The sequence below is a fragment of the Amblyomma americanum genome, chromosome 5 (genome assembly GCF_052857255.1).
Source record: "Amblyomma americanum isolate KBUSLIRL-KWMA chromosome 5, ASM5285725v1, whole genome shotgun sequence".
NCBI classification, from domain to species: Eukaryota; Metazoa; Arthropoda; class Arachnida; order Ixodida; family Ixodidae; genus Amblyomma; species Amblyomma americanum.
The window spans coordinates 13512345-13584433 of record NC_135501.1 but is presented as its reverse complement, the minus strand read 5'-3'; the positions used below and the strand labels follow the sequence as shown (position 1 = coordinate 13584433).

The window sequence follows — 72089 nt, the reverse complement described above, 5'->3', positions numbered from 1 at the left end:
GACGAGGACAGCGTGCGCCCCCCCCCCCTTCCCCCCTAGTCTTAGAAGTGTGCAAGACGACGAGCGAAACAATTCTGCAAGCGGACCCCAGCTGCTGGTGCCACTACGCTGTTGTTTCCTGCAAGTTATCGTATCGCGGCCGCCAGACCCACCTATTCACTTGGGCAGCGGCAGTACCACGGAATAGCGGTTGTAAAGACTTTTCTATCGTCTGTTACTGTTCTGGACGTTTTTCCTGTGCCACAAGCCCGATTGAACATTCACCGGCCCTGCTTCTAATGAGGCCAGCGTGTGCCCTCCGCAGTCTACGAAGTGTGCAAGACGATGACCGACACAATTCTGCAAGCGGACCTCAGCTGCTGGTGCCACTACGCTATTGTTTCCTGCATGTTATCGTTTCGCGGTCGACATGCCCATCTACTCACATGGGCAGCGGCAGTACAACGGAATGGCTTTGGTAAAGACTGTTCCATAGTCTGTTTCTGTTCTCGGCGTTTTGCGTGTGCCACAAGCGCTATTGAACATTCACCGGCACTGCTTCTAACGAGGACCGAGTGCACCCTCCCCAGTCTTCGAAGTGTTCAAGACGATGAGCGACACAATTCTGCAAGCGGACGCCAGCTACTGGTGCCACTAAGCTGTTGTTTCCTGCAAGTTTTCGTATCGCGGTCGACAGGCCCACCTACTCACATGGGCAGCGGCAGTACAACGGAATAGCGGTGGTAAAGGCTGTTCTAAATGTTTCTGTTCTCGACGTTTTGCCTGTGCCACAAGCCCGATTGAAAATTCACCAGCCCTGCTTCTAACGAAGACAGCGTGCGCCCTCCTCAGTCATAGAAGTGTGCAAGACGATGAGCGACACAATTCTGCAAGCGGACCCCAGCTGCTGGTGCCACTACGCTGTTCTTTATCGTATGGCGGACGACAGGCCCACCTACTCACTTAGACAGCGGCAGTACCACGGAATAGCTGTCGTAAAGACTGTTCTATAGTCTGTTTCTGTTCTCTACATTTTGCCTGTGCGACAAGCCCAATTGAACATTCACCGACCCTGATTCTAACGAGGACAGCGTGCGCCCTAGCCAGTCTTCGAACTGTGCAAGACAATGAGCGACACAATTCTGCAAGCGGACACCAGCTGCTGGTGCCACTACGGTGTTGTTTCTTGCAAGTTATCGTATCGCGCTCAACACGCCATCCTACTTACAAGGGCAGCGGCAGCACCACGGAATAGCGGTGGTAAAGACTGTTCTGCCGTCTGTTTCTGTTCTCGACGTATTGCCAGTGCCACAAGCCCGATTGAAACTTCACCGGCCCTGCTTGTAACGAGGACAGCGTGCGCACTCACCAGTCTTCAAAGTGTGCAAGACGATGAGCGACACAATACTGCAAGCAGACCTCAGCTGCTGGTGCCACTGCGCGATTGTTTCCTGCAAGTTATCGTATCTCCATCGACAGGCCCACCTACTCACTTGGGCAGCGGCAGTACAACGGAATAGCGGTGGTAAAGACTGTTCTATAGTCTGTTTCTGTTCTCGACGTTTTGCCTGTGCCACAACATTGATTGAACTTTCACCGGCCCTGCTTCTAACGAGGACAGCGTGCGCCGTCCCCAGTGTTCGAAGTGTGCAAGACGATGAGCGACACAGTTCTGCAAGCAGATGCCAGCTACTGGTGCCACTAGGCTGTTGGTTCCTGCAAGTTATCGTATCGCGGTCGACAGGCCCACCTACTCACATGGGCAGCGGCAATACCACGGAATAGTGGTGGTAAAAACTGTTCTATCGTCTTTTTCTGTTCTCCACGTTTTGCCTCTGCTACAAGCCAGATTGAACATTCACCGGCCCTGCTTCTAACGAGGACAGCGTGCGCTCTACCCAGTCTTCGAAGTGTGCAAGACGATGAGCGACACAATTCTGCAAGCGGACCCCTGCTGCTGGTACCACTACGCTCTTGTTTCCTGCAAGTTATCGTATCGCGGGCGACAGGCCTACCTACTCACATGGGCAGCGGCAATACCACGGAATAGCGGTGCTAAAGACTCTTCTATAGCCTGTTTCTGTTTTCGACGTTTTGCCTCTGCAACAAGCCCGATCGAATATTCACCGGCCCTTCTTCTAACGAGGAAAGCGTGCTCACTCCCCAGTCTTTGAAGTGTGCAAGATGATGAGCGACACAATTCTGCAAACGGACCCTAGCTGCTGGTGCCACTACGCTATTGTTTCATGCAAGTTATCGTATCGCGGTCGACAGCAACACCTACTCACATGGGCAGCGGCAGTACAACGGATTAGCTGTGGTAAAGACTGTTCTATAGTCTGTTTCTGTTTTTAACGCTTTGCCTGTGCCACAAGCCCGATTGAACATTCACTGGTCCTGCTTCTAACGAGGACAGCGTGTGCCCTCGCCAGTCTTCGAAGTGTGCAAGCTGATGAGCGACACAATTCTGCAAAGGGACCAAAGCTGCTGGTGGCACTACGCTATTATTTACTGCAAGTTATCGTATCGCGGTCGGCAGGCCCATCTACTCACATGGACAGCCGCAGTACCACGGAATAGCTGTGGTAAAGACTGTTCTATAGTCTGTTTCTGTTTTTAACGCTTTGCCTGTGCCACAAGCCCGATTGAACATTCACCGGCCCTGCATCTAACGAGGACAGCGTGTGCCGCCGCCAGTCTTCGAAGTGTGCAAGACGATGAGCGAAAAATTCTGCAAGCGGACCGCAGCTGGTCTTGAAACTACGATGTTGTTTCCTGCAAATTATCGTATCGCAATCGACAGGCCTACCTACTCACATGGGCAGCGGCAGCACCACGGAATAGCGGTGGTAAAGACTGTTGTATAGTCTGTTTCTGTTCTCGACGTTTTGCCTGTGCCAGAAGCCCGATTGAACAATCACCGGCCATGCTTCTGACGATGGCAGCGTGCGCCCACCCCAGTCTTAGAGGTGTGCAAGACGATGAGCGACACAATTCTGCAAGCGGACCCCAGCTGCTGGTGCCGCTACGCTGCTGTTTCCTGCATGTTAGCGTATCGCGGTCGGCAGACCCACCTATTCACTTGGGCAGCGGCAGTACCACGGAATAGCGATTGTAAAGACAGTTTTATCGTCTGTTACTGTTCTGGACGTTTTGCCTGTGCCACAATCTTGATTGAACTTTCACCGGCCCATGCTTCTAACGAGGACAGCGTGCGCCCTCCCCAGTCTTCGAAGTGTGCAAGACGATGAGCGACACAGTTCTGCACGCAGACGCCAGCACTGGTGCCACTATGCTGTTGTTTCCTGCAAGTTATCGTATCGCGGTCGACAGGCCCACCTGCTCACATGGGCAGCGGCAAAACCACGGAATAGTGGTGGTAAAAACTGTTCTATCGTCTTTTTCTGTTCTCGACGTTTTGCCTCTGCCACAAGCCCGACTGAACATTCACCGGCCCTTCTTCTAAAGAGGAAAGCGTGCGCACTCCCCAGTCTTCGAAGTGTGCAAGACGATGAGTGACACAATTCTGCAAACAGACCCCTGCTGCTGGTGCCACTACGCTATTGTTTCATGCAAGTTATCGTATCGCGGTCGACAGGAACACCTACTCCCATGGGCAGCGGCAATACCACGGAATAGTGGTGGTAAAAACTGTTCTATCGTCTTTTTCTGTGCTCGACGTTTTGCCTCTGCCACAAGCCCGATGGAACATTCACCGGCCCTGCTTCTAACGAGGACAGCGTGCGCCCTCCCCAGTCTTCGAAGTGTGCAAGACGATTAGCGACACAATTCTGCAAGCGGACCCCAGCTGCTGGCACCACTACGCTGTTGTTTCCTGCAAGTTATCGTATCGCGGGCGACAGGCCTACCTACTCACATGGGCAGCGGCAATACCACTGAATAGCGGTGGTAAAGACTCTTCTATAGCCTGTTCCTGTTCTCGACGTTTTGCCTGTGCGACAAGCACTATTGAACATTCACCGGCCCTGCTTCTGACGAGGACGGCGTGCGCCCTCCTCAGATATAGAAGTGTGCAAGACGATGAGCGACACAATTCTGCAAGCGGACCCCAGCTGCTGGTGCCACTACGCTGTTGTTTCTTGCAAGTTATCGTATCGCGCTCAACACGCCATTCTACTCACAAGGAGCAGCGGCAGCACCACGGAATAACGGTGGTAAAGACTGTTCTGTAGTCTGTTTCTGTTCTCGACGTTGTGCCAGTGCCGCAAGCCCGATTGAACCTTCACCGGCCCTGCTCGTAACGAGGACAGCGTGCGGACTCACCAGTCTTCGAAGTGTGCAAGACGATGAGCGACACAATACTGCAAGCAGACCTCAGCTGCTGGTGCCACTGCGCGATTATTTCCTGCAAGTTATCGTATCGCCGTCGACAGGCCCACCTATTCACATGGGCATCGGCAGTACAACGGAATAGCGGTGGTAAAGACTGTTCTATAGACTGTTTCTGTTCTCGACGTTTTGCCTGTGCCACAATCTTGATTGAACATTCACCGGCCCTGCTTCTAACGAGGACAGCGTGCGCCCTCCCTAGTCTTCGAAGTGTGCAAGACGATGAGCGACACAGTTCTGCAAGCAGACGCCAGCTACTGGTGCCACTAGGCTGTTGGTTCCTGCAAGTTATCGTATCGCGGTCGACAGGCCCACCTACTCACATGGGCAGCGGCAATTCCACGGAATAGTGGTGGTAAAAACTGTTCTATCGTCTTTTTCTGTTCTCCACGTTTTGCCTCTGCCACAAGCCCGATTGAATATTCACCGGACCTGCTTCCAACGAGGACAGCGTGCGCCCTCCCCAGTCTTCGAAGTGTGCAAGACGATGAGCGACACAATTCTGCAAGCGGACCCCAGCTGCTGGTACCACTACGCTCTTGTTTCCTGCAAGTTATCGTATCGCGGGCGACAGGCCTACCTACTCACATGGGCAGCGGCAATACCACGGAATAGCGGTGGTAAAGACTTTTCTATAGCCTGTTTCTGTTTTCGACGTTTTGCCCCTGCAACAAGCCCGATCGAATATTCACCGGCCCTTCTTCTAACGAGGAAAGCGTGCGCACTCCCCAGTCTTTGAAGTGTGCAAGACGATGAGTGACACAATTTTTCAAACGGACCCCAGCTGCTGGTGCCACTACGCTATTGTTTCATGGAAGTTATCGTATCAAGGTTGACAGGAACACCTACTCACATGTGCAGCGGCAGTACAACGGAATAGCTGTGGTAAAGACTGTTCTATAGTCTGTTTCTGTTCGCGACGTTTTGTCTGTACCACAACCCGGATTGAACGTTCACAGGCCCTGCTTCAAACGATGAGAGCGTGCGCTCTCCTCTCTCTTCTTAAGTGTGCAAGATCATAAGCGACACAATTCTGCAAGCAGACGCCAGCTACTGGTGCCACTAGGCTGTTGTTTCCTGCAAGTTATCGTATCGCAGTGGAAAGGCCCACCTACTCACATGGGCAGCGGCAATACCACGGAATAGTGGTGCTAAAGACTCTTCTATAGCCTGTTTCTGTTTTCGACGTTTTGCCTCTGCAACAAGCCCGATCGAATATTCACCGGCCCTTCTTCTAACGAGGAAAGCGTGCGCACTCCCCAGTCTTTGAAGTGTGCAAGACGATGAGCGACACAATTCTGCAAACGGACCCTAGCTGCTGGTGCCACTACGCTATTGTTTCATGCAAGTTATCGTATCGCGGTCGACAGGAACACCTACTCACATGGGCAGCGGCAGTACAACGGATTAGCTGTGGTAAAGACTGTTCTATAGTCTGTTTCTGTTCTCTACGTTTTGCCTCTGCCACAAGGCCGATTGAACGTTCACCGGCGCTGCTTCTAACGAGGACAGCGTGCGCCCTCCCTAGTCTTCGATGTGTGCAAGACGATGAGCGACACAATTCTACAAGCGGACACCAGCTGCTGGTGCCACAACGCTGTTGTTTTCTGCAATTTATCGTATCGCGGTCGACAGGCCCACCTACTCACATGGAAAGCGGCAGCTTTACGACGGGATATAATTGGTAAAGACTGTTCTATAGTCTTTTTCTGTTCGCGACGTTTTGCCTGTGCCAAAAGTCGGATTGAACGTTCGCCGGCCCTGCTTCAAACGAGGAGAGCGTGCGTTCTCCCCGATGTTCTTAAGTGTGCAAGATCATGCGCGACACAATTCTGCAAGCGGACCCCAGCTGCTGGTGCCACTAAGCTGTTCTTTCCTACAAGTTATCGTATCGCGGTCGACAGGCCCACCTACTCACATGGGCAGCGGCAGTACCACGGAATAGCTGTGGTAAAGACTGTTCTATAGTCTGTTTCTGTTTTTAACGCTTTGCCTGTGCCACAAGCCCGATTGAACATTCACCGGTCCTGCTTCTAACGAGGACAGCGTGTGCCCTCGCCAGTCTTCGTAGTGTGCAATCCGATGAGCGACACAATTCTGAAAAGGGACCAAAGCTGCTAGTGGCACTACGCTATTTCCTGCAAGTTATCGTATCGCGGTTGGCAGGCCGATCTACTCACATGGACAGCCGCAGTACCACGAAATAGCTGTGGTAAAGACTGTTCTATAGTCTGTTTCTGTTTTTAACGCTTTGCCTGTGCAACAAGCCCGATTGAACATTCACCGGCCCTGCTTCTAACGAGGACAGCGTGTGCCGCCGCCAGTCTTCGAAGTGTGCAAGACGATGAGCGAAAAATTCTGCAAGCGGACCCCAGCTGGTCTTGAAACTACGATGTTGTTTCCTGCAAATTATCGTATCGCAATCGACAGGCCTACCTACTCACATGGGCAGCGGCAGTACTACGGAATAGCGGTGGTAAAGACTGTTGTATAGTCTGTTTCTGTTCTCGACGTTTTGCCTGTTCCAGAAGCCCGATTGAACATTCACCGGCCATGCTTCTGACGATGGCAGCGTGCGCCCACCCCAGTCTTAGAGGTGTGCAAGACGATGAGCGACACAATTCTGCAAGCGGACCCCAGCTGCTGGTGCCGCTACGCTGCTGTTTCCTGCAAGTTAGCGTATCGCGGTCGGCAGACCCACCTATTCACTTGGGCAGCGGCAGTACCACGGAATAGCGATTGTAATTACAGTTTTATCGTCTGTTACTGTTCTGGACGTTTTGCCTGTGCCACAATCTTGATTGAACTTTCACCGGCCCATGCTTCTAACGAGGACAGCGTGCGCCCTCCCCAGTCTTAGAAGTGTGCAAGACGATGAGCGACACAGGTGTGCACGCAGACGCCGGCACTGGTGCCACTATGCTGTTGTTTCCTGCAAGTTATCGTATCGCGGTCGACAGGAACACGTACTCCAATGGGCAGCGGCAATACCACGGAATAGTGGTGGTAAAAACTGTTCTATCGTCTTTTTCTGTGCTCGACGTTTTGCCTCTGCCACAAGCCCGATGGGACATTCACCGGCCCTGCTTCTAACGAGGACAGCGTGCGCCCTCCCCAGTCTTCGAAGTGTGCAAGACGATTAGCGACACAATTCTGCAAGCGGGCCCCAGCTGCTGGCACCACTACGCTGTTGTTTCCTGCAAGTTATCGTATCGCGGGCGACAGGCCTACCTACTCACATGGGCAGCGGCAATACCACTGAATAGCGGTGGTAAAGACTCTTCTATAGCCTGTTTCTGTTCTCGACGTTTTGCCTGTGCGACAAGCACTATTGAACATTCACCGGCCCTGCATCTGACGAGGACGGCGTGCGCCCTCCTCAGACATAGAAGTGTGCAAGACGATGAGCGACACAATTCTGCAAGCGGACCCCAGCTGCTGGTGCCACTACGCTGTTGTTTCTTGCAAGTTATTGTATCGTGCTCAACACGCCATCCTACTCACAAGGGCAGCGGCAGCACCACGGAATAACGGTGGTAAAGACTGTTCCGTAGTCTGTTTCTGTTCTCGACGTTGTGCCAGTGCCACAAGCCCGATTGAACCTTCACCGGCCCTGCTTGTAACGAGGACAGCGTGCGGACTCACCAGTCTTCGAAGTGTGCAAGACGATGAGCGACACAATACTGCAAGCAGACCTCAGTTGCTGGTGCCACTGCGCGATTATTTCCTGCAAGTTATCGTATCGCGGTGGCAAGGCCCACCTACTCACATGGGCAGCGGCAATACCACGGAATAGTGGTGGTAAAAACTGTTCTATCGTCTTTTTCTGTTCTCGACGTTTTGCCTCTGCCACAAGCCCGACTGGACATTCACCGGCCCTACTTCTAACGAGGAAAGCGTGCGCACTCCCCAGTCTTCGAAGTGTGCTAGACGATGAGTGACACAATTCTGCAAACGGACCCAGCTGCTGGTGCCACTACGCTATTGTTTCATGCAAGTTATCGTATCGCGGTCGACAGGAACACCTACTCACATGGGCAGCGGCAATACAACGGAATAGCTGTGGTAAAGACTGTTCTATAGTTCGTTTCTGTTCTAGATGTTTTGCCTGTGCCACACGCCCGATTGAACATTCACCGGCCCTGCTTCTGACGAGGACAGCGTGCGCCCTCCCAAGTCTTAGAAGTGTGCAAGACGACGAGAGACACAATTCTGCAAGCGGACCCCAGCTGCTGGTGCCACTACGCTGTTGTTTCCTGCAAGTTAACGTATAGCGGTCGGCAGACCCACCTATTCACTTGGGCAGCGGCAGTACCACGGAATAGCGGTTGTAAAGACTTTTCTGTCGTCTGTTACTGTTCTGGACGTTTTGCCTGTGCCACAAGCCCGATTGAACATTCACCGGCCCTGCTTCTAACGAGGCCAGCGTGTGCCCTCCGCAGTCTACGAAGTGTGCAAGACGATGACCGACACAATTCTGCAAGCGGACCTCAGCTGCTGGTGCCACTACGCTATTGTTTCCTGCATGTTATCGTTTCGCGGTCGACATGCCCATCTACACACATGGGCAGCGGCAGTACAACGGAATGGCTTTGGTAAAGACTGTTCCATAGTCTGTTTCTGTTCTCGACGTTTTGCCTGTGCCACAAGCCTGATTAAACATTCACCGGCCCTGCTTCTAACGAGGATAGCGTGCGCCCTCCCCAGTCTTCGAAGTGTGCACGACGATGAGCGACACAGTTCTGCAAGCCGACGCCAGCTACTGGTGCCACTAGGCGTTGTTTCCTGCAAGTTATCGTATCGCGGTCGACAGGCCCACCTACTCACATGGGCAGCGGCAATACCACGGAATAGTGGTTTTAAAAACTTTTCTATCGTCTTTTTCTGTTCTCAACGTTTTGCCTCTGCCACAAGCCCGATTGAACATTCACCGGCCCTGCTTCTAACGAGGACAGCGTGCGCCCTCCCCAGTCTTCGAAGTGTGCAAGACGATGAGCGACACAATTCTGCAAGCGGACCCCAGCTGGTGGTGACACTTCGATGTTGTTTCCTGCAAGTTATCGTATCGCGGTCGACAGGCCCACCTACTCACATGGGCAGCGGCAGCACCACGTAAAAGCGGTGGTAAAGACTGTTCTATAGTCTGTTTCTGTTCTCTACATTTTGCCTATGCGGGAAGACCAATTGAAATTTCACCGGCCCTGCTTCTAGCGAGGACAGTGTGCGCCCTCCGCAGTCTACGAAGTGTGCAAGACGATGACCGACACAATTCTGCAAGCGGACCCCAGCTGCTGGTGCCACTACGCTGTTATTTATTGTATCGCGGACGACAGGCCCACTTACTCACATGGACATCGGCAGTACCACGGAATGGCTGTCGTAAAGACTGTTCTATAGTCTGTTCCTGTTCTCTACATTTTGCCTGTGCGACAAGCCCAATTGAACATTCACCGGCCCTGATTCTAACGAGGACAGCGTGCGCCCTCCCCAGTCTTAGAACTGTGCAAGACAATGAGCGACACAATTCTGCAAGCAGACCCCAGCTGCTGTCGCCACTAGGGCGTTGTTTGTTGCAAGTTATCGTATCGCGCTCAACACGCCATCCTACTCACAAGGGCAGCGGCAGCACCACGGAATAGCGGTGGTAAAGACTGTTCTGTAGTCTGTTTCTGTTCTCGATGTTTTGCCAGTGCCACAAGCACGGTTGAACCTTCACCGGCCCTGCTTGTAACGAGGACAGCGTGCGCACTCACCAGTCTTCGAAGTGCGCATGACGATGAGCGACACAATACTGCAAGCGGACCTCAGCTGCTGGTGCCACTACGCGCTTGTTTCCTGCAAGTTATCGTATCGCGGTCGACAGGCCCACCTACTCACATGGGCAGCGGCAATTCCACGGAATAGTGGTGGTAAAAACTGTTCTATCGTATTTTTCTGTTCTCCACGTTTTGCCTCTGCCACAAGCCCGATTGAATATTCACCGGCCCTGCTTCCAACGAGGACAGCGTGCGCCCTCCCCAGTCTTCGAAGTGTGCAAGACGATGAGCGACACAATTCTGCAAGCGGACCCCAGCTGCTGGTACCACTACGCTCTTGTTTCCTGCAAGTTATCGTATCGCGGACGACAGGCCTACATACTCACATGGGCAGCGGCAATACCACGGAATACCGGTGGTAAAGACTCTTCTATAGCCTGTTTCTGTTTTCGACGTTTTGCCTCTGCAACAAGCCCGATCGAATATTCACCGGCCCTTCTTTTAACGAGGAAAGCGTGCGCACTCCCTAGTCTTTGAAGCGTGCAAGACGATGAGTGACACAATTTTTCAAACGGACCCCAGCTGCTGGTGCCACTACGCTATTTCATGCAAGTTATCGTATCGCGGTTGACAGGAACACCTACTCACATGTGCAGCGGCAGTACAACGGAATAGCTGTGGTAAAGACTGTTCTATAGTTCGTTTCTGTTCTAGATGTTTTGCCTGTGCCACACGCCCGATTGAACATTCACCGGCCCTGCTTCTGACGAGGACAGCGTGCGCCCTCCCAAGTCTTAGAAGTGTGCAAGACGACGAGCGACACAATTCTGCAAGCGGACCCCAGCTGCTGGTGCCACTACGCTGTTGTTTCCTGCAAGTTATCGTATAGCGGTCGGCAGACCCACCTATTCACTTGGGCAGCGGCAGTACCACGGAATAGCGGTTGTAAAGACTTTTCTGTCGTCTGTTACTGTTCTGGACGTTTTGCCTGTGCCACAAGCCCGATTGAACATTCACCGGCCCTGCTTTTAACGAGGCCAGCGTGTGCCCTCCGCAGTCTACGAAGTGTGCAAGACGATGACCGACACAATTCTGCAAGCGGACCTCAGCTGCTGGTGCCACTCCGCTATTGTTTTCTGCATGTTATCGTTTCGCGGTCGACATGCTCATCTACACACATGGGCAGCGGCAGTACAACGGAATGGCTTTGGTAAAGACTGTTCCATAGTCTGTTTCTGTTCTCGACGTTTTGCCTGTGCCACAAGCCTGAATAAACATTCACCGGCCCTGCTTCTAACGAGCAGAGCGTGCGCCCTCCCCAGTATTCGAAGTGTACAAGACGATGAGCGACACAATTCTGCAAACGGACCCCAGCTACTGGTGCCACTACGCTATTGTTTATCGTATCGCGGACGACAGGCCCACCTACTCACATGGACAGCGGCAGTACCACGGAATAGCTGTTATAAAGACTGTTCTATAGTCTATTTTGTGTTCTCTACATTTTGCCTGTGCGACAAGCCCAATTGAACACTCACCGGCCCTGCTTCTAACGAGGACAGCGTGCGCCCTCCCCAGTCTTCGAAGTGTGCACGACGATGAGCTACACAGTTCTGCAAGCAGACGCCGGCTACTGGTGCCACTAGGCGTTGTTGCCTGCAAGTTATCGTATCGCGGTCGACAGGCCCTCCTACTCACATGGGCAGCGGCAATACCACGGAATAGTGGTTTTAAAAACTGTTCTATCGTCTTTTTCTGTTCTCAACGTTTTGCCTCTGCCACAAGCCCGATTGAACATTCACCGGCCCTGCTTTTAACGAGGACAGCGTGTGCCCTTGCCAGTCTCCGAATTGTGCAAGACGATGAGCGACACAATTCTGCAAGCGGACCCCAGCTGGTGGTGACACTACGCTGTTGTTTCCTGCAAGTTATCGTATCGCGGTCGACAGGCCCACCTACTCACATGGGCAGCGGCAGCACCACGTAATAGCGGTGGTAAAGACTGTTCTATAGTCTGTTTCTGTTCTCTACATTTTGCCTATGCGGGAAGCCCAATTGAAATTTCACCGGCCCTGTTTCTAGCGAGGACAGTGTGCGCCCTCCGCAGTCTACGAAGTGTGCAAGACGATGACCGACACAATTCTGCAAGCGGACCCCAGCTGCTGGTGCCACTAGGGCGTTGTTTGTTGCAATTTATCGTATCGCGCTCAACACGCCATCCTACTCACAAGGGCAGCGGCAGCACCACGGAATAACGGTGGTAAAAACTGTTCTGTAGTCTGTTTCTGTTCTCGATGTTTTGCCAGTGCCACAAGCCCGGTTGAACCTTCACCGGCCCTGCTTGTAACGAGGACAGCGTGCGCACTCACCAGTCTTCGAAGTGCGCAAGACGATGAGCGACACAATACTGCAAGCGGACCTCAGCTGCTGGTGCCACTACGCGCTTGTTTCCTGCAAGTTATCGTATCGCGGTCGACAGGCCCACCTACTCACATGGCCAGCGGCAAGGCCACGGAATAGTGGTGGTAAAAACTGTTTAAGAGCGTACGTTGTTGGGCTAGTCGGTCAATCATGGTAAATTAAGCAGTCGAGAAGAACTTTGTTCGGAAGAAGGTGAAACCATCAAAGGTAAAGACCCAAGCTTCTGTGCTGTGCAAGGACCTTGCTTTAGATAAACTGTCTAGAGCAATTATTAACTCCAAGCGCGATAGCTTAGAACTGTTTTTCACTGTTAAAACACATAAGGTTGACAAGAACTTTAGGTCCATAGTAAGTGAAAAAGGTACTTGGCCGCGTGAAGTAAGTGTGTTTATTCAAAAGTGTTTGAAATTGGTGGTAGTGGAAGACCCATTCTTGACTAGGAACTCGGATGATATAGTCGCCTACCTACAGGATGCTCCACCTGTATGCTACGCCTTTTCAATTGACGTTGAAATCCTGCTCTTTTCAATACCCCACGATGCCCTGTTTTGCTCTGTCAGGTCTTGTATTGAAGATAGGGGTGTAATAGCTTTTCAGAATGCCTGCGGTATAAGGCTGAACAATTTTATGTCTTCATTTGAGTTTTATCTTGGTTCTACCTTTGTATCTTTTAACGATCAGGTCCTTGTTCATCGCAAAGGAATTTTCAATGGTTCCTGTGTGGCACCTGTACTGGCTGACATCTTCTTGTCCAGCATTGACTGTGATCTGGTGCGCTATTTTTACGATAAGACAACCCTGAAAATATTTAGGTACGTTGATGACTATTTAGTGTTTCTTAAAGATCGACCTGGCGCGACGCACACTGTGATTGTGGAAGAATTTTTGTCGATTTTCAGACGACATGGGAAGGGTCTGACCTTTACTCACGAGTTACCGGAACATGACAAGCTACAGTTTTTAGATATTAACCTGACTTTAACACCAGATCACGTTTGCTGGATGTACTTACCGCGTGCACGGAAAGACCTGTTGCCTTTCAGGTCAGCACATTTTAAGACTGTTGAACGGGCTATCGGAACGTATTGCTTGCAGGGCGCCTTGTCTAAGCCTTGCGCTCACCTGGTGCACGAGAGCCTCAATAATCAGGTAATTAGCATGACGAAGGCTGGTTTTCCTGCTTCAATTATTGTTGCAGTGGCAGAGAAGCTTCTGCGCAAACTGAAAGATAGGACGTGCCGGGATAGTGGCCGTTCTAAGGAAATGAGGCCAGTGGTTCTACCGTATATTCACAGAATTTCCCACAACTTGAAGAACGTGTTGAAACGCTACGGCGTGCCGGTAGTTTTTACCGCCCCATGCAAGTTGGCCTCATTGTGCCCTCAGGTCATGTGCGGAGGGAAGAGGAAAGCGGACTGCGAGAAGCGGCATGCCAATCGTTTTGTCAGGTGCCAGACGGGTGTCGTATACCAGATTCCCCTCACCTGTGGCCGGGTACACATCGGTCAGACAGGCCGATGTCTGAATGAGCGCTTAAGGGAACACCAGCGTTCCATGAAATAGGGGACAGGGTCGAATTTACCCCTGCATTGTGGCGCATGCCCGGATGCTACGCGCAATAACCCTTGCCTGCCTTTGCTGACAGATACAAAAGTTTTGAGGAGGAGCCGTGACCAGGTGGCGCGTGAGTTAGCTGAGGCGTTTTGTATCAAACAGAAGGATAAAGATCGCGTAAGTGACCCTTCTATCAAACTGTATCACAATGAAGACAAGTTTTTGGTTTCCACATGTGTGTGATGTGACAGCTTGAAACTATTGAAGGAGTGTCGTGTTGTCAATAATGTTAGTTGCGAGTCTGCGCCTGTTGTGTTATTTTCTTGTCCTTGTCTTTTTGTGCGCAGTACCACCCCCCTTGTATTTACCGTAAAAACTGTTCTATCGTCTTTTTCTGTTCTCGACGTTTTGCCTCTGCCACAAGCCCGATTGAACATTCACCGGCCCTGCTTCTAACGAGGACAATGTGCGCCCTCCCCAGTCTTCGAAGTGTGCAAGACAATGAGCGACACAATTCTGCAAGCGGACACCAGCTGCTGGGGCCACAACGCTGTTGTTTTTTGCAATTTATTGTATCGCGGTCGACAGGCCCACCTACTCACATGGGAAGCGGCAGCTGTACAACGGGATATAAGTGGTAATGACTGTTCTATAGTCTTTTTCTATTCGCGACGTTTTGCCTGTGCCACAACCCGGATTGAACGTTCACCGGCCCTGCTTCTAACAAGGACAGCGTGTATCCTCTCCAGTTTTTGAAGTGTGCAAGACGATGAGCGACACAATACTGCAAGAGGACCTCAGCTGCTGGTGCCACTACGCGATTGTTTCCTGCAAGTTATCGTATCGCCGTCGACAGGCCCACCTACTCACATGGGCAGCGGCAGCTGTACAACGGGATATAAGTGGTAAAGACTGTTCTATAGTCTGTTTCTATTCTCGACGTTTGGCTGTGCCACAATCTTGATTGAGCATTCACCGGCCCTGCTTCTAACGAGGACAGCGTGCGCCCTCCCCAGTCTTCGAAGTGTGCAAGACGATGAGCTACACATTTCTGCTAACGGACCCCAGCTGCTGGTGCCACTACGCTATTGTTTCATGCATGTTATCGTATCGCCGTCGACAGGAACACCTACTTACATGGGCAGCGGCAGTACAACAGAATAGCTGTGGTAAAGACTGTTCTATAGTCTGTTTCTGTTCGCGACGTTTTGTCTGTGCGACAACCCGGTTTGAATGTTCACCGGCCCTGCTTCTAACGAGGAGAGCGTGCGCTCTCCCCTCTATTCTTAAGTGTGCAAGACGATGAGCGAAACAATTCTTCAAACGGACCCCAGCTGCTGGTGCCAGTACGCTATTGTTTCATGCAAGTTATCGTATCGCGGTCGACAGGAACACCTACTCAGATGGGCAGCGGCAGTACAACGGAATAGCTGTGGGAAAGGCTGTTCTTTAGTCTGTTTCTGTTCTCGACGCTTTGCCTGTGCCACAAGCCCGATTGAACATTCACCGGCCCTGCTTCTAACGAGGACAGCGTGTGCCGTCGCCAGTCTTCGAAGTGTGCAAGACGATGAGCGACACAATTCTGCAAGCGGGCCCCAGCTGGTGGTGACACTACGATGTTGTTTCCTGCAAGTTATCGTATCGCGGTCGACAGGCCCACCTACTCACATGGGCAGCGGCAGTACCACGGAATAGCAGTGGTAAAGACTGTTCTATAGTCTGTTTCTGTTCTCGACGTTTTGCCTGTGCCACAAGCCCGATTGAACATTCACCGGCCTTGCTTCTGACGATGGCAGCGTGCGCCCACCCCAGTCTTAGAAGTGTGCAAGACGATGAGTGACACAATTCTGCAAGCGGACCCCAGCTGCTGGTACCACTACGCTGTTGTTTCCTGCAATTTATCGTATCGCGGACGACAGGCCTACCTACTCACATGGGCAGCAGCAATACCACGGAAAAGCGGTGGTAAAGACTCTTCTATAGCCTGTTTCTGTTCTCGACGTTTTGCCTGTGCCACAAGCCCGACTGAACATTCACCGGCCCTGCTTCTAACGAGGACAGCGTGTATCCTCCCCAGTTTTTGAAGTGCGCAAGACGATGAGCGACACAATACTGCAAGAGGACCTCAGCTGCTGTTGTCACTACGCGATTGTTTCCTGCAAGGTATCGTATCGCGGGCGACAGGCCCACCTACTCAATGGGCAGCGGCAATACCGCGGAATAGCGGTGGTAAAAACTGTTCTATCGTCTTTTTCTGTTCTCGACGTTTTGCCTCTGCCACAAGCCCTATTGAACATTCACCGGCCTTGCTTCTAACGAGGACAGCGTACGCCCTCCCCAGTCTTCGAAGTGTGCAAGACGATGAGCGACACAATTCTGCAAGCGGACCCCAGCTGCTGGTACCACTACGCTCTTGTTTCCTGCAAGTTATCGTATCGCGGACGACAGGCCTACCTACTCACATGGGCAGCGGCAATACCACGGAATAGCGGTGGTAAAGACTCTTCTATAGCCTGTTTCTGTTTTCGACGTTTTGCCTCTGCAACAAGCCCGATCGAATATTCACCGGCCCTTCTTTTAACGAGGAAAGCGTGCGCACTCCCCAGTCTTTGAAGCGTGCAAGACGATGAGCGACACAATTCTGCAAACGGGCCCCCGCTGCTGGTGCCACTACGGTGTTGTTTCTTGCAAGTTATCGTAACGCGCTCAACACGCCATCCTACTCACAAGGGCAGCGGCAGCACCACGGAATAACGGTGGTAAAGACTGTTCTGTATTCTGTTTCTGTTCTCGACGTTTTGCCAGTGCCACAAGCCCGATTGAACTTTCACCGGCCCTGCTTGTAACGAGGACAGCGTGCGCACTCACCAGTCTTCGAAGTGTGCAAGACGATGAGCGACACAATACTGCAAGCGGACCTCAGCTGCTAGTGCCACTGCGCGATTGTTTCCTGCAAGTTATCGTATCGCCGTCTACAGGCCCACCTACTCACATGGACAGCGGCTGTACCACGGAATAGCGGTGGTAAAGACTGTTCTATAGCCTGTTTCTGTTCTCGACGTTTTGCCTCTGCAACAAGCCCGATCGACTATTCACCGGCCCTTCTTCTAACGAGGAAAGCGTGCGCACTCCCCAGTCTTCGAAGTGTGCAAGACGATGAGCGACACAATCCTGCAAACGGACCCCAGCTGCTGGTGCCACTACGCTATTGTTTCATGTAAGTTATCGCATCGCGGGCGACAGGCCTACCTACTCACATGGGCAGCGGCAATACCACGGAATAGCGGTGGTAAAGACTCTTCTATAGCCTGTTTCTGTTCTCGACGTTTTGCCTCTGCAACAAGCCCGATCGAACATTCACCGGCCTTTCTTCTAACGAGGAAAGCGTGCGCACTCTCCAGTCTTCGAAGTGTGCAAGACGATGAGCGACACAATTCTGCAAACGGACCCCCGCTGCCGGTGCCACTACGCTATTGTTTCATGCAAGTTATCGTATCGCGGTCGACAGGAACACATACTTACATGGGCAGCGGCAGTACAACGGAATAGCTGGGGTAAATACTGCTCTATAGTCTGTTTCTGTTCTCGACGTTTTGCCTGTGCCACAAGCCCGATTGAACATTCACTGGCACTGCTTCTAACGAGGACAATGTGCGCCCTCCCCAGTCTTCGAAGTGTGCAAGACGATGAGCGACACAATTCTGCAAGCGGACACCAGCTGCTGGTGCCACAACGCTGTTGTTTTCTGCAATTTATCGTATCGCGGTCGACAGGCCTACCGACTCACATGGGAAGCGGCAGCTGTACCACGGGATATAAGTGGTAAAGACTGTTCTATAGTCTTTTTCTGTTCGCGACGTTTTGCCTGTGCCACAACCCGGATTGAACGTTCACCGGCCCTGCTTCTAACAAGGACAGCGTGTATCCTCCCCAGTTTTTGAAATGTGCAAGACGATGAGCGACACAATACTGCAAGAGGACCTCCGCTGCTGGTGCCACTACGCGATTTTTTCCTGCAAGTTATCGTATCGCCGTCGACAGGCCCACCTACTCACGTGGGCAGCGGCGGTACCACGCAATAGCTGTGGTAAAGACTGTTCTATAGTCTGTTTCTATTCTCGACGTTTGGCTGTGCCACAATTTTGATTGAACATTTTTTTTATTCGAAAATGAATTTGCGTAAAACATAGTGACTGGCTAGTTGGTTCTGCATACTGGAAAAATTGCAGCGCAGCAGTAACAAATACGAGACGAGAAGGACGAAAACACAAGCGCTGACTAACAACTGTGTTTTATTGCTCTGAGCCAGCCTATATAAGCACTAGGTACAAAACAACAAAACAGAAACCAACACATCACCTCACGCATTCGTGACACGATTATCGGAATTGTCTCCCGTTCCTCCAATCTTTCGTCCTATCATTGGCGTTCAGAAATGACATTTCTTTTTCACTAAGGCACACAGAGGGGTTGCTGACACACTTATCTGCGCATTTTGATATCGCCAGAGCTTCTGCTATCAACCTCGTGGTGGTGTCCCGACACACACGGCGTGGCTGTCAGGCGTGGCTGTCAGTAGCTTCTTGGAGCTGCTGGACACTTACCTGAATTCCACCTTTGCACAGTTCGAAGACCGCATTGTCTCTCAAAGAAACGGGATTTCCATTGGTTCTTGTGTCGCGCCCGTACTAAGCGATATATGCCTTGGTGTCCGGGACCGCAAGATACGGGAACGATGCGCTGAGTTTGGCATAGACGAAGTGTTTAGGTTTGTAGACGATTTTTTCGTAATCTTGAACGACGAAAACGGTTGTGCGAATACGCGAGTGCCCGAAGTTTTGACAATGTTTTCAGAGTGTCTTCGACCGTTGGAGGTGACTCATGAGTGGCCAGCCAACGGCCACATTAGGTTCTTAGATTTAGGACTGTACTTTGGCTCTGATCACGTTTGCTGGGCCTGTGAGCCGAGGGGTATAAAACCAGTCCTCCCGTATGCCTCAGCGCACTCAAAGCTTGTGAAGAGGGCCATTGTGAAGTCGTGCTTTGTGAGCGCTCTTGAGAAAACATGTGGGCACCGTAAAGAGGAAGCCTTTCGAAGCCAAGTGGGTCGTCTTGAGCAAGCCGGATATCCAGCGCATCTCCTAATTGCTGTTGCAGAGGGCATACTGAAACAATCGCGAAATGGGCCCACCACAAATGAACGTCGAACAAAGGCAGCTGTGATACCATACCTACATGCAGTATCACACAAACTGAAAAGGATAGGAAACAGAGCGGGAATTGATATTTTCTTCTCGGCCCCGGAGAAACTGCATCAGTTGTGCAGAGGAGTAAATTCTGACACCGAACGTGAGCCCGACTGCATGACGAGGCACCGTCCGCGTCTCGTCGATGGCGAAAAAGATGTCGTATATTCAATTCCCCTGTCGTGCGGCAGCATCTATATAGGCCAAACAGGGAGATGTCTGAACACAAGGCTACAAGAGCACAAAAGGAACCTAAGGGACCCAAACTCAGGGGAACTCGCCTTACACTGTAGCCAGTGCAAAGGCTGCACCCCTGCCCTTGAAAGCACAGTTATTCTTCGTAAGTGTCGGGGCACCACCACGAGGTTGATAGCAGAAGCTCTGGCGATATCAAAATGCGCAGATAAGTGTGTCAGCAACCCCTCTGTGTGCCTTAGTGAAAAAGAAATGTCATTTCTGAACGCCAATGATAGGACGAAAGATTGGAGGAACGGGAGACAATTCCGATAATCGAGCCACGAATGCGTGAGGTGATGTGTTGGTTTCTGTTGTGTTGTTTTGTACCTAGTGCTTATATAGGCTGGCTCAGAGCAATAAAACACAGTTGTTAGTCAGCGCTTTTGTTTGCGTCCTTCTCGTCTCGTATTTGTTACTGCTGCACTGCAATTTTTCCAGTCGAAAATGAAACTGAGCACAATTCAATATGTACAATAATAACTGGACCCATAGCCAGGGGCTAGTTTCGGGTCCAACACAATACAATACAACATATTTGTAGCACGCGGAAACGAACATTTCTATTCCTAAAATCAAAATTAGAACGTTATAAGATTTGCGGAGAAAAAATACAGGAATACAAACAAAACGCTCACAAAAAACATATTTCTCTTCGAAACAAAAAGCAAAAATTCATACCATATACTTCACATATTCATCAGGAACATTTTGAGGGACTGCACAAAATTTGTTTCTGTTTTAACCTCATTAGGAATGCCATTCCAGATTAAAACTCCATTGAATTCTAATAATCTTTGCCAGTAAGTATTGTGACAGGCGGGCAAATTGAAATGTTTTGCACTAGCAGCCCTAGTCTCCCTTTTAGGAGTTATAAAGATACTGTGGGGAAGCGGTTCATTGAGCTGTAGTATATTTTGAATAAGTAATTATTCTTATCGCTCTCTTCTGCAATTGGATTACAGGTTCGAGATATGTGGGGTATGTGTTACCCTATGACTCCATGCAGTAGATTAGCTGGCTTTGTATAAAAGCAAAGTAGAGTATTCGGAGTATAGAGAAATTAAAGCATTCTCGCGCTTGTAATAAAATATGGCAACCATATGCCAGCTTTGAGCAAACTTGCTTTACTTGATTCTTCCAGTGCATATCAGAATCAAGATATACGCCAAGATATTTAAAACTGCTTACTTCTTGTATTGGCAGGTTATTTAATACAAAGCAACATTTTGGTAGTTTAATTTTGTTCCCCTAGAGCGGAACAAAGTATATTTGGTTTTCTAAATGTTAACAGAGAGGTGGTTGTTAGTAAACCAGTTAAGAACCATTTCCATCTCTTCGTTTATCTTTTTGTTGAGTTCATCGATTGTGTCTCCTATAAATATTAAAGCTGTGTCATCTGCGTACATCACTGCCTGAGAATGTTTTAGTATATACGGGAGGTCATTTACATAAAGCGAGAAGAACATTGGTCCCAGAACTGAGCCCTGTGGTACCCCAGTCAGCACGACCTGCGCCCCAGAAATCACGTTATTCATTACAACATGCTGTACGCGGTTTGTAAGGTAACTATTGAAAAAATCTAACATTTTCCCTCGGAAGCCATATTTACCGAGTTTATCAACAAAGATTGTATGATTAACCGTATCGAATGCCTTTTTAATATTGCCACGAACCTGGCTCGAGCTACCTGCGCGCTAAGCCGTGACGAGGACGAAGTGGTCGCGTTCGCGTGAGGCGCGCTCGAGCTGGCTCTGTTCTGGGCGATTAAAAACCTCGGCCGTTCTGCGGTCCCCCTCTACGTCTACGACTGTTCTCCGTCTGGCCTGTGACATCTGGTGGAGCTCGCTTGGGTATTCTCGGCTGATGCTCCATCCTTCCTCGGAGAGCCGAAGCACAAGCCCGGTGCCTCTTGTGCGAACCCCCGTCCATCGTATCAGCCGCAGGCTCCGCGGCTTGTCTCCAGAATTCGGACTCCAGCCTCAAGAGAGCGCACCCATGGCTACGACCACGGCAGCAAGGTCAGACAGCGCCCTGTTCATACCTGCTTCTTTTGTGAGCCTGAAAAATCCCCGGATCCCGAAGACCTTTCACGGCGGATACTCGGAGGACGCCCAAGACTGCCTTGATCAGTTCGAGCGCGTTGCGCGTTTCAACGGCTGGGACGACAGTGCTAAGATCCGGAACGTTTACTTCAGCTTAGAAGACGCCGCTCGGGTCTGGTACGAAAACCGCGAGACGAGTCTAACGACGTGGCAGGACTTTCGTCGCCAGCTGTTGGAGACTTACACCAGCAGCGATCGCCGTGAACAGGCCGAGCGTGAATTGACCGCTCGCATTCAGCTACCAAACGAGAACGTAGCGATGTACGTGGAGGAAGTGACGAGCTGTTGTCAGGGTGGAACCAGCGGAACACAGACGCAGGACAAGAAAAGGAGGTACACACACCACACCGCTGGACTTGCAACTGATTTATTTCGAAGAAAACCACCACATTTAAAGGATTCCCTGCGCAAGCGCACACTCTGGATGAAGGGAACAACTGTATTAAGATAAAAGAAAGTTATATTCTTTATCCGTGATAAAAACCGAGGGATCGCTGACACACTTTTCCTTGTTTTTCTTGATTAGAAACGCTTCAAGAATTTCACGCTCTCGTCTTGTTCTCCCCCGACCGATAATGCTCGTGCGGTGAAGCAAAGGAGAACATCCCTCGCATACCTTAACATGCAAGGCTAAATTGCTGCCAGTGCCTGAATTGAACGTTGTTCGGTGCTGCCTCAGACGTTCATTGATGCACCCTCCGGTTTGCCCGATGTAGGTTTTCCCACAGGACAATGGGATGCAATATACCACCCCTACTTCACACGAAGTGAACCTCGTCTGGTGCTTGGTTTTACAGGTCCCCTTTTTCTGCGGACCACCAGACATACGGGCGCACAAACCAGATAGTTTCCGGGGGGCAGAAAAAACCGCAGTGACACCGAATTTTTGTGCCGCTGGTTTCACCCTGACAACATTATGAACCAACTAGCCCAGCAATTTACGCTCCTGAAGTGACGAGCCTCTGCAACCGAGCGGACCCGACCATGACGGAAGAGAAAAAGCTCAGACACCTGATGAGAGGCGTGAAAGAGCATTTCTTCTGCGGTCTTGTGCGAAGCCCGCCCAGAACAGTCGCCGAGTTCCTCTCCGAGGCTGTGCTCATGGAGAGGGCGCTCCAGCAAGGGTACAATTTCTACGACCGGCAGCTAAACCCTATCTCGGCTCTACACCCCCTGGATGCTGCTTCGGGGGCCAATACAAGCTCCCTTCAGGACATCGTGCGTTCTGTGGTCCGTGAGGAGCTGCAGAAACTTCAGGGGATTTTTTCTGTGGACTCTCTGACTAGTGCCATTCGGGAGGAAGTTGAGCAGGCGCTCAGATCGCCCGTCGCTCCAGTAGAGCCGCCACCACCGCCCGCTGCTTGGCCGCCAGCGACGTATGCGGACGTGCTGCGCCGTCCTGCGCCGGTTCCCTGCGCGCCACCGTATGCCCCTTCGGTAGTCTCAGTACACGCCGAGCAGCCGGTTCCCTACTGGCAAGCTCGAGGACAGGCGCCGAGGAAGACCGATATTTGGCGTGCGCCAGACCGACGTCCCATGTGTTACCATTGTGGCGAGGCCGGTCACATCTTCCGGCGGTGTCCATATCGGCCTCTGGGATTGCGAGGCTTGTCTGCGGGTAGTCCCCGTCCGCGGCATGCCGAACAGCCTCAGGAGTTTGACGAATACGTCACCCGCCGGCGTGGTTCACCACCTCCTCCGCGCCGAACGTCCCGATCGCCCTCACCTCGCCATCCGTCGCCTCATCAGTCCGGTTATGGACCTGGTGCACAGCGTGGGTCCTCGAGCCCGCACCGGGAAAACTAGAACAGGCGACCTTTGGAGGCGAGGCCGCCGAACGCCGTATTGCCGAAAAGCTTCCACCGACGCGCCGACTGACCCTTCCCGAATCGACGACCACGATACCGATGACGACGACGACGACGACGAAGACGGCGCCGACGACTGGGTCTGGTAAGACCAAGGTCTCCCTTGACATACCCGTGCTGATTGACTCTAAGGAGGTTAGCGCACTAGTGGATACGGGTGCGGACTACTCGATAATGAGCGGTAGGATGGCTAAGGTGCTGAAGAAAGTTATGATGCCGTGGGCAGGGTCACAGATACGTACGGCTGGCGGCCACGTGGTTACGCCGCTCGGAATGTGTACGGCAAGAATTACGGTGCGCGGAAGCACGTTCGTGGCAACGTTCCTCATTTTGCCTGAATGCTCACGAGACGTCATTCTCGGTCTCGACTTTCTTCGAGAAAATGGTGCGACTATAGACCTTCGAAATCGATTGGTTACATTTTCAACTGAACTCGCTGCCACCAAGCCCGCCCCCAAGAATTGCAGAGCCGCACTGCGTATATCCGACGATGCCGTAACGGTGCCTCCACGGGCGAGTATTCTGGCTAGGGTCACTTGCGACGCGCCACATTGCGGACAACGTGTTGTTGAGCCAAATGTCTCTCTTTAGCTCACCATGGGTGTTTGCGTAGCAAGAGGGCTCGCCTTTCTATCTGACGGTCGCACTGAAGTCCTCGTGACCAATTTCAGTAATGAACACCGCCATTTATTTGGTGGCACAGCCATCGCCCACGTCGACCCCGTCCAAGAGGTGGCTGAGTGTACATACCCTCGCATCGGGACGATGCTCTTCTTTTTCGGGGGACTAATGCCACGGACCTGGCTCGAGCTACCTGCGCGCTAAGCCGTGACGAGGACGAAGTGGCCGCGTTCGCGTGAGGCGCGCTTGAGCTGGCTCTGTTCTGGGCGGTTAAAAACCTCGGCCGTTCTGCGGTCCCCATCTACGTCTACGACTGTTCTCCGTCTGGCCTGTGACAATATCTAAATACACCACTATGGCAATCATATTATCGTTGAGGGCAGTATTTATCATTTGCGATAGGACAAGGTCTGCGGATGCTGTTGATCTATGCGGCGCGAAGCCATGCTGACTTGGGCATATAATATTAAACTTCCCTATAAATTTCTTTATGCGTATACATAGTATTTTTTCAAAAACTGTATTGATGACACCAAGGACTGAAATTGGCCTATCATTACTCGGTTCCGACAGTTCCCCTTCTTTATGGAAAGGCACGACTTTAGCTACTTTTAGTCTTGCAGGAAATATTGAACATTCTATAGAGTGCGTAAATAGGTGTAATAGGTGCATGGCTAATATGTCAATATTATCTTTGATTATTTTTAATGGAATGGCGTCCAGACCCGGGGATTTGCTTACTTGAAGTGTGCTTACCACAATAACGATTTCGCCCAGCTCTAGCTCTTTCATTACAAAACTATTTATAATAGGGTTTATAAGATTTCTAGGATCAGTTATCGGGATCAGCTGCTGGGCTAAGAGAGGCCCGATATTTACAAAGTAATTGTTAAATATGTCCACCACATCCTGATCAATTACATCAGGTTGTACTTGTTGCTTAGAGGTAGGGCGAATAGCATCCTTTACGATGTTCTACATTTTCGCTGTATTTCCATTTGTTTGCTGAATAAAGAAGGAGTAATATTCCTTTTTTCTTTTTCTCATCATGGAGACTGTGGAATTCCTAAGGAGCTTATATTGGGTTAGGTAGTATTCATTTCTTTTATTCTGTTTCCATTTTTTATACCAGTACTCTTTTTTCTTTAGATCATCAAGAATGGATTTTGTCATCCACGGGCAAACAGGTTTCTTGTAGTTTCTTATGCATGTTTTCTCACTACATTGTGCAATTATACTTTGAAGGGCGTCAATAAAATTGTTAAATTCTGTGTCAACATTACCGTCATATGCAGCAGAGAAATCTGTTTATTCCAGTAAGTTGCGAAGTAAGCCATGATTTATTTTTTTATGATGTTTAGTGTGATTATGCTTCACACCCTCTGGAGCCTTATTTTCCAGGGCAGCAAATATTGGCAAATGGTCGGAAATTGGAACAGAGCACACACCAGCACAAACAATGTCATCCCTGCTACAAAGGACATGGTCAATCAGTGTACTTGTGGTGGTGGTAATCAGGGTAGGTTCAGCTATTAGATTATGTAAGTTGAAGGATTCCAGCAACAATGTGTAATCATTTTGTGTGTCTGATGTGGCATCAATGTTAAAGTCACCAACAATAATAATCCTACCGTTAGGCCCACGCGATCACGAAGTAAGGGATGTTTCAAACCTTTCAGAGAAAGACCCCAGTGATGAACTTGGGGGGCGGTACACCACTCCAACTATTATGCCATTTGCCAGTTTGATAAAGAGTGCTTCTATACAATCGTCGCTAACAGATGCTGTAGAAAGGGCCCGAAATGCAATGCCTTGTTTAATGAATAAGGCTACACCACCTCCTCTTGCATGCGACACCCGTGGGAGTGACAATAATTTATAGCCGGGGATTGAAATGGTCTCATTTTTCCTCAACCAAGTTTCATTTAAAGCAATTAAATCGAAAGTAGACTTATGGCGAGAAATATATCCAGTCAAATCATTGAGGTTTTTAAGTAGGCTTCGAACATTACAGTGTAGAATTGAGAATGTGTCCCCGTTTTCTATCAGTTGGTCTATTTGAGAAATAGTGTACGGCATTTCCTGCCTTTAAAAAAAAGAAAAACAAAACAAAAACAAAGAACACAAAACAAAATGCTACCCTTGATTCGGTCAGTCTACTCTCCCTAAGTCGTCCTCTGACGCAATGTGTAGGACAGACGACTTTTCCACTTTCCTCATCAAGATTTTCCCTTGTTCCACCCAAATGAACTTCCAGCCTTTGTCTTTCTTGAGTTGACGGGCTTTGTTGAGTTGACGTTTAGTTTCCACACAGAGATGCTCATTAATATACACTGGCTCCTCGCCATCGAATCCCAGATCCCCGGAATTGATCCTTTTCTTCCTAGCAGCAGCAATCAATCTATTTCGGGCAGTCTTAGTACAAAACTTCACAATAACGTTAGGTTTACCCTTATCTTTCGACCGCACACGGTGAACCACATCGATGTCGCCCTCCGAGACAGAGGCACCAAGGTTGAGCGCAATGTCTCCAACCGCCTTCCGCAGGTCTTCGTCTTTAACCATAGGTAGCCCCCGAATTTCAACGTTCATGCTCCTGCTATACTGCTTTAGTTCCACAATCTCCTTCCTGGCTTCTCTGAGTTCTTCGCTTAGCCGTTCGGTTTCTATTTTGCTACTGGCGTTCTGACTCTTCACCTCTTCAAGCTCTTGACGGAAGCCTTCAACATCCTTTCTGAAATTCTCAAATACACTGTTTATATGGTTCATGGATTCACAGGCGTCGGCAAGCTCCTTTCTCATCTCGGCATTTGAACTCGTCACTTTTGCTACATCGCTCTTCATTTCTTTGGCAAACAAATCAAGCCTTACTACCACATCTGTAAGGACTTTTACAACTTCTTTTATACTATTAGGCTGCTTCTCTGTAATGGTTGCTGCAAAATCACCAAGCTGTTCACTATTACTTCTATTCATGTTACTGTTCAGTGGCAGCAGTGAAATACTGTGCTAAGAGGACCATCCAAGGCAATCAAAGGAAGACACAAGAACGTCACAACACACTTTTTGGCAGCAGCAGTGGTAGGAGCGCACAGGCTTATTCTACTGGAAAACCAAAAGGTATTCCACCAACCTGTGAATACAGAAGCACGTCGCATTAACGTCCAGCCTCCGTCGCCGCTGCTGCCAAAGTGATAAGGCCAGCCAAGATCAACGCCCACGCGATGTGGCGATAACAGTCCCGTCTTCGCAGTTCCGTCGGAAGATGGCAGCTCCTACAATGGCGGGAAGCGCGAACACGCTGCGTCGTGGAAGAATGCGCTGCACATTTCCAAGTTCGGAGTGCTGTTCCCAGATCTTCTCCGCCAGGCAAGCTTGCTTCTGTGTCAACGTAAGTCCTCGTCGAGATAGGTGTAGATCAACGGGCACCTGTGAATACAGAAGCACGTCGCATTAACGTCCGGCCTCCGCCGCCGCTGCTGCCCTGCAGTGCTTCAAACGAGGAGAGCGTGCGCTCTCCCCTCTCTTCTTAAGTGTGCAAGATCATAAGCGACACAGTTCTGCAAGCAGACGCCAGCTACTGGTGCCACTAGGCTGTTGTTTCCTGCAAGTTATCGCATCGCGGTCGAAAGGCCCACCTACTCACATGGGCAGCGGCAATACCACGGAATATTGGTGGTAAAAACTGTTCTATTGTCTTTTTCTGTTCTCGACGTTTTGCCTCTGCCACAAGCCCGATTGAACATTCACCGGCCCTGCTTCTAACGAGGACAGCGTGCGCCCTCCCCAGTCTTCGAAGTGTGCAAGACGATGAACGACACAATTCTGCATGCGGACCCCAGCTGCTGGTGCCACTACGCTGTTGTTTATCGTATCGCGGACGACAGGCCCACCTAATCACATGGACAGCGGCAGTACCACGGAATAGATGTTGTAAAGACTGTTCTATAGTCTGTTTCTGTTCTCTACATTTTGCCTGTGCGACAAGCCCAATTGAACATTCACCGGCCCTTCTTCTAACGAGGTCACCGTGCGCCCTCCCCAGTCTTCGAACTGTGCAAGACAATGAGCGACACAATTCTGCAAGCGGACCCCACCTGCTGGCGCCACTACGGTGTTGCTTCTTGCAAGTTATCGTAACGCGCTCAACACGCCATCCTACTCACAAGGGCAGCGGCAGCACCACGGAATAACGGTGGTAATGACTGTTCTGTAGTCTGTTTCTGTTCTCGACGTTTTGCCAGTGCAACAAGCCCGATTGAACTTTCACCGGCCCTGCTTGTAACGAGGACAGCGTGCGCACTCACCAGTCTTCGAAGTGTGCAAGACGATGAGCGACACAATACTGCAAGCGGACCTCAGCTGCTGGTGCACTGCGCGATTGTTTCCTGCAAGTTATCGTATCGCCATCTACAGGCCCACCTAATCACATGGGCAGCGGCAGTACAACGGAATAGCTGGGGTAAAGACTGTTCTATAGTCTGTTTCTGTTCTCGACGTTTTGCTTGTGCCACAAGCCCGATTGAACATTCACCGGCCCTGCTTGTAACGAGGACAGCGTGCGCACTCACCAGACTTCGAAGTGTGCAAGACGATGAGCGACACAATTCTGCAAGCGGACACAAGCTGCTGGTGCCACAACGCTGTTGTTTTCTGCAATTTATCGTATCGCGGTCGACAGGCCTACCTACTCACATGGGAATCGGCAGCTGTACCACGGGATATAAGTGGTAAAGACTGTTCTATAGTCTTTTTCTGTTCGCGACGTTTTGCCTGTGCCACAACCCAGATTGAACGTTCACCGGCCCTGCTTCTAACAAGGACAGCGTGTATCCCCCCCAGTTTTTGAAGTGTGCAAGAGGATGAGCGACACAATACTTCAAGAGGACCTCAGCTGCTGGTGCCACTACGCGATTGTTTCCGGCACGTTATCGTATCGCTGTCGACAGGCCCACCTACTCACATGGGCAGCGGAAGTACCACGCAATAGCTGTGGTAAAGACTGTTCTATAGTCTGTTTCTGTTCTCGACGTGTTGCCTGTGCGACAAGCGCGATTGAACATTCATCGGCCCTGCTTCTGACGAGGACAGCGTGCGGCCTCCCCAGTCTTCGAAGTGTGCAAGACGATGAGCGACACAATTCTGCAAGCGGACCCCAGCTGCAGGTGCCACTACGCTGTTGTTTATCGTATCGCGGACGACAGGCACACCTACTCACATGGACAGCGGCAGTACCACAGAATAGCTGTTGTAAAAACTGTTCTATAGTCTGTTTCTGTTCTCTACATTTTGCCTGTGCGGCAAGCCCAATTGAAATTTCGCCGGCCCTGCTTCTAGCGAGGACAGCGTGCGCCCTCCCCAGTCTTCGAACTGTGCAAGACAATGAGCGACGCAATTCTGCAAGCGGACCCCAGCTGCTGGCGCCACTACGGTGTTGTTGCTTGCAAGTTATCGTATCGCGCTCTACACGCCATCCTACTCACAAGGGCAGCGGCAGCACCACGGAATAACGGTGGTAAAGACTGCTCTGTAGTCTGTTTCTGTTCTCGACGTTTTGCCAGTGCCACAAGCCCGATTGAACTTTCGCCGGCCCTGCTTGTAACGAGGACAGCGTGCGCACTCACCAGTCTTCGAAGTGCGCAAGACGATGAGCGACACAATACTGCAAGCGGACCTCAGCTGCTGGTGCCACTGCGCGATTGTTTCCTGCAAGTTATCCTATCGCCGTCGACAGGCCCACCTACTCACATGGGCAGCGGCAGTACCACGGAATAGCGGTGGTAAAGACTGCTCTATAGCCTGTTTCTGTTCTCGACGTTTTGCCTCTGCAACAAGCCCGATCGAATATTCACCGGCCCTTCTTCTAACGAGGAAAGCGTGCGCACTCCCCAGTGTTCCAAGTGTGCAAGACGATGAGCGACACAATTCTGCAAACGGAACCCCGCTGCTGGTGCCACTACGCTATTGTTTCATGCAAGTTATCGTATCGCGGTCGACAGGCACACCTACTCACATGGGCAGCGGCAGTAGAACGGAATAGCTGTGGTAAAGACTGTTCTATAGTCTGTTTCTGTTCTCGACGTTTTGCCTGTGCGACAAGCGCGATTGAACATTCACCGGCCCTGATTCTGACGAGGACAGCGTGCGGCCTCCCCAGTCTTCGAAGTGTGCAAGACGATGAGCGACACAATTCTGCAAGCGGACCCCAGCTGCTGGTGCCACTACGTTGTTGTTTATCGTATCGCGGACGACAGGCCCACCCACTCACATGGACAGCGGCAGTACCACGGAATAGCTGTTGTAAAGTCTGTTGTATAGTCTGTTTTTGTTCTCTACATTTTGCCTGTGCGACAAGTCCAATTGAACATTCACCGGCCCTGCTTCTAACGAGGACAGCATGCGCCCTCCCCAGTCTACGAACTGTGCAAGACAATGAGCGACACAATACTGCAAGCGGACCTCAGCTGCTGGTGCCACTGCGCGATTGTTTCCTGCAAGTTATCGTATCGCCGTAGACAGGACCTACTCACATGGGCAGCGGCAATACCACGGAAAAGCGTTGGTAAAGGCTCTTCTATAGCCTGTTTCTGTTCTCGACGTTTTGCCTCTGCAACAAGCCCGATCGAACATTCACCGGCCCTTCTTCTAATGACGAAAGCGTGCGCACTCCCCAGTCTTCGAAGTGTGCAAGACGATGAGCTACACAATTCTGCAAGCGGACACCAGCTGCTGGTGCCACAACGCTGTTGTTTTCTGCAATTTATCGTATCGCGGTCGACAGGCCTACCTACTCGCATGGGAAGCGGCAGCTGTACCACGGGATATAAGTGGTAAAGGCTGTTCTATGGACCTGCTTCACCCCGCGACGTCACGAAGATGCGGTGGCGCTGATGTTAGCAGCGACTTTCGCATGGTAGGCAAAACAGGTTCCGCTTGCCCGTGCCTACCGCAGCTGCCGCAGTTACCGGCGGCTGCTTCAAGCCTGTGCACTGCAGAAGCAGCATATATTGACCAGCTGCGTCACTCCTGGATCCGCGTAGTAGCATAAAAAATATTAAATTAGCCTCGATAGGTTTCTCGCGCATAAATGCCGCATTCGGAAACTGGCTAACAGGCATTGGGCCACGGTAGTAAAGCGCGAAGTCTGGGAGTCGATAGGCACTGCCACTCAATGCACTTAATGCATGCAAGTTACTGCGTTCATTCACCTGAACTTCAGGATAGTAGGCTGATAATTGCTCAAGGAAAAAAAAGACATATGTAGCTGCACACGTACTTATCACCTTGAGCCGGAGTGCACGGGGCGCCGACAGGTTCGCTCGCCCCCAAGGAATGCGTTTTTTTGTTAATAGCACACCATGTTTAAATGGCGCGTTTTATGACATTTATTAATTACTTGAAACTATTTCTTGATATGACGACGTAATTATTTCAATCGAGTAGAAAGAAGTCTGGTACGTTGTGTCAACCTTGCACGGTCATGTTGGTGTGCTTAGAATAGCGTACCTTAAGTGTGCTAAACGCCATATGCCTCTTCATTGCATCATGCATGTGTCATGTTTCATGAGGTAATACATGATGGCGAAGCTTGTTTGGAAAGAAACAGCCGCAGGCGTGCTACTAACAGACACGGGGCGAGATTGAGAGGGGACGCGGCATGAAAAGTGTTTTCGCTATTCATGCATGCGTTATGTAAATAAACTTGGTGCAAATATGAAATTCCTACGCTAGTTTCAGTCATTCCTTTTATTTATAGCTATAACTGGCGCAGTTCTGGGTAATTATAATTAACACCGTCGTCAAGTCCCCTCAAGCTACGTCTCAAATAATTCAGTAGATAGTGCGCAGTTTTTTTTATGCCAGCATGTGCATAAAGCCCTGTTCTGTATGATGACGCGATTAGTTGTTTTTCTATATGATCAGTACTTATGCATGCGTAGTTACATGAAAACGTTTCTTACAAAAAATAACTAACACAATGCTGCACGTGTAGGGAAAAAAATCGAGAGATTTATTACGCTCCTCAACTCCTCAGGAATAGTTTGCGACAAATGGAATCATTTGATTTTCATGCGAATTATGAAGGTGAGTGATCCAGTCGCAGAAAATGTGAGAGGTCAGAAAACAAACCTTAAAGTTTATTCCCTCGTTTATGGCATCTCCGCTTTCGCTTTGGTCAAAGAAATGCAGCACTGAAATCAAAGAAACTACCTCACAATTTTTGACGACCACACTTCTAAAAAGCGTAATTTATAAATCTGTACTCAATATTTTGCTATAATTTTTCGTCACGAAACTAGACTTCAGGGCTAGGAAAGGAAATAATTCTAGAAATCAAAAATTTTCTCCAAATCGACCAGCTTAACAAGAGGACAAGTCGGCCTGGCTGGTGCGTGGTCATGCGGCTAAAAACAGCGCTAAGCGAGACAGGAGATCGGGGACACGACTCTGTCCCCACTTTTCGCGCAGCGCGACACGTACGTATGTCAGCAGACGATGAGCGCATATCTGCTCCGGCGAAACAACGCCAGCACTTCCCCTCCCTACTGTCCCGAAGTAAAATCATTCCGGCTAGTGCAGAGTGTCAAAACTTGTTTTATTCAATGCCTAGCGCATAAATAAACGGCAGGAACGCTTTCTACATGTTTACTACTAACCATATATACAATACACAGTGGCAAACTATTTCTCTTTATAGGCCGCCCGTGGACAACGCGAGCTCGTGTACTTCGACAAATTACTAAGTTGGAAGCATCGACCATTGCTGTGATCCGCAGAAACTGCAAACGCGCCTACAAGCCTTGAAAACCCGCGCACAACACCTATCCGCGACGCCACTCCCCGACCTTTTGCCTACCACGAGCTCGCTAGCGACTGCAGCGCCACCTCGTTTGTTTACAAACATGCAGGAGGTCCATAGTCTTTTTCTGTTCACGCCGTTTAGCCTGTGCCACAACCCGCATTGAACGTTCACCGGCCCTGCTTCTGGCAAGGACAGCGTGCATCCTCCCCAATTTTTGAAGTGTGCAAGACGATGAGCGACACAATACTGCAAGAGGACCTCAGCTGCTGGTGCTACTACGCGATTATTTCCTGCAAGTTATCGTATCGCCGTCGACAGGCCCACCTACTGACATTGGCAGCGGCAGTGCCACGGAATAGCGGTCGTAAAGACTCTTCTATAGACTGTTTCTGTTCTCGACGTTTTGCCTCTGCCACAAGCCCGACTGAACATTCACCGGCCCTGCTTCTAACGAGGACAGCGCGCGCCCTCCCCAGTCTTCGAAGTGTGCAAGACTATGAGCGACAGAGTTCTGCAAGTCGACGCCAGCTACTGGTCCCACTAGGCTGTTGTTTCCTGCAAGTTATCGTATCGCGGTCGACAGGCCCACCTACTCACATGGGCAGAATAGTGGTGGTAAAGTCTGTTCTATCGTCTTCTTCTGTTCTTGACGTTTTGCCTCTGCCACAAGCCCGATTGAACATTCACCGGCCCTGCTTCTAACGAGGACAGCGTGCGCCCTCCCTAGTCTTCGAAGTGTGCAAGCCGATGAGCGACACAATTCTGCATGCGGACCCCAGCTGCTGGTACCACTACGCTGTTGTTTCCTGCAAGTTATCGTATCGCGGTCGACAGGCACACCTACTCAGATGGGCAGCGGCAGTACAACGGAATAGCTGTTGTAAAGACTGTTCTATAGTCTGTTTCTATTCTCTACATTTTGCCTGTTCGACAAGCCCAATTGAACATTCACCGGCCCTGCTTCTAACGAGGAGAGCGTGCGCCCTCCCCAGTCTTCGAACTGTGCCAGACAATGAGCGACACAATTCTGCAAGCGGAACCCAGCTGCTGGGGCCACTACGGTGTTGTTTCTTGCAAGTTATCGTATCGCCGCCGACAGGAACACGTACTCACATGGGCAGCGGCAGTAAAACGGAATAGCTGTGGTGAAGAATGTTCTGTAGTCTGTTTCTGTTTTCGACGTTTTGCCAGTGCCACAAGCCCGATTGAACCTTCACCGGCCGTGCTTGAAACGAGGAGTGCGTGCGCTCTCCCCTCTCTTCTTAAGTGTGCAAGATCATAAGCAACACAGTTCTGCAAGCAGACGCCAGCTACTGGTGCCACTAGGCTGTTGTTTCCTGCAAGTTATCGTATCGCGGTCGAAAGGCCCACCTACTCACATGGGCAGCGGAAAAAACCACGGAATAGTGGTGGTAAAGACTGTTCTATCGTCTTTTTCTGTTCTCGACGTTTTGCTTCTGCCACAAGCCCGATTGAACATTCACCGGCCCTGCTTCTAACGAGAACAGCGTGCGCCCTCCCCAATCTTCGAAGTGTCCAAGACGATGAGCGACACAATTCTGCAAACGGACCCCAGCTGCTGGTGCGACTACGCTATTGTTTATCGTATCGCGGACGACAAGCCCACGTACTCACATGGACAGCGGCAGTACCACGGTATAGCTGTTGTAAAGACTGTTCTATAGTCGGTTTCTGTTCTCTACATTTTGCCTGTGCAACAAGCCCAATTGAACATTCACCGGCCCTGCTTCTAACGAGGACAGCGTGCGCCCTCCCCAGTCTTCGAACTGTGCAAGACAAGGAGCGACACAATTCTGCAAGCGGACCCAAGCTGCTGGCGCCACTAGGGTGTTGTTTCTTGCAAGCTATCGTATCGCGCTCAACACGCCATCAAACTCACAAGATCAGCGGCAGCACCACGGAATAACGGTGGTAAAGACTGTTCTGTAGTCTGTTTCTGTTCTCGACGTTTTGCCAGTGCTATAAGCCCGATTGAACCTTCACCGGCCCTGCTTGTAACGAGGACAGCGTGCGCACTCACCAGTCTTCGAAGTGGGCAAGACGATGAGCGACATAGTACTGCAAGCGGACCTCAGCTGCTGGTACCACAACGCGATTGTTTCCTGCAAGTTATCGTATCGCTGTCGACAGGCCCACCTACTCACAAAGGCGGCGGCAGTACCACGGAATAGCGGTGGTAAAGACTGTTCTATAGTCTGTTTCTATTCTCGACGTTTGGCTGTGCCACAAGCTTGATTGAACATTCACCGGCCCTGCTTCTAACGAGGACAGCGTGCGCCCTCCCCAGTCTTCGAAGTGTGTAAGACGATGAGCGACAGAGTTCTGCAAGCCTACGCCAGCTACTGGCCCACTAGGCTGTTGTTTCCTGCAAGTTATCTTATCGCGGTCGACAGGCCCACCTACTCACATGGGCAGAATAGTGGTGGTAAAGTCTGTTCTATCGTCTTTTTCTGTTCTCGACGTTTTGCCTCTGCCACAAGCCCGATTGAACATTCACCGGCCCTGCTTCTAACGAGCACAGCGTGCGCCCTCCCTAGTCTTTGAAGTGTGCAAGCCGATGAGCTACACAATTCTGCATGCGGACCCCAGCTGCTGCTACCACTACGGTGTTGTTTCCTGAAGTTATCGTATCGCGGTCGTCAGGCACACCTACTCAGATGGGCAGCGGCAGTACAACGGAATAGCTGTGGTAAAGACTGTTCTATAGTCTGTTTCTGTTCTCGACGTTTTGCCTGTGCGACAAGCGCGATAGAACATTCACCGGCCCTGCTTCTGACGAGGACAGCGTGCGGCCTCCCAAGTCTTCGAAGTGTGCAAGAGGATGAGCGACACAGTTCTGCAAGCGGACCCCAGCTGCTGGTGCCAATACGCTGTTGTTTATCGTATCGAGGACGACAGGCCCTCCTACTCACATGGACAGCGGCAGTACCACGGAATAGCTGTTGTTAAGACTGTTCTATAGTCTGTTTCTGTTCTCTACATTTTGCCTGTGCGACAAGCCCAATTGAACATTCCCCGGCCCTGCTTCTAACGAGGACAGCGTACGCCCTCTCCAGTCTTCGAACTGTGACAGACAATGAGCGACACAATTCTGCAAGCGGAACCCAGCTGCTGGCGCCACTACGGTGTTGTGTCTTGCAAGTTATCGTATCGCCGTCGACAAGCCCTCCTACTGACATGGGCAGCGGCAGTACCACGGAATAGCGGTTGTAAAGACTGTTCTATAGCCTGTTTCTGTTCTCGACGGTTTGCTCTGCAACAAGCCCGATCGAATATTCACCGGCCCTTCTTCTAACGACGAAAGCGTGCGCACTCCCCAGTCTTCGAAGTGTGCAAGACGATGAGCGACACAATGCAGCAAACGGACCCCAGCTGCTGGTGCCACTACGCTGTTGTTTCATGCAAGTTATCGTATCGCGGTCGAAAGGAACACCTACTCACATGGGCAGCGGCAGTACAACGGAATAGCTGTGGTAAAGACTGTTCTATAGTCTGCTTCTGTTCGCGACGTTTTGCCTGTGCAACAACCCGGATTGAAAGTTCACCAGCCCTGCTTCAAACGAGGAGAGCGTGCGCTCTCCCCTCTCTTCTTAAGTGTGCAAGATCATAAGCGACACAGTTCTGCAAGCAGACGCCAGCTACTGGTGCCACTAGGCTGTTGTTTCCTGCAAGTTACCGTATCGCGGACGAAAGGCCCACCTACTCACATGGGCAGCGGCAATAACACGGAATAGTGGTGGTAAAAACTGTTCTATCGTCTTTTTCTGTTCTCGACGTTTTGCCTCTGCCACAAGCCCGATTGAACATTCACCGGCCCTGCTTCTAACGAGAACAGCGTGCGCCCTCCCCAGTCTTCGAAGTGTGCAAGACGATGAGCGAAACAATTCTGCAAACGCACCCCAACTACTGGTGCGACTACGCTATTGTTTATCGTATCGCGGACAACAGGCCAACCTACTCACATGGACAGCGGCAGTACCACGGAATAGCTGTTGTAAAGACTGTTCTATAGTCTGTTTCTGTTCTCTACATTTTGCCTGTGCAACAAGCCCAATTGAACATTCACAGGCCCTGCTTCTAACGAGGACAGCGTGCGCCCTCCCCAGTCTTCGAACTGTGCAAGACAATGAGCGACACAATTCTGCAAGTGGACCCCAGCTGCTGGCGCCACTACGCGATTGTTTCCTGCAAGTTATCGTATCGCTGTCGACCGGCCCACCTACTCACAAAGGTGGCGGCAGTACCACGGAATAGCGGTGGTAAAGACTGTTTTATAGTCTCTTTCTGTTCTCGACGTTTTGCCTGTACCACAATCATGATTGAACAATCACCGGCCCTGCTTCTAACGAGGACAGCGTGCGCCCTCCCCAGTCTTCGAAGTGTGCAAGACGATGAGCGACACAGTTCTGCAAGCAGACGCCAGCTTCTGGTGCCACTAGGTGTTGTTTCCTGCAAGTTATAGTATCGCGGTCGACAGGCCCACCTACTCCCATGGGCAGCTGCAATACCACGGAATAGCGGTTGTAAAGACTGTTCTATAGTCTGTTTCTGTTCTCGACGTTTTGCCTGTGCCACAAGCCCGATTGAACATTCACCGGCCCTGCTTCTAACGAGGACAATGTGCGCCCTCCCTAGTCTTCGAAGTGTGCAAGAAGATGAGCGACACAATTCTGCAAGCGGACATCAGCTGCTGGTGCCACAACGCTGTTGTTTTCTATAATTTATCTTATCGCGGTCGACAGGCCCACCTGCTCACATGGGAAGCGGCAGCTGTACCACAGGGTATAAGTGGTAAAGACTGTTCTATAGTCTTTTTCTGTTCGCGACGTTTTGCCTGTGCCACAACCCGGATTGAACATTCACCGGCCCTGCTTCTAACGAGGAGAGCGTGCGCTCTCCCCTCTCTTCTTAAGTGTGCAAGACGGTGAGCGACACAATTCTGAAAACGGACCCCAGCTGCTTGTGCCACTAAGCTGCTGTTTCATACAAATTATCGTAGCGGTCGACAGGCCCACCTACTCACATGGGCAGCGGCAGTACCACGGAATAGTTGTGGTAAAGACTGTTCTATAGTCTGTTTCTGTTTTTAACGCTTTGCCTGTGCCAGAAGCCCGATTGAACATTCACCGGCCCTTCTTCTAACGAGGACAGCGTGTGCCCTCGCCAGTCTTCGAAGTGTGCAAAAGGGTGAGCGACACAATTCTGCAAGCGGACCCCAGCTGCTGGTGCCACTACGCTGTTGTTTCCTTCATGTTATCGTATCGCGGTCGGCAGACCCACCTATTCACTTGAGCAGCGGCAGTACCACTGAATAGCGGTTGTAAAGACTGTTCTTTCGTCTGTTACTGTTCTGGTCGTTTTGCCTGTGCCACAAGCCCGAATGAGCATTCACCGGCCCTGCTTCTAACTAGGACAGCGTGTATCCTCTCCAGTTTTCGAAGTGTGCAAGACGATGAGCGACACAACAATGCAAGAGGACCTCAGCTGCTGGTGCCACTACGCGATTGTTTCCTGCAAATTATCGTATCGCCTTCGACAGGCCCACCTACTCACATGGGCAGCGGCAGTACCACGGAATAGCGGTGGTAAAGACTGTTCTATAGTCTGTCTCTGTTTTCGACGTTGGGCTGTGCCACAATCTCGATTGAACATTCACCGGCCCTGCTTCTAACGAGGACAGCGTGCGCCCTCCCCAGTCTTCGAAGTGTGCAAGACGATGAGCGACACAGTTCTGCAAGCGGACGCCAGATACTTGTCCCACTAGGCTGTTGTTTCCTGCAAGTTATCGTATCGCGGTCGACAGGCCCACCTACTCACATGGGCAGCGGCAATACCACGGAATAGTGGTGGTAAAGACTGTTCTATCGTCTGTTTCTGTTCTCGACGTTTTGCCTCTGCAACAAGCCCGATCGAACATTCACCGGCCCTTCTTCTAACGAGGAAAGCGTGCGCACTCCCCACTCTTCGAAGTGTGCAAGACGATGAGCGACACAATTCTGCAAACGGACCCCAGCTGCTGGTGCCTCTACGCTTTTGTTTCATGCAAGTTATCGTATCGCGGTCGACAGGCACACCTACTCACATGGGCAGCGGCAGTAAAACGGAATATATGTGTGTAAAGACTGTGCTATAGTCTGTTTCTGTTCTCGACGTTTTGCCTGTGCGACAAGCGCGATTGAACATTCACCGCCCCTGCTTCTGACGAGGACAGCGGGCGGCCTCCCCAGTCTTCGAAGTGTGCAAGACGATGAGCGACACAATACTGCAAGCGGACCTCAGCTGCTGGTGCCACTACGCGATTGTTTCCTGCAAGTTATCGTATCGCCGTCGACAGGCCCACCTACTCACATCGGCAGCGGCAGTACCACGGAATAGCGGTGGTAAAGACTTTTCTATAGTCTGTTTCTGTTCGCGACGTTTTGCATGTGCCACAACCCGGATTGAACGTTCACCGGCCCAGCTTCTAACGAGGAGAGCTTGCGCTCTCCCCTCTCTTCTTAAGTGTGCAAGACGATGATCGACACAATTCTGCAAACGGACCCCAGCTGCTGGTGCCACTACGCTATTGTTTCATGCTGGTTATCGTATCGCGGTCGACAGGAACACCTATTCACATGGGCAGCGGCAGTACAACAGAATAGCTGTGCTAAAGACTGTTTTATTGTCTGTTTCTGTTCTCGACGTTTTGCCTGTGCCACAGGCCCGATTGAACATTCACCGGCCCTGCTTCTAACGAGGACAATGTGCGCCCTCCCCAGTCTTCGAAGTGTGCAAGACGATGAGCGACACAATTCTGCAAGCGGACACCAGCTGCTGGTGCCACAAAACTGTTGTTTTCTGTAATTTATCATATCCCGGTCGACAGTCCCACCTACTCACATGGGAAGCGGCAGCTGTACCACGGGATATAAGTGGTAAAGACTGTTCTATAGTCTTTTTCTGTTTGCGACGTTTTGCCTGTGCCACAACCCGGATTGAACGTTCACCGGCCCTGCTTCTAACGAGGAGAGCGTGCGCTCTCCCCTCTCTTCTTAAATGTGCAAGACGATGAGCGACACAATTCTGCAAACGGACCCCAGCTGCTGTTGCCACTACGCTGTTCTTTCATACAAGTTGATGATGATGATTATGGGTTTTTATGGCGCAAGGGCGGCTATGGCCAAAGAGCGCCATGGCACAAGGTATTTTTCGATTAACCAAGGTGGGGTCATAGACCCATTTTCCAAGTATTTCTGCCCTTACTAGCCGAGTTACTAGTTATCGTAGCGGTCGACAGGCCCACCTACTTACATAAGCAGCGGCAGTACCACGGAATAGCTGTGGTAAAGATTGTTCTAGAGTCTGTTTCTCTTTTTACCGCTTTGCCTGTGCCAGAAGCCCGATTGAACATTCACCGGCCCTGCTTCAAACGAGGACAGCGTGTGCCCTCGCCAGTCTGCGAAGTGTGCAAAAGGATGAGCGACACAATTCTGCAAGCGGACCCCAGCTGCTGGTGCAACTACGCTATTATTTCCTGCAAGTTATCGTATCACGGTCGGCAGGCCCACCTACTTACATGGGCAGTAGCAGTACCACGGAATAGCTTTGGTAAATACTGTTCTATTGTCCGTTTCTGTTTTTAACGCTTTGCCTGTGCCACAAGCCCGATTGAACATTCACCGTCCCTGCTTCTAACGAGGACAGCGTGTGCCCTCGCCAGTCTTCGAAGTATGCAAGACGATGAGCGACACAATTTTGCAAGTGGACCCCAGCTGTTCGTGACTCTACGCTGTTGTTTCCTGCAAGTTATCGTATCGCGGTCGACAGGCCCACCTACTCACATGGGCAGCGGCAATACCACGGAATAGTGGTGGTAAAGACTGTGCAATAGTCTGTTTCTGTTCTCGACGTTTTGCCTGTGTGACAAGCGCGATTGAACATTCACCGGCCCTGCTTCTGACGCGGACAGCGTGCGGCCTCCCCAGTCTTCGAAGTGTGCAAGACGATGAGCGACACAATTCTGCAAGCGGACCCCAGCTGCTTGTTCCACTACGCTGTAGTTTCCTGCAAGTTATCGCGCTCTACACGCCATCCTACTCACAAGGGCAGCGGCAGGACATCGGAATAACGGTGGTAAAGACTGTTCTGTAGTCTGTTTCTGTTCTGGACGTTTTGCCTGTGCCACAAGCTCGGTTGAACATTCACCGGCCCTTCTTCTAACGAGGACAGCGTCCGCCCTCCCCAGTCTTCGAAGTGTGGAAGGCGATGAGTGGCACAATTTTGCAAGCGGACATCAGCCGCTGGTGCCACTACGCTGTTGTTTCCTGCAAGTTATCGTATCGCGGTCGACAGGCCCACCCACTCACATGAGAAGCGGCAGCTGTACCACGGAATATAGGTGGTAAAGACAGTTCTATAGTCTTTTTCTGTTCACGCCGTTTTGCCTGTGCCACAAGCCGGATTGAACGTTAATCGGCCCTGCTTCTAACGAGGAGAGCGTGCGCCCGCCCCTGTCTTCGAAGTGTGCAAGCCGATGAGCGACACAATTCTGCAAGCGGACCCCAGCTGCTGCTGCCACTACGCTATTATTTCCTGCAAGTTATCGTATCGCGGTCGGCAGGCCTACCTACTCACATGGGCAGCAGCAGTACAACGGAATAGCTGTGGTAAAGACTGTTCTATAGTCTGTTTCTGTTTTTAACGCTTTGCCTCTGCCACAAGCCCGTTTTAACATCCACCGGCCCTGCTTCTAACGAGGACAGCGTGAGCCCTCCCCAGTCTTCGAAGTGTGCAAGACGATGAGCGACACAATACAGCAAGGGGATCCCAGCTGCTGATGCCACTACGCTGTTGTTTCCTGCAAGTTACCGTATCGCGATCTGTTCATGGTTTATGGGGAGTTTAACGTTCCAAAGCGACTCAGGCTATGAGGGACGTCATAGTGAAGGGGCTCCAAAAATTTCGACCACCTGGGGTTCTTCAACGTGCACTGACATCGCACAGCACACGGGCCTCGAATTTCGCCTCCATCAAAATTCGACCGCCGCGGCCGGGAACGAACCCGCGTCTTTCGGGCCAGCAGCCGAGCGCCATAACCACTCAGCCACCACGGCGGCTCGTATCGCGATCTACAGGCCCACCTACTCACATGGGCAGCGGCAGTACCACGGACTAGCCTTGGTAAAGACTGTTCTATTGTATATTTCTGTTCTCGAAGTTTTGCCTGTGTCACAAGCCCGACTGCACATTCACCAGCACTGCTTCTAACGAGGAGAGCTTGCGCTCTCACCAGTCTTCGAAGTGTGCAAGACGATGAGCGACACAATTCTGCAAGCAGACCCCAGCTGCTGGTGCCACTACGCTGTTATTTCCTGCACGTTATGCTATCGCGGTCGACAGGCCCACCTACTCACATAGGCAGCGGCAGTACCACGGAAGAGCTGTGGTAAAGACTCTACTATAGTCTGTTTCTGTTCTCGACGTTTTGCCTGTGCCACAAGCCCGACTGAACATTCACCGGCCCTGCTTCTAACGAGGACAGCGTGCGCCCTCCCCCGTCTTCGAAGTGTGCTAGACGATGAGCGACATAATTCTGCAAGCGGACCCCAGCTGCTGGTGAAAATACGCTGTTGTTTCCTGCAAGTTATAGTATCACGATCGAAAGACCCACCTACTCACATGGGCAGCGGCAGTACCACGGAACAGCGGTGGGAAAGACTCTAACATAGTCTGTTTCTGTTCTCGACGTTTTGCCTGTGCCACAAGCCCGACTGAACATTCACCGGCCCTGCTTATAACGAGGACAGCGTGCGCCCTCCCCATCCTTTGAAGTGTGCAAGACGATGAGCGACACAATTCTGCAAGGAGATCCCAGCTGCTGGTGCCAATACGCTGTTGTTTCCTGCAAGTTATCGTATCGCGATCGACAAGCCCACCTACTGACATGGGCAGCGGCAGTACCACGGAATAGCGGTGGTAAAGACTCTACTATAGACTGTTTCTGTTCTCGACGTTTTGCCTCTGCCACAAGCCCGACTGAACATTCACCGGCCCTGCTTCTAACGAGGACAGCGTGCGCCCTCCCCAGTCTTCGAAGTGTGCTAGACGATGAGCGACATAATTCTGCAAGCGGACCCCAGCTGCTGGTGAAAATACGCTGTTGTTTCCTGCAAGTTATAGTATCACGATCGAAAGACCCACCTACTCACATGGGAAGCGGCAGCTGTACCACGGGATATAAGTGGTAAAGACAGTTCTATAGTCTTTTTCTGTTCGCGACGTTTTGCCTGTGCCGCAAGCCGGATTAAACGTTCACCGGCCCTGCTTCTAACGAGGAGAGCGTGCACTCTCCCCTCTCTTCGTAAGTGTGCAAGATCATGAGCGACACAATTCTGCAAGCGTACCCCAGCTGCTGGCGCCACTACGCTATTATTTCCTGCAAGTTATCGTATCGCGGTCGGCAGGCCCACCTACTCACAATGGCAGCGGCAGTACCACGGAATAGCTGTGGTAAAGACTGTTCTATCGTCTAATTTTGTTTTTAACGCTTTGCCTGTGCCACAAGCCCGATTGGAACATTCGCAGGCCCTGCTTATAACGAGGGCAGAGTGTGCCCTCGCCAGTCTTCGAAGTGTGCAAGACGATGAGCGACACAATTCTGCAAGCGGTCCCCAGATGCTGGTGCCACTACGCTATTATTTCCTGCCAGTTATCGTATCGCGGTCGGAAGGCCTGCCTACTCACATGGGCGGCGGCAGTACCACGGAATAGCTGTGGTAAAGACTGTTCTATAGTCTGTTTTTGTTCTCGACGTTTTGCCTGTGCCACACGCCCGATTGAACATTAACCGGCCCTCCTTCTAAAGAGGACAGTGTGCGCCCTCGGCGGATTTAAAAGTGGGCAAGACGAATGCGACACAATTCTGCAAGCGGTCCCCAGCTGCTGGTGCCGCTACGCTATTATTTCCTGCAAGTTGTCTTATCGCGGTCGCCAGGCCCACCAACTCACGTGGGCAGCGGCAGTACCACGCAATAGCTGTGGTGAAGACTGTTCTATAGTCTGTTTCTCTTCTCGACGTTTTGCCTGTGCCACAAGCCCGATTGAACATTCACCGGCCCTCCTTCTAAAGAGGACAGCGTGTGCCCTCGCCGGACTTGGAAGTGGGCAAGACGATGAGCGACACAATTCTGCAAGCGGACCCCAGCTGCTGGTGCCACTACACTATTATTTCCTGCAGGTTATCGTATCGCGGTCGGCAGGCCCACCTACTCACGTGGGCAGCGGCAGTACCACGCAATATAGTAGTAAAGACTGTTCTATAGTCTGTTTCTGTTCTTGACGTTTTGCCTGTGCCACAAGCCCGATCGAACATTCACTGCCACTCCTCCTAAAGAGGACAGCGTGCGCCCTCGCCGGACTTGGAAGTGGGCAAGACGATGAGCGACACAATTCCGCAAGCGGACTCCAGCTTCTGGTGCCACTACGATTTTATTTCCTGCAAGTTGTCGTATCGCGGTCGGCGGGCCAACCTACTCACATGGGCAGCGGCAGTACCACGCAATAGCGGTGGTAAAGACTGTTCTATAGTCTGTTTCTGTTCTCGACGTTTCGCCTGTGCCACAAGCCCGATTGAACATTCACCGGCCCTGCTTCTAGCGAGGACAGTCTGTGCACTCCCCGTCTTCGAAGTGTGCAAGACAATGAGCGACACAATTCTACAAGCGGACCACAGCTGCTGGTGCCACTACGCTGTTGTTTCCTGCAATTTATCGTATCGCGGTCAACAGGCCCACCTACTCACATGGGCAGCGGCAGTACCACGGAATAGCTGTGGTAAAGACTGTTCTATAGTCTGTTTCTGTTTTTAACGCTTTGCCTGTGCCACAAGCCCGATTGAACATTCACCGGCCCTCCTTCTAACGAGGACAGCGTGCGCCCTGGCCAGACTTGGAATTGGGCAAGACGATGAGCGACACAATTCTGTAAGCGGACCCCAGCTGCTGGTGCCACTACACTATTATTTCCTGCAATTTATCGTATCGCGGTCTGCAGGCCCACCTACTCACGTGGGCGGCAGCAGTACCACGGAATAGCTGTGGTAAATACTGTTATATATTCTGTTTCTGTTCTCGACGTTTTGCCTGTGCCACAAGCCCGATTGAAGATTCACCGGCCCTCCTTCTAAAGAGGACAGCGTGCGCCCTCCCCAGTCTTCGAGGTGTGCATGACAATGAGCGACACAATTCTGCAAGCGGACCCTATCTGCTGGTCCCACTACGCTATTGTTTCTTGCACGTTATCGTATCGCGGTCGACAGGCCCACTTACTCATTTGGGCGACGGCAGTACCACGGAATAGCGGTGGTAAAGACTATTCTATAGTCTGTTTCTGTTCTCAAAGTTTTGCCTCTGCCACAAGCCCGATTGAACATTCACCGGTTCATCTTCTAACGAGGACAGCGTGTGCCCTCCCTAGCCTTCGAAGTGTGCAATAGGATGAGCGACACAAATCTGCAAACGGGCCACAGCTGCTGGTGCCAGTACGCTATTGTTTCATGCAAGTTATCGTATCGCGGTCGACATGCCCTCCTACTCGGATGGGCAGCGGCAGCTGTGCCACGGAATAGCGGTGGTAAAGACTGTTCTATAGTCTGTTTCTGCTCTCGACGTTTTGCATGTGCCACAAGCCCGGGTGAACATTCAGCGGCCCTGCTTCTAACGAGGACAGCGTGCGGCCTCCCCAGTCTTCAAAGTGTGCTAGACGATGAGCGACACAATACTGCAAGCCGCACCCAGATGCTGATGCCACTACGCTGTTGTTTCCTGCTAGTTACCGTATCGCGATCTACAGGCCCACCTACTCACATGGGCAGCGGCAGTACCTCGGAATAGCCTAGGTAAAGACTGTTCTATAGTCTGTTTCTGTTCTCGACGTTTTGCCTGTGTCACAAGCCCGATCGAACATTCACCGGCCCTGCTTCTAACGAGGTCAGCGTGCGCCCTCCCGTCTTCGAACTGTGCAAGACAATGAGCGACACAATTCTGCAAGCGGACCCCAGCTGCTGGCGTCACTACAGTGTTGTTTCTTGCAAGTTATCGTATCGCGCTCAACACGCCATCCTACTCACAAGGGCAGCGGCAGAACCACGGAATAACGGTGGTAAAGTCTGTTCTGTAGTCTGTTTCTGTTCTCGACGTTTTGCCAGCGCAAAAGCCCGATTGAACTTTCACCGGCCCTGCTTGTAACGAGGACAGCGTGCGCACTCACCAGTCTTCAAAGTGTGCAAGACGATGAGCGACACAATACTGCAAGCGGACCTCAGATCCTGGTGCCACTGCGCGATTGTTTCCTGCAGGTTATCGTATCGCCGTCGACAGGCCCACCTACTCACATGGGCAGCGGCAGTACCACGGAATAGCGGTGGTAAAGACTGTTCTATAGCCTGTTTCTGTTCTCGACGTTTTGCCTCTGCAACCAGCCCGATCGAATATCCACCGGCCCTTCTTCTAACGAGGAAAGCGTGCGCACTCCACAGTGTTCGAAGTGTGCATGACGATGAGCGACACAATCCTGCAAACGAACCCCAGCTGCTGGTGCCACTACGCTATTGTTTCATGCAAGTTATCGTATCGTGGTCGACAGGAACACATACTCACATGGGCAGCGGCAGTACCACGGAATAGCTGTGGTGAAGACTGTTCTATAGTCTGTTTCTGTTCGCGACGTTTTGCCTGTGCAATAACCCGGATTGAACGTTCACCGGCCCTGCTTCAAACGAGGAGAGCGTGCGCGCTCCCCTCTCTTCTTAAGTGTGCAAGATCATAAGCGACACAGTTCTGCAAGCAGACGCCAGCTACTGGTGCCACTAGGCTGTTTCCTGCAAGTTATCGTATCGCGGTCGAAAGGCCCACCTACTCACATGGGCAGCGGCAATAACACGGAATAGTGGTGGTAAAAACTGTTCTATCGTCTTTCTGTTCTCGACGTTTTGCCTCTGCCACAAGCCAGATTGAACATTCACCGGCCCTGCTTCTAACAAGGACAGCGTGCGTCCTCCCCAGTCTTCGAAGTGTGCAAGACGATGAACGACACAATTCTGCAACGGCCCCAGCTGCTGGTACCACTTGTGGGAGTTTCGGAGTGCCGTACCCTTCTCGGGCCGGCGGGGCGCGCCGTGGAGAAGCAGGAAAGCGGAAGCTTTCCTCCTTCCCCACGGGCGAGTAGCCAGATGGTCTGCTCGAGAGCGCTGCGCCGCCTCCTTCCTCAAAAAAAACCGGTCGCAAGCGCGCACCGCCAGGCGCCGCAGGAGCGGTCGCTGATTGGCCGAATATGACAACGGGCAAGTGCGCCGAGATCGGCGGGTACCGGTCGTGGCCGGAGAGAGACTTCAGCGAGCCGCGACAGCAAGAGGACGTCAGGTAATTACCTCGCTTCTTCCCTCTTTGTTGTCGCCATCTTGCCCCGTCAGCCGCACGACCAAGCCAGACGGCAAGGGTCGCAGATCAAGATTCCAGCAGCCAGCGACTTGGGAGAACCCAATAAACGTTTGGCCCCAGGCAAAGCGTCCTGTTCCGTGCTGTGTTTATTTCGCATTTCTGCTGCGCCGCCGTGAGAACGGCCGCGCGTGGTGTGCGATACCGGGAGCTCGGAGTTCACGGCCTCGACCTCAAAGGAGGATCGACGGCTTAGTAAGAACCCCCACAACTGGCGCCCAACGTGGGGCTCACGCGCAGATGCGTTTGAGCAACTCGCTCCCGGCGAACATGGCGGATCCGCAGTCTACACTGCCTGATCTGATGTGGCTCACAGAGCTCGGCCAGGGGCCTAGGGAACGCCCTGCCCCAGGCACTTCTGCAGCGGAATCAGCTCAACGGACGGGACGACACACCGTCGCAGGCGCGACGTACGCAACACCGTGGACGCCGGAAAACTCCGCCAGATGCCACGGTACCAGCACGCCAGGCCTTGGCGCTCGCCCATCATCGGCGCGAGCCGCCTGGGAACAGGCGAGCACATCGCCCTCCGTCTCACACCTGCCAAACGGCACAACCGAGACCGCGCCACATGCGCCGAGGTCACCGCTCATCACGGCTCCTGACAGCGAGACACCCGCAAACGCGGCAAATCTCGCCGAAGTTCTGGCCAGCGCGTTACAGCAAGCGCTGCAATCCGCACAGCCCAGCCCGCGGATCGGAACTCCGATCCCCAAGTACAGTGGCTACAGCGATCAAACGAGCGCTAACCACTTTTTGCTGGCTCTCGACCAGTACGGTCAGACAACAGGCACGAGTGAGCGTGATATGCTTCGGAGAGTGATCCCTGTTGCGCTCGGCGATCAGGCCGCTCGGTGGTACCGGTTGGTCGGCCACACCGCGAGCACGATGGCCGATTTCCGCAGGATGTTCAGGGAGGAGTTCCTTCCTTACGACTACCAGCTGCGGATGCGGCGGGAGTTGGAGCTGCGCACGCAAGCCCCTGACGAATCTCTGGTCGAGTACGTCAGGGCGATGCAGGAGCTTTACGACTACGCCGATCCCGGAGCTTCGAACGCGGAGCGAGTGGAAAGGGTAGTCCGACAGAGCCACCCCACGTTTGCTCTCTATCTGCGGGGAAATCGCTGCGGAGACTTGAACGAGCTAGCTGTGGAAGCGCGCCGGGTGCAAGCCGAAATCTCGGCAGCCCGCGCGTACCGGCCCCCACCACCTCCATCGGAATCACTGGAGCCCAGCTGCGCCTGGAACGGCAGCACCCGCCCACGAAGCGAGTCCGCTCGGGCACCGGCTCATGGCGCGCTTTTCGAAGTCTCGGATCGCGCCTTGGATCCCTACTCATACGGGCTCAGGGCAACAGAGGTCACACGGCCAGGAGTCTGGTCAGCCTCTCGCCAACCGCCCGACAGAGATTCCCAAGGTCGGTCAAACGATCGCGAAGGGATTACGCCTCCAGACGGACAGCGTCACCGGGTGGAAATGCCGGTTCGGAACGCGCTCACGGATGGCCGTGCGCGAGAGCAGCCTCGTCCGTCCCTGTACCATGCACGGAACTCTGTGCGCTGTTTCAACTGTGACCAAGCGGGTCACATTGCACGGGCGTGCCCTGCCGGGCCGGGAAACGAGGCAGGCCGCCGGTAATGGCGCCGGCGGCCGTGGCGGAACCGGGCGATGCAGCCGCAATCGCGGCCCCTTCGCTGTTCAGGGTCGGAACACCGATCAGTGTGAGTGCTCCGTTCATAGAACTTGCAATCGCAGGACTTACGTTCAAAGCACTGCTCGACACTGGCGCGAGCACATCGCTCATCGGAGACGAGGTCGTCTCTCACCTGAGACGGAAGGGCATTCAGCTGCGAAAGCGCAACGTGCCCCTCCAACTCGCGCGCGGAGAGGCGTGCTCCGGCGGTGATGCGCGTCTTGTCGTACGCTGGAATCAGCGTAAACGACGACACCGCTTCATTCACCTGTCTGAACTCACGGTCCCCGCCATTCTCGGACGAGATTTCTTGGCAAAATCGGGAATCGTAGTTGACATCGGCAACGGCGGCTACCGGGAAAGCCCGTTCACGCCACTCAAGCCGTTCGCTACCGCGCCCGCCGCGACTGCTCGGATGTCTAACGCCGAAGGGGAGATGAGGAATGCCTCCCGAGAGAACAACGCTCCCCCCCCAGCCGCTGGAGTCAGTAGCTGCGGCCTGTCCCCGACCCCGCGCCTTTTGTGCGGACAAGGACGACAAATTACACGGTCTCCTCGCGAACGCGGGTGACTTGACGGAGCGTGAGCGCGGCCGCATATTCTCCTTGTTAAGGGCCGTTGTACGATCGTTTCGGAGCGCCTTCCGCCTCGTCCGCTTCGGGAGCGGTCCGCCAGTTTTCGGCCGCCAGGCGGACGTGAGGCGGAAAGGTGTTGTACGATCACTTTGGCGCTTGCGAGCGAGGCGGATGGTCCCAGCATGCCGATTGGCGCGCCGGGCATATCCGTCTGTCCAATAGCCTTCTCCGGCTGGTGGCAACCTAGCCGGCGCCGCCAGCATCGCTCCACGCGCCGAAACGGGCTCCCGCATCCCAAGGGGCAGATCGGTATGCGCCCGACTACCTTCTCCCTTGCCTCCTTTCCCGCCCCCCTCTCCAAACCCGATATCCCTGCACACTGCGCTCCCTCCCCCCCCCCTTCTTACCTACTTCCCGTACGAGCGCCCCCCCCCCCCCAAATAATAACCTCTTTTCGTGGTCACGTGGTACTTTTTTCCGTTCCTCGGCGACCTGCACCTAGGCCTAGTAGGCTGCGCTTCGGCATCGCCATGGTGTGCGTGTTGAAGTTCCTGCTTTTGTCGGCGGCTCTCGTCAGCGACCCTTGTGTAGAGATTTTGCGCACTACGAGCCGAAAAATGCAATGCTCTGGTTTCAGGCATGCACGTTAGGCAGAAACAGAACTTTGTTCCAGTGCAAAGTGGAGAATCTGTGAATGCTAATGACCACAACCATTTCAGCCGATCCAAGCAAAAAAAAAATGGGTTCAATTTATATCTGGTGTCAGCCTCAACTGATCCAGAGTTGCGTCAATACTGCAGGGCTCGCAGGAATGAGTGCAGACCGGTATTGCACAGCCAACCGCCACGCAACAGTGCATAGAACATTTCAAGGCATTAAAAAAGCCTTGTAACTGTTGTTTGATAACATGTGCAGGAATAGTGCTGTCATGACCATGAAACAGATGGGATCGGATAAGTGTTGCAGGCAACTTATATAAGTGAGGAATGTTCAATTATGAATTTACTGATGAGCAAATAAATTTCTGCTCGTGGAAAATGCGAGGAGGGCTAAGAAAATCCCGGAACATACTACATTGCCGACACAAGTTCTTGCAGGCCAACCAGGGTTATCATCACCCTGCAGGCAAATAATCGTGTTCATAGGCAGTCACAAACAAATGAAGGCAGCATATGAACATGCAAATGTGCATGGATTACATCTCTTGAAGGCTTCGATAATGCCTCATCAAATAAACTAATGCAGCTGATAGCATTAAGCGCTGCTGCTCAACAACTGCTCGGCACTGACAAAATCATGTTGGCAAACAGGCCTCCAACAAAAGCATAGAGACAGTGTTACGTCTCGCCTACAGCGCGCGGTATAGCCGGCGCGGATGCACCGGATGCCGCGGCTTCGTTCATCGCTGCCGCAACGCCTCCCGCCAAGCGCGTCCAGGCAGGTTTCAGTGCCACGTGTCGTCGTGCGTGCGTGTTTGTGTGTGTGCATGTTTTGCCCACGCTTGTCAAAGCGCGGCAGCCGGGGAGAGGAGCTCTCCAACTGGGAGGCGAGGAGGTCTGACCGGCGCCGGCCTGGCGGACGCGCCCGTCACGCCTGAACATGTTCAAGCGTCGCCGTATCGGATGACTCTTCCCAAGCCGTTCCCTCTTGCCCTCGACTCCGTGGGTATAAAGGGGGCTGCCCCGGACGCCAACGAGAGACTTCGATTTCTTCCTGCGAGTAACGTGGTCGCCCTGACCGGCTGCTCTTTTGCGATGCCAGAATAAACAAGTTGTTCTGTTGCCAGTCGACTCTTCCTTTGCCGGGACCTTCGGATGTTTCCAGCTTTGCCCCAGGCCGCCAGGCCAACGCTACCCTTGGGGCTTGCAACCCATTTGCAACAACTGGTTGCCAGCGGTGGGATCCCGACAACGGAGGCCAGCAGCGAAGATATGCGGTCAACTGTATGCTGAGCAGCACAACGACCATCCGGGAGCAGTGCAACGAGCCCTGTGTGATGACTGGTTGCCTGCAGCGGAACGACTGCGCTGAATTCTTGGCTGCGAGGTTTGGTGAGTGCGGGACTTTCTTCTTCTGAGTTTTGCCAGGCTTTTGTTAGTGTCAGAAACAGAGCTGGTAATTGTGTTGTCGTTGCTGCCGGGTTAGTTTGCGGCAAGACAATAGTAGGCAGTAGAGAAAGCAGCATTCGGAGCAGCCATGGATTTGAAGTCGTTGCGCAAACCGAAATTGCTGGAGCTTGCAAGAGAGTTGGGTCTGGATGTCTCAGACAAACTCAGAAAACCAGAACTGCTAAGGGCTATTCTTGAGTTGGAGGCTGAGGATGACGAGCTGTCGGAATGCCTTGAGACCATTGAGGAGAGGGAACAAAAAGAAAAAGAGAAAGAGGAGCGCGAACGTAAAGAGCAAAAAGAGAAAGAAGAGCGCGAACACGCTTTGGAAATGAAGCGTCTCGAGGTAGAGATGGAACGCGCTCGTAATGGAAGTCAGGCACACGGTGCAGGAGAACGGGTATCGTTCAAAATGACTGACCTGATGCGGCCGTTTAAGCTTGGAGAGGACATTGGTTTGTTCCTGGTTAACTTTGAGCGAACGTGCGAGAAGCAGGGGTTCTCTCGGGAAACGTGGCCACAGCGCTTGCTCACTTTGTTACCCGGCGAGGCGGCCGACGTAGTCGCTCGCTTGAAGAGAGAGGAGGCAGAGGATTTCAACCAAGTGAAATCGAGTCTGCTAAAAAAGTACAGGCTGTCAGCGGAGGCGTTCCGTCGGAAGTTTCGGGAAAATGAAAAAGGCAGAAATGAGTCATATACAGAGTTTGCCTACAGGCTTATGTCAAACATGCAGGAGTGGCTCAAAGAAGAGAAAGCGTTTGGTGACCACGAGAAAATTCTGCAGTGTTTCGGGCTGGAACAGTTTTATAGTCGGTTACCTGAGAACGTGCGGTACTGGGTCTTGGATAGGCCAGACGTTAGTACAGTGGCTAAAGCCGCCGAGCTAGCCGAGGAGTTTGTGACGCGTCGGGCTCGCGGAGCTAAGGACGGTCAAAAGGGTGAATTTGGCTCCAAGTCTGAGAGGCCGAAGTTCACACCCATGAGAGCAAGGGGGGACACGCGTAGTGCGGATGCGAGTGAAAGCAGTCCGACCGAACGTAAGGAGACGGCGGCAGCCGAAGCCGAACGCAGAAAGCGGTTCGAGGCGAGGCAAGCGCGCGTGTGTTATACGTGCCAGAAGCCGGGTCACTTTTCGGCGCAGTGTCCAGAAACAAAAACAAAAGTCGTGTTTTTGTCATTATGCAGCACTGACGAGAACATGAAGCTTCTCGAGCCTTACATGCGAGACTTCCTCGTGAACGGGAAAGAGTGCCGAGTGCTTCGGGATTCCGCAGCTACAATGGATGTAGTTCACCCCTCTTACGTAGAACCCGATATGTTCACGGGCGAGTGCGCATGGATCAAGCAAGCCGTGGAAGCTCACAGCGTGTGTCTGCCCGTAGCAAAAGTGGTTATTGAAGGACCTTTCGGAGCAATTGAGACGGAGGCCGCAGTGTCATCTATGCTGCCCCCCCAGTACCCATACCTATTTTCGAACCGGTCCGATCACCTCCTGCGCGAGAAGGGTCTTTTGTTTGGTGAGGCTAGCGTTCAGGCCTTAACCAGACCGAGAGTTCGGGAGCTCGCTGCAAAGGCGGTAGTTTCGGGGCCGACGTTGTCGAACAATGAGAAAGGGTCGGAGGCGCAGCAAGCTGATATTCCGAGCACGTCAGAACTGGATAAAATTGAGCCTGTAGCGTTGAAGGCACCAGGTACTGGAGAGGAAATGCCCGACAGGGGAAAGTTAAAAGAGCTTCCGGTCGAGCTTCCGGGACTAGGCTCAGTGACGAACAGGGAAGACACTGATCAGGTCATTAGTGACTTAATCATTAAAGCACCGCTGTCAGCTGAGCAGAGAACCGAACTACACCAACTCTTACAAGAGTTTCAAGGTCAGTTCTCTGAGAGGCCTGGTAGGACTTCTGTCCTTACTCATGATATAGAACTTACCTCGCCAGAGCCAGTACGATCCAAGGCGTACCGGGTGTCACCCCGCCAGCGCGATATTATGGAGGCTGAGGTAAAGAAAATGCTACAGCTCGGTGTTATTGAGGCGGGTGAGAGTGATTATACCTCCCCTTTGATTTTAGTTGAGGTACCGGGCAAGGAACCTCGTCCTTGCGTCGACTACCGCAGGCTTAATTCCATTACTAAGGATCAAATTTATCCGATCCCTAACATCGAGGAGCGCCTTGAGAAAGTTAGTAGCGCTCAGTTTATTTCCACCCTAGATCTTGTCAGGGGTTATTGGCAGGTTCCACTTACAGAAGAGGCTAGTAGGTATGCGGCGTTCATTTCACCAATGGGAACATTCCGTCCTAAAGTTTTGAGTTTTGGTTTGAAGAACGCGCCATACTGCTTTTCAAGCCTCATGGACAAAGTGTTGCGGGGACAGGAAGAATTTGCTTTACCGTATTTAGACGACGTAGCGATATTCTCCGCATCCTGGTCTGAGCATATGGCACACTTGCGGGCAGTGCTAACCCGCCTGCGCGAAGCGGACTTGACAGTCAAGGCTCCCAAGTGCCAATTAGCACAGGCCGAGGTTGTCTACCTCGGTCACGTGATTGGACAGGGTCGTCGCCGCCCCTCTGAAATAAAGGTGGCCGCTGTGCGAGACTTCCCGCAACCGCGCACGAAGACCGATATTCGGTCGTTCTTGGGTGTCGCCGGCTACTATCAGAGGTACATCCCCAGGTACTCCGATATCGCGGCTCCCCTGACGGATGCTCTAAGAAAAACAGAGCCCCAAACAGTCGTCTGGAGCGAGACAAAGGAGAGAGCTTTTAGCGCCCTAAAGAGCGCCCTAACAAGCCAGCCTGTGCTACGATCGCCAGACTATACCAAAGGGTTCGTTGTTCAGTGCGATGCTAGTGAGCGAGGCATGGGCGTTGTACTGTGCCAAAGGGACAATGGAGAAGTGGAACACCCCGTCCTGTATGCTAGTCGTAAGCTGACCTGTCGTGAGCAGGCGTACAGCGCCACCGAGAAAGAGTGTGCGTGTCTCGTGTGGGCCGTTCAGAAATTGTCATGCTACCTAGCCGGCTCGAGGTTTATCATTGAGACGGATCACTGCCCTCTCCAATGGCTGCAGAACATCTCTCCCAAAAATGGCCGCCTCCTGCGCTGGAGCCTCGCTTTGCAACAATATTCCTTTGAGGTGCGTTACAAAAAGGGGAGTCTCAACGGTAACGCCGATGGCTTAAGTCGAAGCCCCTAACGTAGGAATCCGCCTCAAAGTTGTTGGTTACTGATGTTTTCTTCCTGAGGCAGGATTTTTAACATATTGCTTTTGTTTAGTGTTTCAAAGTGATTATGTGCTTTCTAGTGCAATTTTCCAATTTGTGGACGCGTTCTGAGTGCTGCTTGACTACTGTAAGGAACTAGGCAGTAGTATAAAAGGGGAAAGAGCCTGGCAGAGCTTAGTGAGGGTTGTCTCGTGCTTGCTGACTGAGCGGTTGCGTTTCGGCGTAGTTCTAACGCTTGCTGGGAACGAGCACAAAAATGGCAACTCTCCCGAAGTCACTTTGCAGTGCCCTGTATGAACCTGAACCTGAGAACGAGGCCTTCTCTGTGCGCTGCGCTCAAGCAACGTCGAGGGACCACCGGTTTCGATTATGAGCATCATCGAGCGACATCCCTCTGGACAGCGGATGCAGTCCCCTGACCATCGGGATCTCCTTCTCCCGGCGGGGCGGTCTGTTACGTCTCGCCTACAGCGCGCGGTATAGCCGGCGCGGATGCACCGGATGCCGCGGCTTCGTTCATCGCTGCCGCAACGCCTCCCGCCAAGCGCGTCCAGGCAGGTTTCAGTGCCACGTGTCGTCGTGCGTGCGTGTTTGTGTGTGTGCATGTTTTGCCCACGCTTGTCAAAGCGCGGCAGCCGGGGAGAGGAGCTCTCCAACTGGGAGGCGAGGAGGTCTGACCGGCGCCGGCCTGGCGGACGCGCCCGTCACGCCTGAACATGTTCAAGCGTCGCCGTATCGGATGACTCTTCCCAAGCCGTTCCCTCTTGCCCTCGACTCCGTGGGTATAAAGGGGGCTGCCCCGGACGCCAACGAGAGACTTCGATTTCTTCCTGCGAGTAACGTGGTCGCCCTGACCGGCTGCTCTTTTGCGATGCCAGAATAAACAAGTTGTTCTGTTGCCAGTCGACTCTTCCTTTGCCGGGACCTTCGGATGTTTCCAGCTTTGCCCCAGGCCGCCAGGCCAACGCTACCCTTGGGGCTTGCAACCCAATTGCAACAACAGCTTAATTCACTTTGGTACCTTTGTTTGACGTGTGGCACACACACACACACATACAAAATGACGGTGCCCCCGAACTGACATTTGCACTGCGCACCGATTTTTTTCACACAGGCTACATAATGCCGCTGGCACACTGTCTCAACCTGCGCACCCATGATCATAAAACGTACCACTGTATCGTGCACCAAGACGCACAAGACTGGCGACGCTGCTGTTGTCGCAGCAGAAAACACTGCGACGGCCGTGCAGCCAAGATCGTGTCAAGTCGCACACGCAGCAGTTTGCTATGTAGCAGAAACAACGTCGTGGGCTCGCCTCGGTCACGATCACTGCAGCCATCGCTACGGAAGCGACCAGCTGCACAGCTCCAAGTTCATTTCAACATTCGGAAAACGGCGGGCGTCGCGAGTTTTTCGCAGATGAACATATCGCTGATTTGACGGGAAAGCACTCGCACCGACCATAATCACTTTCACTACGCGGACACTTGTCGCTATGCTGTGAAACTTGCGCACGCACAGGAAAATAACTCGCAGCAGAAATTCTTGCCACAACCATAAACAGCTCGAAATAAACACTTCGTGACACCGCCATTGCACAGGTCTTGCGTCGGTTTGCAGAGCCGCAGCAGGAATTACAAACGCATGCAAAAACCAAAAACAGCTCGAAATAAACACTTCGTGACACCGCCACTGCACAGGTTTGCATCGGTTTGAAGAGGCGCTCTGTCAACTCCGTCAACGTAGATGATTACAGAATTCAACTAGTGGAACTATCGCTCGCCACTGCTGAACGCGGCGAAGTTTGCAGTCGCTCTGAACACTGGTAGTATCAAGATGTGGCCAATATAACATGCTTCGCGACATCGCTGCCACTGCCCAGGCCGCGCTCCCCAGTTCAGTCGACGGATGGCCATCTTGCCCCGGCAGGCCGGGGCAGAGCAGAACCGAGGCGGAGGGAGGAGGGGCTCGGACGTCACTGACGTCACGGGAAAAGCAGCCAATAGCTGCAATCCGGTCCCCGGCCGGATGCGCTCGTCCGCCAGAAAGTTGAAGTTCACCAACTTTCCATCCGTTCGCCGAACGAGGCGGATCCGCCAGCTCCGCTCCCGAAACGGACGAGGCGGAAAGCGCTCCGAAACGATCGTACAACGGCCCTAAGCGACTTCGAGGAGATATTTACGGACCGCCCCGGCTGCACGCAACTAGTGCAGCACCGCATCGAAACAGGGGACGCACAGCCTTGGAAATCCAATCCCAGACCGGTCAGCCCCGCCAAACGGCAGGCGATTGACGCGGCGCTGCAAGAGCTGCTCGATGCGGGCATTGTTCGTCGTTCAACGAGTCCCTGGGGGTTCCCAGTCGTACTCGTCCCCAAAAAGGACGGTAGCTCGCGCTTGTGCGTGGACTACAGGCGATTGAATGCAGTCACGCAGAAAGATGCGTACCCCTTCCCAAGCATTGACGATATCGTCTCAAACCTCGGCGGAGCGAGGTATTTTTCTACTCTGGACGCCAGCAAGGGCTATCTCCAGGTAGAGATGCGACCAGGCGACGAGTGCAAAACGGCATTCACATGCCACAGGGGTCTCTACGAGTTTGTTAGGATGCCCTTCGGTTTGTCTGGAAGCCCGAGCACCTTTCAGCGGCTGATTGACCGTGTGCTCGGCGACGCCAAATGGCATCACGCCCTCGCCTACCTGGACGACATCGTCATCTACTCCCGTACCTTCGAGGAGCACCTCGATCATCTCGGGGATGTCTTGGGAAAGCTCAGAGAAGCAGGCATCACACTCAACCCCGCCAAAGCGCAGCTGTGCAGAGCGGAAGTGAGCCTACTCGGCTACCGCGTGCGGCGCGGACAGGTGTCCCCGGACCCGGAGAAGCTTCGTTCGATCCTGGAATTTCCAGCGCCGAACGACGTGAAGGCCGTGCGCCGCTTTCTCGGGATGGTGGGCTACTACCGCCAGTTCATTCCTAACTGCATACGCCTGCAAGCCCCCCTGACAAAACTGCTAAGGAAGGCAGCCCCGTGGGAATGGGGAGAGGAGGAGCAGACGAGCTTTCGTCAACTGGCTCAGGCCATCGCCGACACCGCGTCACTGAAACTGCCAGACCTAAACAGGCCATTCGTGATCCAGACAGATGCCTGCGATTTCGGAGTGGGCGCAGTGTTACTCCAGAAGGAGGAAGAACAACTCCGACCCGTGGCATTTGCCAGCCGTGCGCTGACGCCGGCCGAGCGTAACTACTCAGTGACGGAGAAAGAATGCTTGGCAATCATCTACGCACTACGAAAATTCGAGATGTACGTAGAAGGAACCAAGTTCACGGTCGAAACCGACCACATGGCATTGACATGGCTAACCCGCCTTCGTGAGCCGAGCGGGAGGCTCGCGCGGTGGGCCCTGGTGCTACAGCGCTTCGAGTTCGAAGTGCGGTACCGAAAGGGGGCCACAAACGTGTTTGCTGACGCGCTGTCGCGCGCGCCGGTGAATGACCTCTCCCCAGGCGGTGGAGAGGAGAAGCCGCCGCAGCAACTTCCCCACGCGTCGGGAGAGCGGAGCCGAGGGGATAAAGATCTCGCTCGATTGCACGCGCATCTCGTTGGTGTGCAGGTCCCCATCGAGCGGGCATTCAGCAGAGAAGAGCTTATCAAGGCTCAGCAGGAAGACTCGTACTGTCGGAGGCTGGTCGCCGGTCTTAGTGAAGAGACGGACCGCCCGACGAATCTAATCAAAGGGCGCCGGGGAACCGCAGCAAATGCGGTAGGCGCGAGCTCTAGTGCAGCTTGCAGTGCTGCGAGTGAGCTGGAGAGTTTCCTGCTTGATGCTGACGGAGCTTTGCTGAAATACGTGCCAAGCAAAGAGGACTCAAACGAGTGCTTCAAAGCCGTCATCCCGCACCAGCTCAGGCACGCTGTGATGCAGCATTACCACGATGCGGACGGCCATGGGAGCGCGCCAAAGACATGGAAGAAACTCTGTCGGTTTGCTACCTGGCCTGGAATGAAGGTTGAAGTACGTAAATACGTACAAACCTGCCATGTCTGTCAAGAGAGAAAGCCGAGAGGGGGAAGGCCGCCCGGCTTGCTTCAGCCGATCGTGAGCACAAAGCCCTGGGAAATCGTGGCGTGCGACCTGATCGGACCGCTGCCGCGCAGCAAAAGAGGGCACAGATTTGTGCTGGTGGTCACTTGCCACTTCAGCGGGATCGCTGAACTCTATCCGCTGCGAAAAGCCACTACGAAGGAGATCCTGGCGAGAATCTCAGGATTATTCTGCCGTTTTGGTTTCCCCGACCGGTTGATCACCGACAATGCATCGTACTTCACGTCAAAGGTTTTTCGTGAAACGTGCGCAGCAATGGGAGTACGGCAGCAGAAAACGACGTGCTATCATCCACAGTCCAATGTGACAGAGCGTCGCAATCGCGATGTGAAACCTTTGCTCGGGGCATACGCCCGGACGCACAGCGACTGGGACGAGCACCTCGACGCCATCACCTTCGCACTGCGAACGAGCGAAAACCGCTCTACGGGCTTCACGCCGGCTTTCCTGATGTTCGGGAGGGAGTTACAGACGCCAACGGACATTGTCCTTGCCAAAAGGAGGGATGCTGCCCCGGCCCAGACGGCAGCTGCCGACTACGCGCGGCGTGTGCGAAAACGCATAGAAAACGCAGTGAAGGAGGCCAGCCGCAATCGCGCGAGAGCCAGGGCGAGCCAGAAGGCGGCCTATGATCGAACGCATCGGGACTTGGAATTCCAAGTGGGAGATTTGGCTCTCAAACGCAACCACGCGCTCAGCGATGCGAGCACGGGATTTGCGGCAGGCCTCGCGCCCAAATGGGTCGGCCCATTCATCGTTGCTGAGAAGCTGTCGCCACTTAACTACAAGCTGAGGGGTCCGAACTCGGCTCGACTCAGCGGGCCCATCCATGTAGGGGAGCTGAAAAGGTACTTCCAAAGGGAAGCCGCCGTGGAGAGAGAGGTTCCGGCCACGCGAAATCGCGGGGAAAGGTCGCTGACCCCGACGCACCCCCACAATACCCGCAGCAAGCGAAAGCGCTGCTAAGGGGACAACGGGGCGAAGGGTGCCCGAGCCGTGCCGAAGGCTGATTAGCGGACGAAGGACGGAGGGCCCCAGAAGATTGCACCCACCGGCGAAAAGGGGTGGACGAGGCCGCAAAGAGGTCAGTGGACTTCAAAATTCCCAGAAGGGGACCACGCGATGACCCCCGCCAACCCCTGCTCCTCAGTCGAACAGTGACTTTTCCAAATGGCAAGCTGCGACATATTAGAGCCGAAGGAAAGAGCCAATGGGGAGCTCAAATGTGTTTCCCAGAGGACACTGTGGGAGGACGGTCGTCAGCCCCCAGTGACCGCGGCGCTCACTTCGAACGCACCACTATGGAGGCAACCCGTCAAGTGTCGGTGGGGCGAGCCTCCGGGCCTGAGCGTCCAGCTGACCACCAGCGGCAACGGGCTCGCCGGCCATCGGCACGAAGAATGCGGGACCAGCCGGCGCCGCGGCCCCACGCAGGACCCCTGCCGCGACCGCGGCAGCACGGAGACCGCGTCGGACGTGGGGCGATGGGACACCCAGCGGCGCAGCGGCCACAAGCAGGGCCACGGCCGCGACCGCGGAAGCACGGAGGCCGCGGTGCAGCGGAGTACCACGCCGGCGGCCCGCAAGCACCTGGCCCCTATCACCAGCGTTCGGGGGCCGCGCCCGCACCTCGCCACCCAGATCGGGCAGCCGGGCGCCGAGGACCCGCTTCGGCCGGGACAGCCGGACCCCGGTGTCGGTCCGTCGCCACCTGGGCGCATCAGGCCGGCGATGCGCCGCCGCGCTCATACGTGAGCGTGGCGCCGTGGGACCGACAGCTGCAGGTGGAGGCGGGCCTGGCGCGGGAGCGGGTCCCTTCCATTTTCCGGGGCGACACCATCACCGACCACCTGGCGGCGCACCCGGAAGCCGTGATGCCACCGGAGCCGACGGCCGCCTACTGCCCGGAGTGCGGCGTCCTGATCATCAGCCGGCGCACACACGTCGCCTCCAGCTACCACCGGCAGCGGCTGGAAGGGAGCAGCCTGGACGCCGCGGTGGTGCGGGCCCGGATGGCGCGGGACCCTGTGTTCGCGGCCAGGGTGCTTCGGATGGAGGTCGCCCCGGAGTCCCGAGCCCTGGTCGCACCACCCGGGCCAGGGACCGCGCCTCCTGCTGCGACGACAACCCCAGCAGACGAAGACATAGGAGACCTGGTCATGGATTTCGATCTGCTGGGGGACCTGGAAATTGTAAGCGGCCAATAAAGGTAAAGGCTTTAATGAGATCATTGCAGTCTACCGTCCGCTGAACTCAGGGGACGTTCGGTCTTTAGGGAGGAGGAGTGTGGGAGTTTCGGAGTGCCGTACCCTTCTCGGGCCGGCGGGGCGCGCCGTGGAGAAGCAGGAAAGCGGAAGCTTTCCTCCTTCCCCACGGGCGAGTAGCCAGATGGTCTGCTCGAGAGCGCTGCGCCGCCTCCTTCCTCAAAAAAAACCGGTCGCAAGCGCGCACCGCCAGGCGCCGCAGGAGCGGTCGCTGATTGGCCGAATATGACAACGGGCAAGTGCGCCGAGATCGGCGGGTACCGGTCGTGGCCGGAGAGAGACTTCAGCGAGCCGCGACAGCAAGAGGACGTCAGGTAATTACCTCGCTTCTTCCCTCTTTGTTGTCGCCATCTTGCCCCGTCAGCCGCACGACCAAGCCAGACGGCAAGGGTCGCAGATCAAGATTCCAGCAGCCAGCGACTAAGGGAGAACCCAATAAACGTTTGGCCCCAGGCAAAGCGTCCTGTTCCGTGCTGTGTTTATTTCGCATTTCTGCTGCGCCGCCGTGAGAACGGCCGCGCGTGGTGTGCGATACCGGGAGATCGGAGTTCACGGCCTAGACCTCAAAGGAGGATCGACGGCTTAGTAAGAACCCCCACACACTACGCTGTTGTTTCCTGCAAGTTATCGTATCGTTGGTGACAGGCCTACCTACTCACATGGGCAGCGGCAATACCACGGAATAGCGGTGGTAAAGACTCTTCTATAGCCTGTTTCTGTTCTCGACGTTTTGCCTCTGCAACAAGCCCGATCGAACGTTCACCGGCCCTTCTTCTAACGAGGAAAGCGTGCGCACTCCCCAGTCTTCGAAGTGTGCAAGACGATGAGCGACACAATTCTGCTGGTGCCACTACGGTATTCTTTCATGCAAGCTATATCGTATCGTTGGCGACAGGGCTACCTACTCACATGGGCAGCGGCAATACCACGGAATAGCGGTGGTAAAGACTCTTCTATAGCCTGTTTCTGTTCTCGACGTTTTGCCTCTGCAACAAGCCCGATCGAACATTCAGCGGCCCTGCTTCTAACGAGGTCAGCGTGCGCCCTCCCCAGTCTTCGAACTGTGCAAGACAATGAGCGACACAATTCTGCAAGCGGATCCCAGCCGCTGGTGCCACTACGCTGTTGTTTCCTGCAAGTTATCGTATCGCGGTCGACAGGCCCGCCCACTCACATGGGCAGCGGCTGTATCACGGAAAAGCGGTGGTAAAGATTGTTCTATAGTCTGTTTCTGTTCTTGACGTTCTGCCGGTGCCACAAGCCCGATTGAACATTCAACAGCCCTGCTTCTAACGAGGACAGCGTGCGCCCTCCCCAGTGTTCGAAGTGTGCAAGACGATGAGCGACACAATTCTGCAAGCGGACCCCAGCTGCTGGCGTCACTAAGTTGTTTTTTCCTCCAATTTATCGCATCGGGGTCGAAACGCACGCCTACTCAAGTGGGCAGCGGGGGTAGCACCGAATAGTTGTGCTAAGGACTCCTCTATCATCGCTTTCAGTTCCCGACGTTCTGACTTTGGCACAAGCCCGATTGAACTTTCATCGCCCGTGCTTCTAACCAGAGAGCGTACGCCCTCCCCAACTTCCAAGTGTGCAGGACGATGAGGGACACAATTCTGCAAGCGGACTCCAGCTGCTGGTGCCACTACGCTGTTGCTTCCTGCAACTTATCGTATCGCGGTCGACAGGCCCACCTACTCAGATGAGAAGCGGCAGCTGTACCACGGAATATAGGTGGTAAAGACAGTTCTACAGTCTTTTTCTGTTCACGCCGTTTTGCCTGTGCCACAAGCCGGATTGAACGTTAACCGGCCCTGCTTCTAACGAGGAGAGCGTGCGCCCGCCCCTGTCTTCGAAGTGTGCAAGACGATGAGCGACACAATTCTGCAAGCAGACCCCAGCTGCTGCTGCCACTACGCTGTTGTTTCCTGCAATTTATCGTATCGCGGTCAACAGGCCCACCTACTCACATGGGCAGCGGCTGTACCACGGAATAGCTGTGGTAAAGACTGTTCTATAGTCTGTTTCTGTTTTTAACGCTTTGCCTGTGCCACAAGCCCGATTGAACATTCACCGGCCCTGGTTCTAACGAGGACAGCGTGCGCCCTCGCCAGTCTTCGAAGTGTGCATGCCGATGAGCGACACAATTCTGCAAGCGGACCCCAGCTGCTGTTGCCACTACGCTATTATTTCCTGCAAGTTATCGTATCGCGGTCGGCAGGCCTACCTACTCACATGGGCAGCAGCAGTACAACGGAATAGCTGTGGTAAAGACTGTTCTATAGTCTGTTTCTGTTTTTACCGCTTTGCCTCTGCCACAAGCCCGATTTAACATCCACCGGCCCTGCTTCTAACGAGGACAGCGTGAGCCCTCCCCAGTCTTCGAAGTGTGCAAGACGATGAGCGACACAATACAGCAAGGGGATCCCAGCTGCTGATGCCACTACGCTGTTGTTTCCTGCAAGTTACCGTATCGCGATCTGTTTATGGTTTATGGGGAGTTTAACGTTCCAAAGAAACTCAGGCTATGAGGGACGTCATATTGAAGGGGCTCCAAAAATTTCGACTACCTGGGGTTCTTCAACGTGCACTGACATCGCACAGCACACGGGCCTCAAATTTCGCCTCCATCAAAATTCGACCGCCGCGGCCGGGAACGAACCCGCGTCTTTCGGGCCAGCAGCCGAGCGCCATAACCACTCAGCCACCACGGCGGCTCGTATCGCGATCTACAGGCCCACCTACTCACATGGGCAGCGGCAGTACCACGGACTAGCCTTGGTAAAGACTGTTCTATTGTATATTTCTGTTCTCGAAGTTTTGCCTGTGTCACAAGCCCGATATAGAAGAAGTTAGCGCAAAACTTAGACGAAGACAGCGAAGAAACATCCAAGACGACAGACGAGCGCTACCACCAACTGTTTATTGGGTCTTAACACCCGAAATATATATCCGAAAAAACAAGCATGCGCAGAGAGTTGGAGGCACACACGTCATACACCAGCGCCGTGACGAGGCGAAAGGGAATCCAGAAATTCACATTCAGAAGTATAACTCTGTAAGGAAGGATCACTCGCGCCCGACTGCACATTCACCGGCCCTGCTTCTAACGAGGAGAGCTTGCGCTCTCACCAGTCTTCGAAGTGTGCAAGCCGATGAGCGACACAATTCTGCAAGCAGACCCCAGCTGCTGGTGCCACTACGCTGTTATTTCCTGCACGTTATCCTATCGCGGTCTACCACGGAAGAGCTGTGGTAAAGACTCTACTATAGTCTGTTTCTGTTCTCGACGTTTTGCCTGTGCCACAAGCCCGACTGAACATTCACCGGCCCTGCTTCTAACGAGGACAGCGTGCGCCCTCCCCAGTCTTCGAAGTGTGCAAGACAATGAGCGACACAATTCTGCAAGCGGACCCCAGCTGGTGTTGACATTACGCTGTTGTTTCCTGCAAGTTATCGTATCGCGGTCGGCAGGCCCACCCACTCACATGGGCAGCGGCAGTACCACGGAATAGCGGTGGTAAAGACTCTACTATAGTCTGTTTCTGTTCTCGACGTTTTGCCTGTGCCACAAGCCCGATTGAACATTCACCGGCCCTGCTTCTAACGAGGACAGCGTGCGCCCTCCCCAGTCCTCGAAGTGTGCTAGACGATGAGCGACACAATTCTGCAAGCGGACCCCAGCTGCTGGTGCCAATACGCTGTTGTTTCCTGCAAGTTATCGTATCACGATCGAAAGACTCACCTACTCACATGGGCAGCGGCAGTACCAAGGAATAGCGGTGGGAAAGACCCTAATATAGTCTGTTTCTGTTCTCGACGTTTTGCCTGTGCCAGAATCCCGACTGAACATTCACCGGCCCTGCTTCTAACGAGGACAGCGTGCGCCCTCCCCAGTCTTTAAAGTGCTAGACGATGAGCGACACAATTCTGCAAGCGGATCCCAGCTGCTGGCGTCACTAAGTTGTTGTTTCCTCCAATTTATCGCATCGTGGTCGACAAAATTCTGCAAGCGGACCCCAGCTGCTGGTACCACTACGCTGTTGCTTCCTGCAAATTATCGTATCGCGGTTGACAGGCCCACCTACTAACATGGGCCGCGGCAGTACCACGGAATAGCGGTGGTAAAGACTGTTCTATAGTCTGTTTCTGTTCTTGACATTTTGCCTGTGCCACAAGCCCATTTAACATTCACCGGCCCTGCTTCTAACGAGGACAGCGTGAGCCCTCCCCAGTCTTCGAAGTGCGCAAGACGATGAGCGACACATTACTGCAAGGGGATCCCAGCTGCTGATGCCACTACGCTGTTGTTTCCTACAAGTTACCGTATCGCGATCTGTTTATGGTTTATGGGGAGTTTAACGTCCCAAAGCGACTCAGGCTATGAGGGACGTCGTAGTGAAGGGCTCCGAAAATTTCGACCACCTGGGGTTCTTTAACGTGCACTGACATCGCACAGCACACGGGCCTCGAATTTCGCCTGCTTCGAAATTCGACAGCGCGGCCGGGATCGAACCCGCGTCTTTCGGGCCAGCAGCCGAGCGCCGTAACCGCTCAGCCACCGCGGCGGCTCGTATCGCGATCTACAGTCCCACCTACTCAAATGGGCAGCGGCAGTACCACGGACTAGCCTTGGTAAAGACTGTTCTATTGTATGTTTCTGTTCTCGAAGTTTTGCCTGTGTCCCAAGCCCGACTGAACAGTCACCGGCCCTGCTTATAACGAGGGCAGAGTGTGCCCTCGCCAGACTTCGAAGTGTGCAAGACGATGAGCGACACAATTCTGCAAGCGGTCCCCAGATGGTGGTGCCACTACGCTATTATTTCCTGCAAGTTATCGTATCGCGGTCGGAAGGCCAGCCTACTCACATGGGCGGCGGCAGTACCACGGAATAGCTGTGGTAAAGACTGTTCTATAGTCTGTTTTTGTTCTCGACGTTTTGCCTGTGCCACACGCCCGATTGAACATTAACCGGCCCTCCTTCTAAAGAGGACAGTGTGCGCCCTCACCGGATTTAAAAGTGGGCAAGACGATGAGCGACACAACTCTGCAAGCGGACCCCAGCTGCTGGTGCCACTACACTATCATTTCCTGCAAGTTATCGTATCGCGGTCTGCAGGCCCACCTACTCACGTGGGCAGCAGCAGTACCACGGAATAGCTGTGGTAAATACTGTTTTATATTCTGTTTCTGTTCTCGACGTTTTGCCTGTGCCACAAGTCCGATTGAACATTCACCGGCCCTCCTTCTAAAGAGGACCGCGTGCGCCCTCCCCAGTCTTCGAGGTGTGCATGACAATGAGCGACACAATTCTGCAAGCGGACCCTATCTGCTGGTCCCACTACGCTATTGTTTCCTGCAAGTTATCGTATCGCGGTCGACAGGCCCACCTACTATCATGGGCAGCGCCTGCTGTACCACGGAATAGCTGCGGTAAAGACTGTTCTATAGTCTGTTTCTGTTCTCGACGTTTTTCCTGTACTACAAGCCCGATTGAACATTCACCGGCCCTCCTTCTAAAGAGTACAGCGTGTGCCCTCGCCGGACTTGGAAGTGGGCAAGACGATGAGCGACACAATTCTGCAAGCGGACCCCAGCTGCTGGTGCCACTACACTATTATTTCCTGCAGGTTATCGTATCGCGGTCGGCAGGCCCACCTACTCACGTGGGCAGCGGCAGTACCACGCAATATAGTAGTAAAGACTGTTCTATAGTCTGTTTCTGTTCTTGACGTTTTGCCTATGCCACAAGCCCGATTAAACATTCACCGGCCCTGCTTCTAACGAGGACAGCGTCCGACCTTCCCAGTCTTCGAAGTGTGCAAGGCGATGAGCGACACAATTCTGCTAGCGGACCTCAGCCGCTGGTGCCACTACGCTGTTGTTACCTGCAAGTTATCGTATCGCGGTCGATAGGCCCGCCCACTCACATGGGCAGCGGCAACTGTACCACGGGATATAAGTGGCAAAGACAGTTCTATAGTCGTTTTCTGTTCGCGACGTTTTGCCTGTGCCACAAGCCGGATTGAACGTTCACCGGCCCTGCTTCTAACGAGGAGAGCGTGCGCTCTCCCCTCTCTTCTTAGGTGTGCAAGATCATGAGCGATACAATTCTGCAAGCGTACCCCAGCTGCTGGCGCCACTACGCTATTATTTCCTGCAAGTTATCGTGTCGCGGTCGCCGGCCCACCTACTCACATGGGCAGCGGCAGTACCATGGAGTAGCTGTGGTAAAGACTGTTCTATCGTCTGTTTCTGTTTTTAACGCTTTGCCTGTGCAACAAGCCCTATTGGAACATTCACCGGCCCTGCTTATAACGAGGACAGCGTGTACCCTCGCCAGTCTTCGAAGTGCGCAAGACGATGAGCGGCACAATTCTGCAAGCGGACTCCAGCTGCTGGTGCCACTACGCTATTATTTCCTGCAAGTTGTCGTATCGCGGTCGGCAGGCCCACCTACTCGCATGGGCAGCGGCAGTACCACGCAATAGCTGTGGTAAAGACTGTTCTATAGTCTATGTTCTCGACGTTTTGCCTGCTAGACAAGCCCGATTCAACATTCACCGGCCCTGCTTATAACGAGGACAGCGTGCGCCCTCGCCGGACTTGGAAGGGGGCAACACGATGAGCGACACAATTCTGCAAGCGGACCCCAGCTGCTGGTGCCACTACACTATTATTTCCAGCAAGTTATGGTATCGCGGTCGGCAGGCCCACCAACTCACGTGGGCAGCGGCAATACCACGCAATAGCTGTGGTGAAGACTGTTCTATAGTCTGTTTCTGTTCTCGACGTTTTGCCTGTGCCACAAGCCCGATTGAACATTCACCGGCCCTCCTTCTAAAGAGGACAGCGTGTGCCCTCGCCGGACTTGGAAGTGGGCAAGACGATGAGCGACACAATTCTGCAAGCGGACCCCAGCTGCTGGTGCCACTACACTATTATTTCCTGCAGGTTATCGTATCGCGGTCGGCAGGCCCACCTACTCACGTGGGCAGCGGCAGTACCACGCAATATAGTAGTAAAGACTGTTCTATAGTCTGTTTCTGTTCTTGACGTTTTGCCTATGCCACAAGCCCGATTAAACATTCACCGGCCCTGCTTCTAACGAGGACAGCGTCCGCCCTCCCCAGTCTTCGAAGTGTGCAAGGCGATGAGCGACACAATTCTGCTAGCGGACCTCAGCCGCTGGTGCCACTACGCTGTTGTTACCTGCAAGTTATCGTATCGCGGTCGATAGGCCCGCCCACTCACATGGGCAGCGGCTGTATCACGGAATAGCGGTGGTAAAGACTGTCTATAGTCTGTTTCTGCTCTCGACGTTTTGCCGGTGCCCCAAGCCCGATTGAACATTCAACAGCCCTGCTTATAACGAGGACGCCGTGTGCCCTCCCCAGTGTTCGAAGTGTGCAAGACCATGAGCGACACAATACTGCAAGGGAATGCCAGCTGCTGATGCCACTACGATGTTGTTTCCTGCAAGTTACCGTATCGCGAACTGTTTATGGTTTTAGGGGAGTTTAACGTCCCAAAGCTACTCAGGCTATGAGGGACATCGTAGTGAAGGGCTCCGAAAATTTCGACCACCTGGGGTTCTTTAACGTGCACTGATATCGCACAGCACACGGGCCTCGAATTTCGCCGGCTTCGAAATTCGACTGCGCGGCCGGGAGCGAACCCGCGTCTTTCGGGCCAGCAGCCGAGCGCCGTAACCACTCAGCCACCGCGGCGGCTCGTATCGCGATCTACAGTCCCACCTACTCACATGGGCAGCGGCAGTACCACGGACTAGCCTTGGTAAAGACTGTTCTATTGTATGTTTCTGTTCTCGACGTTTTGCCTGTGTCACAAACCCGATTGAACTTTCAACGGCCCTCCTACTAACGAGGACAAGTGCGCCCTCGCCGGACTTGGAAGTGTGCAAGACGATGAGCGACACAATTCTGCAAGCGGACGCCATCTGCTGGTCCCACTACGCTGTTGTTTCCTGCAAGTTATTGTATCGCGGTCAACAGGCCCACCTACTCAATTGTGCAACGGCAGTAGCGCGGAATAGCGGTGGTAAAGACTATTCTATAGTCTGTTTCTGTTCTCGTCGTTTTGCCTGTGCCACAAGCCCGATTGAACATTCACCGGCCCTCCTTCTAACGAGGACAAGTGCGCCCTCGCCGGACTTGGAAGTGTGAAAGACGATGAGCGACACAATTCTGCAAGCGGACCCCAGCTGCTGGTGCCACTACGCTATAATTTCCTGCAAGTTGTCGTATCGCGGTCGACAGGCCCAGCTTCTCACATGGGTAGCGGCAGTACAACAGAATAGCTTCGGTAAAGACTGTTGTATAGTCTGTTTCTGTTCTCGACGTTTTGCCTGTGCCACAAGCCCGATTGAACATTCACCGGCCCTGCTTCTAACGAGGACAAAGTGCGCCCTCCCCAATCTTCGAAGTGTGCAAGTCGATGAGCGATACAATTCTGCAAGCGTACCCCAGCTGCTGGCGCCACTACGCTATTATTTCCTGCAAGTTATCGTATCGCGGTCGGCAGGCCCACCTACTCACATGGGCAGCGGCAGTACCACGGAATAGCTGTGGTAAAGACTGTTCTATCGTCTGTTTCTGTTTTTAACGCTTTGCCTGTGCCACAAGCCCGATTGGAACATTCACCGGCCCTGCTTATAACGAGGACAGCGTGTGCCCTCGCCAGTTTTCGAAGTGTGCAAGACGATGAGCGGCACAATTCTGCAAGCGGACTCCAGCTGCTGGTGCCACTACGCTATTATTTCCTGCAAGTTGTCGTATCGCGGTCGGCAGGCCCACCTACTCGCATGGGCAGCGGCAGTACCGCGCAATAGCTGTGGTAAAGAGTGTTCTATAGTCTGTTTATGTTCTCGACGTTTTGCCTGTTCCACAAGCCCGATTCAACATTCACCGGCCCTGCTTATAACGAGGACAGCGTGCGCCCTCGCCGGACTTGGAAGGGGGCAAGGCGATGAGCGACACAATTCTGCAAGCGGACCCCAGCTGCTGGTGCCACTACGCTATTATTTCCTGCAAGTTATCGTATCGCGGTCGGTAGGCCCACCTACTCACGTGGGCAGCGGCAGTACCACGCAATAGCTTTGGTAAAGACTGTTCTTTAGTCTGTTTCTGTTGTCGACGTTTTGCCTGTGCCACAAGCCCGATTGAACATTCACCGGCCCTCCTCCTAACGAGGACAGCATGCGCCCTCGCCGGACTTGGAAGTGGGCAAGACGATGAGCGACACAATTTTGCAAGCGGACCCCAGCTGCTGGTGCCACTACACTATTATTTCCAGCAAGTTATGGTATCGCGGACGGCAGGCCACCAACTCACGTGGGCAGCGGCAGTACCACGCAATAGCTGTGGTGAAGACTGTTCTATAGTCTGTTTCTGTTCTCGACGTTTTGCCTGTGCCACAAGCCCGATTGAACATTCACCGGCCCTCCTTCTAAAGAGGACAGCGTGTGCCCTCGCCGGACTTGGAAGTGGGCAAGACGATGAGCGACACAATTCTGGAAGCGGACCCCAGCTGCTGGTGCCACTACACTATTATTTCCTGCAGGTTATCGTATCGCGGTCGGCAGGCCCACCTACTCACGTGGGCAGCGGCAGTACCACGCAATATAGTAGTAAAGACTGTTCTATAGTCTGTTTCTGTTCTCGACGTTTCGCCTGCGCCACAAGCCCGATTGAACATTCACCGGCCCTTCTTCTAACGAGGACAGCGTGCGCCCTCGCCGGACTTGGGCGACAGGCCCACCTACTCACATGGGCAGCGGCAGTACCACGCAATAGCGGTGGTAAAGACTGTTCTATAGTCTGTTTCTGTTCTCGACGTTTCGCCTGTGCCACAAGCCCGATTGAACATTCACCTGTCCTCCTTCTAACGAAGACAGCGTGCGCCCTGGCCAGACTTGGAATTGGGCAAGACGATGAGCGACACAATCCTGCAAGCGGACCCCAGATGCTGGTGCCACTACACTATTATTTCCTGTAAGTTATCGTATCGCGGTCTGCAGGCCCACCTACTCACGTGGGCAGCAGCAGTACCACGGAATAGCTGTGGTAAATACTGTTATATATTCTGTTTCTGTTCTCGACGTTTTGCCTGTGTCACAAGCCCGATTGAAGATTCACCGGCCCTCCTTCTAAAGAGGACAGCGTGCGCCATCCCCAGTCTTCGAGGTGTGCATGACAATGAGCGACACAATTCTGCAAGCGGACCCTATCTGCTGGTCCCACTACGCTATTGTTTCTTGCACGTTATCGTATCGCGGTCGACAGGCCCACCTACTCATTTGGGCAACGGCAGTACCACGAATAGCGGCTCTAAAGACTGTTCTATAGTCTGCTTCTGTTCTCGACGTTTTGCCTGTACCACAAGCCCGATTGAACATTCGCCGGCCCAGCTTCTAACGATGACAGCGTGTGCCCTCCCCATTCTTCTAAGTGTGCACGACGATGAGCGACACAATTCTGCAAGCGGACCCCAGCTGCTGGTGCCACTACGCTATTGTTTCCTGCAAGTTACCGTATCGCGATCGACAGGCCCAGCTTCTCACATGGGCAGTGACAGTATAACGGAATAGCTGCGGTAAAGACTGTTCTATAGTCTCTTTCTGTTCTCGACGTTTTGCCTGTGCCACAAGCCCGATTGAACA

General features: G+C 53.0%; 1 protein-coding gene across 1 annotated transcript; it reads left to right on the top strand.

Annotated features, from left to right (window-relative positions):
- The first annotated feature begins 47641 nt into the window (after nt 1–47641).
- LOC144133711 (uncharacterized) lies at nt 47642–49067 on the top strand. Its single transcript, XM_077666848.1, has one exon. The coding sequence runs from the start codon at nt 47670–47672 to the stop codon at nt 49065–49067; it is 1398 nt and encodes a 465-aa protein (XP_077522974.1). The 5' UTR covers nt 47642–47669.
- The last annotated feature ends 23022 nt before the right edge of the window (nt 49068–72089 follow it).

What these genes read in the sequence shown, in the direction of transcription:
- LOC144133711 (XM_077666848.1), top strand. Translation starts at nt 47,670, where the DNA reads ATGCGTTTGAGCAACTCGCTCCCGGCGAACATGGCGGATCCGCAGTCT.